General features: G+C 38.3%; 3 protein-coding genes across 4 annotated transcripts in view; 2 read left to right on the top strand and 1 right to left on the bottom strand.

The window, feature by feature from the left end:
• Positions 1–2,334: 2,334 nt before the first annotated feature.
• On the top strand, positions 2,335–25,266 carry LOC114052323 (cytochrome b-c1 complex subunit 2, mitochondrial-like). Its single transcript, XM_027874874.1, has 14 exons — positions 2,335–2,721; positions 5,693–5,779; positions 5,882–6,031; positions 7,926–7,990; positions 8,121–8,177; positions 8,295–8,419; positions 10,129–10,226; positions 11,677–11,734; positions 11,992–12,087; positions 14,575–14,774; positions 18,164–18,244; positions 20,925–21,001; positions 23,775–23,928; positions 24,984–25,266. The coding sequence occupies exons 1-14, from the start codon at positions 2,689–2,691 to the stop codon at positions 25,071–25,073; spliced, it is 1,371 nt and encodes a 456-aa protein (XP_027730675.1). The 5' UTR covers positions 2,335–2,688; the 3' UTR covers positions 25,074–25,266.
• A 1,797-nt stretch (positions 25,267–27,063) lies between these two features.
• On the bottom strand, positions 27,064–45,586 carry LOC114052000 (PDZ domain-containing protein 9-like). The gene is made up of 5 exons (XM_027874408.1): positions 45,490–45,586; positions 37,620–37,813; positions 37,443–37,587; positions 29,443–29,551; positions 27,064–27,469 (listed from the first exon to the last, which is right to left on the bottom strand). The coding sequence occupies exons 1-5, from the start codon at positions 45,584–45,586 to the stop codon at positions 27,064–27,066; spliced, it is 951 nt and encodes a 316-aa protein (XP_027730209.1).
• Positions 45,587–54,146: 8,560 nt separating this feature from the next.
• The window catches only part of LOC114052318 (uncharacterized protein C16orf52 homolog B), a 72,598-nt gene continuing 65,796 nt past the window's right edge, over positions 54,147–60,948 (top strand). For both annotated transcript variants that reach the window (XM_027874867.1, XM_027874866.1), the window contains exon 1: positions 54,147–54,257. In XM_027874867.1, the coding sequence (XP_027730668.1) occupies positions 54,152–54,257 (106 nt within the window). In that variant the 5' untranslated portion in view covers positions 54,147–54,151. The remainder of the gene's footprint in view (positions 54,258–60,948) is intronic.

Genomic DNA, 60,948 nt, shown 5'->3' with positions numbered 1-60,948 from the left:
GGAAACTATTACAGTAGAAGGAATCACAGGCAACAAACTTGTATTAATATTAGGCTTATATGTGTCCACTGCCTTAGCATCTAAATTCATAAAGAAAAAAAATCTTAATTACAAGAAGACATCAATAATAATAAGAGAAATGAGATTACAATAACTTTAAGGTTTTACCTCACATGTAGCAAATTACAAAAGATGACAAAAGATGGGAATAGTCAGATGGGAGGGTATGGAAACAGGCATATTAGTGCATTGTTGGTAGAGTTGTGAATCCATATAACTAGTCTGTAAAGCAATTTGAAATTATGCAAATAAAATGACGAAATGTCCACATACTTTGACGCAGAGATTTCACTACAAGGCATGTACCCCAAGAAGGTCACTGATAAAAAAACAGCCTCAAACGTTTATAAACAAAGCACCAAAATATTCATGCTAGTACTTTAAAAAATTATTTTTATTTTCCTTTTTTGTCAGTCAATCTGATAAGTGTGAGGTGCTTCCTCAGAATTGTTTAAATTTGCATTTCTCTTACTAGCTGTGTGACCCTGGGCAAGTCACTTAACCCTATTGCCTAGCCAAAAAACAAAAACAGAAACAATTTGCATTTCTCTTAATTAGTAGTGCTTTAGAGCATTTTTTCACATGACTACTGACAGCTTTGATTTCTTCCTCTGAAAACTGCCTGTTCACATCCCTTAACCATTTATCAATTGAGGAATAGCTTTTATTTTTATAAATTTGGCTCAGTTCTCTACATATTTGAGAAATGACATTTTTATCAGAGAAATTTGGTATAAATTTTTCCCCAATTTCCTATTTTTCTTCTAATTTTGGCTATCGTAGCACTTTTTGTAGAAGCAAAGAACTGGAAACAAAGTAGATAGCCATCAATTGAGGAATGGCTAAACAAATTATGGTATACCAATATAATAAAATATTACTGTGCCGTAGGAAATGACAAACATAATGAACGTACAGAAGTATGTAAAGACTCATGTAAACTATGCAAAGTGAAGTAAGAAAAGCCAAGAAAATAGACACAATTATTGTAATAACTTTTTCTAAAGGGACACATATTCATAAGAGAGTTTAAACAGAAAAAAAGATCTGAGAGCTTCAAGAAATATATATTCCTACTTCGGTGCCATAAGAAGATGACTAATACATAAGAAGTTCAAATAATTGTATTTGACAAAGATATTGGAGTGGTTTCTCATTTCCTTCTCCAGCTTATTTTACAGATGAGGAAACTGAGGCAGACAAGGTTAAGTGACTTGCCCGGGGTCACACAGGTAGTGTCTGAGGCTGGATTTGAACTCAGGAAAATAAGTCTTCCTGACTCCAGATCCAGCAGCTCTATCCAGTGTGTGCCTGAAAGTAAAATAGCTGTCCAATAGTCCCACAAATCTCCTGGGAATCTTTCCTATAACTCAGGAGAACATATTAGGAGTAAAAGGTTACTATTTTAGGTTTTAAATATTTGTTAATGGGCACTTATATGAATCTTTGGTGTCCTAAGCATTTCCTTTGTGGTAAACAGAACTTACTGTCTTTCTCTTAAGTTACTACTCCCTTCTTGCCAACTCCCTGTTGCAAATGAAGGTACTTTCAATCTCCCGGTCACTCAGACTTGCAGTCTTGGTATCCTTCTCAACTCTCTGCTTTACATATATCCATTCTGTTACTGCATCTTGACATTTCTGCCCTCACAGCATCTCCCACATGCACCCCCTTCATTCTACTCACCCAGCCCCTCTTCACCTCCCACCTGGACTATTGCAATCCCTTCCCAATCCGCGCGTCGGTCTCACATCTCTCTCCACTCCAATCTACCCTCCAGACAGATGCCAAAGGGATTGTTCTAAAGCATAGCTCTGACCATGTCACTCAGTAAACTCCGGTGGCTCCCGAATACCTCCAAGATCAAACATAAAGTCCTCTGGCATTTGAAGCTCTTCCTATCTTTCCAGTTTTCCAACATTTTATTCCCCTCTGGATCGTATTCTGCAATCCAACTACACTGGTCTCCTTGCAGTTCTTGAAAACTTATGCACTGACTGTCTCCCACGCCTGAAATGAACTCCCTCCTCACCTCTGCCTTTTAATTTCCCCGGCTTCTAAAGAACACGCACATAGCAAGCACCTATCTAATGTCAGCCGAACTCAACCAAATGCTTAAATCAAAGACCGTTCTGACCTCTACTTCAGCTGTAAGATGACCCCGCCCTCAACCTCCCCACGTGGCAAAAGTGGGCGGGGAACGTAGAGGAAGCGTGCTCCAGAGAGCCTAAGGGGCCGATTGGTGCCTATGCCAAGAAGAATCCAAGATGGCAGCGGGGGAAGTCGTTACTACTGGTTAGCACTTTATCCATCATGAAGAGAAAAGGAAAATGTCACCCTAGCTTAATGAACTTGGGCTAATATTAAAGTATTTTTAATGGAAGTCTTGAAATTTAGGGGCAGAAGCAACAAGAGGATCGGCATATGGAATGAAGACCTCCCCCTGCTGCGCGGGGCGTGATTAAACGCCTCTTCCGGCCCCTTGCCCCGGGCTAGAAGCAGTAGAGAGCGCTCCGCGAAGAGAGGCTTCTCGGAGGGAGCGCGAGGCATTCTGGGAACGGAGGTCCTCCGCCACCATCTTGCTTTCTCTGATCCCTGTCAGTACGGGGTCACGAGTGAATCGGAGCCATGAAGCTGCTCACGGGCGCCGGATCCCTCTCGGTGAGTGCAGCCGCCTTGGCGGAGGGCGTGATGGGCTTCCAGGGGAGGGGGCCTGGTGGGGTCGCCTGGCCGAGGGCCCCTCGCGCCGCTTCCCAGTTCTCCGCTTGTCCTTCAGCTGAACTCTGCGGAAGGAGCAGGGGGCCGGGGCCGGGGAGGCTGGGGGGAGTACGGCGATGCCCCCGGGGGGCCGAGCAGAGCCCCGGGCCTCTCCTTCCTGAAGGGCCGAGGGGAGGCTAATGAAGGTCACGTCTGTGATCCCTGGCTGTGACCCCGCGCGGGGGGCGGACCCCCACCCTCCGCTTGAACCCCTGACGGTGAAAGCCGGGACGTTGATTAAATACGCTCTTCGAGGATGGAGGGTGAGCCATGGAAAAAAACTTGCCCTTCCCGCTCCGGGGGCCGCAGCTCGGCCTTCGGTGACCCCACCCCCAGCCCACCCTTCAGCTCCCATGTGGGGACCAGGTAAACAGCTCGTCTAGCCTCCAGTTCCACAAGTAGAGGATATAGACTTGAGTTTTTGACTCACTGGATCCAGGGCCTCAGATTTTCGTGGCGATTGTTAAATGGCATAATAATGTGAGATCAGTTTTTCTTAAGGTCCAGATTTTATTTAGAGACGGTAATAATAGATCAGGACGTGTAGTGTCTCTGGCAGTTAAGTGCTTTGTAAACCACAAAGCACTATAAAAAAATGTGAGTTGTTATTTCATTCCATAGAAGTTTATTTTTATAGCCAACCCCAGTGATCAGAGGAATAAAGTGGCTTCCATTTGAGGAGAAAGTAGAACTTTTGGTCCAAGGATTGATTATAATTATGAATAGGTATGAAATGGAGGGTGTGTTGAGGCGATAGGGGAAGGGGCGCAGGGGTTAAAAGGTAGCTACTGCAAAGTATGACCACTGGAAAGCCTTGCATCATCAGCATACCTTTAAGGCCCCTTCTAAGATAGGATTCCCTAGTTGCCCGGAAAACCATTTAAAAGCTGCTGCTAAAAATATTAGATAAAAGTTCCTTGTTGACCTCAACTTCAAAGGCTCTATTAATTCCTCTCTCTGAATGCAAATTTCTTTTGCTCCATGCATATCACCTTCCCACTCCTTCAAATCTATTAATGTCCCCTCAGCCTTGAATGTTGGCGCTCTTCTATGTTTTCCCAGTCCATCATCCCTCTTTTGACATCCTTTGCCTCTTCTACCCAACCTGGACCCCTAGTTAACTTACTTTAATGATATTTTCACTAAGAACCTAGCATCCCTGGAACCCTTGACTGTACTTTCCTTCTCTATCTGAACGGAATTTCTATCATATCCTTTCCCAGAAGGAATTGTTGAGGATTGCTGGTGGTAAAAGTAATAAAACCATACAGATTGTTTCTACTACAAATCAGTGCTATTTAATTGACTTGTCAGAGTAGAAAGAGCACTGGACTGGCAGTCAGAATACCTGATTTCCTATTCAGGTTCTACCATTAACTGGTTTAGGCCTGAGCCTTGGTTTGGCCATCTGTAAAATGAGAGGACTGGACAAGATAATCTTTAAGGTTCTTTCCATGTAAAATATTTAATAGGAATTTATCTTACATTTGTGGATATACAAGGATATTAGGTGATAATCCTTTTACTCACCTTTTATTCTCTAATGCAGAGGTATCAAACTGTGGCCAACCAAATGAAAAATGTAATTGGGAAATGTTTAGCAAAAATAAAAATGCAATATTGTGTAGGTAATGTTAATTTGTGGTTTTCTAAGTCAGTATACTGACCATATGGATCCTTTTCTGTTTTGAGTTTTACACCACTGCTGTAATGTATTCTCCAGATGAGTGCAATGTAAAAAAAAAAAACCTTTTCCCATTTTCCTTAAGTTCACTTCACTTTCATGTGATGACCTTTTTTTGGTAGCTGGACATAGTCACATTTTAGAACCAAAGAGATCTTAGACATCATCTATGTCTGTGCTGTCATATTCTAAATAAGGAAATAGAGATTGAGAGAGGTTGAAGAGACTTGTCCAAAGTCAAAGAGGAAATTAGTGACTGAACCAGTCTGACTCAAGCCAATAATAACACCTTCCTCTTGGGGTTAGCATGAGGATCAAATGAGATTGATGTGTATAAAATGCTTTCTAAACCTTAAAGCACTAGAAAGAACTAGTACTATTATTCCTACTATATTGTGGTGCTTCATCTTGAGTTATGAAATACTATTTATATCTTTAGTTCTTAGAATATATATTGACTAATGTGAATGAATGAAAGAGGCATCTTATTTAGTTGTACCAAGCACTGTTCTAAGCACTAGGGATATAAATACAAAAGTAAGACAGTCCCTGCTCTCAGTCAGCTCACGTTTGTATGGGGAAAACTGCATTTCAGCTACAAGTCTTGAATGGCAAGGTGTCATTGTCCTTGTTGCAAAGCAAATGGTTAATTCCTCTCCTCCAAGGTGGTTTTCACTGATAAAATCCTATCAATTTCTGATATTGAACTGTTTGATGATGCCAAAGACTTTGGTGGCGAGAACTTTCTTTTCTGGGTCTTCAGTATCTGTGGCTGTAGCACCTACAGGTGAAGTTGCCAGAATTCATCTCCTAAGGAGTTACTTCCCAGGATGGTGGTGGTGGATACTGGGCTGGAAGCACTATTATTTCCAAGAGTCTTGGGCTATCTCTATCAAGGCACTAGAGAAAAGGGTGATGGTGGTGGTGGTGGTAGTTTGACTTACTTGATAATGACTTTAAGGACATGCCCTGAGTTTTCTAGCTTTGTGATTTAGTGTTGAGTTGGTTTGCTTGGCTAAGCCATAGAGTGATTTTTGTGGTCTGACACCCATATGAGTTCCCACGTGTAACCATTTGTAATTTTGGTTTAATATCTTTATAAATCATAGTACCCTTGGATACAACCTAGGTCTTATGATTTTGTAGAAAGCACTATTCATGTCAGGAATATTTTTCATTGTTTGTGTTTAGAGACGATTTTATTCCCTCAAAGTTGCCCCAAGAATTAAAGCCTCTGCTGCAAAAGCTCCTGTACAACTTCATCCTGAGGAACTTGAGGTGAGTCTAACCAAATCTCTCAGATGTTGGTTAAAAAAAAATTCTTTCATTATTTAGTTATAAGAAGACATAAATAACATCTCTGCTTTGTTTTGACTATAGCTAACAAAGTTACCAAATGGCTTAGTGATTGCCTCTGTGGAAAACTATGCTCCAGCTTCAAGAATTGGTTTGTTCATTAAAGCTGGTAGTAGATATGAAGATTCTACTAATTTTGGAGCCTCCCATCTACTCCGTCTTGCATCCAATTTGGTAAAGATCTTTCCTTAATACGTTTGACTTTTTTTTCAGTCATATTTATTAAATCACGTGAATATTTGCAAACAGATGCATATCTTCTAGTTCTGTTTTCTTGGCATAATTTATTTTATTTTTATAGCATACTAATGTAACTATTCGTGGATAAAAATAAACTTTAAATTTGAAATAGTGGTAGCAGCTATTAAAAGCACAATATATTTTTATATTAAAATTGGTAAGATGCATTAAGATTTTAAGTATAGTTGAATTTTTACACTTAAAAACAAAAAATTAAACAGCAAATTTTAAACTGAAGCAAACCATTTAAGCATATTGACGCATTTTCAAAAAATCTAGTCCTGAAAGAGACAATATATCTAACCTTAAAAAAAAAATTCTCAATTAATTTTCTGTATGGTATAGGAAATTTGATGATCTTTTATTAAGCGTTAAGATAAAATATGTCCTTGATGAAAACAATACTAGATACAGTCTGATGTCTGAATGTGACAAAACCAGAGAAATACATGAAAATGCTTCTTGAAATACCATATTTCACTTCATAATTTTTGCACCCTGTTTCTTCAGTCCAACAATTGGTTTATAAGCTTTCATCATGGTAATTGTCGCATGTTATAATTTTGTTCCTCACTCCACTTAAAAGGTAAACAGAGCAGCAGTGTATTCACCAGTGGCATATGGTTGTGCATTTATCTCTCATGCATTGTGAGCCTAGCATTGTCAGTATATTTCCAAAAGCCAACTTATGTGGTTGTTAGCAGGCGGCAGGCAAAGCTACCATGAGTAAGTCGCATGATATGGTAAGACTGTACCTTCCTTCACTAGCTAAAGTTCATCTGCCGGGTGACACAGGTTGGTAATAAATAATTTTTAAGTAATACTGGCACCAATTTTTTTTAAAGCTTCACATAATGGTTGCACCCTATGAAAAAAATTTGGCATTAAATCTGTGATGATTATGTGGTGAAATACAGTATGTCAGCCTGAATATATGATTAAAGAAAAATAAAATAAAGCATTGCATTTAAAAGTACGGTCAGATTTTTTATCACTATATCACTAAAATGATGTGTGTGTGTGTGTGTGTGTGTGTGTGTGTGTGTAGTGTGTATATATATAATGTATATATATTATATATATAATATGTGGCATATGTTATATATAGTATATATATTAGTAAGGTAGCTTTTATCTTCAAGGTAAGATTCTTCAACATAGTTTGAATATTATCTTTGTTGGAATGTCTTACTCATGTAATCTTGTTAACAATTTAACTATTGTTGAAATACTGGGTTGTTTTTTTTCCCCTTCTTCTGTAATGCTCCCTAATAAATGCTCTTTCTTGAATTCTTTGACCAGATAAACTAAAAATAATCCTTCCTTTAAGATTTGGCTTGTTTGAAGAAGAGAAACTGGCATATGCCTTGGACACTATTTGATTCCTTTCCTCAAACCCAGTAACTTCTTTAGCAGCTCCCATCAATACATTAAGAAAAGCTTATTGTGTGCTTCTGTTCTATGGCGTCCTAATAGTTTAGATAATTTTTGCTTGATTAAAACTAAAGAAAATATATTTTAGAGCCTTTCATCTTTGAAGTCATTGATTTGAATCAAATTACGACCACTTGATGTCTTTTCAGAGAGAGTACCAGCTCAGATTTTTCAGGCAGATACAAAACAGATCAGCACAGTTTGTTAAATCATTTTTCCCTTATTGGACAAGTATATTTCTAACATTCATAAAGTTTCATTTTAGTTTCTGAGCTTGATAACAGCCTTAATTGTATTTTGATTTGGATATTTGTTGCCAATCTAGTATCACTTTTGGTAAATTTGGTATTTCAAAATTACTGACAAAGAAGACTTTTTTTTTTTTTTTGTAAAGACTACCAAAGGAGCTTCTTCTTTTAAGATAACCCGAGGGACTGAAGCTGTTGGTGGTAAATTAAGGTATGTCAAATAAAACACATGGTTATCCATTGAAGATAAATAATGTTGGTTCTACAAGGTGGTCATATTATAGGGAAAATAACTTATTTTACTAATTCAAATCATTGACCTTAATGTATTTCTTGTTTAGTGTGACTAGTACAAGGGAAAGCATGGCTTATATTGCCGAATGCCTCCGGGATGATGTGTAAGTATAAGTTTATTTTGTCTATGTCTAATTCTTGCCCTTTTTGCAAGCAAGCATATTACCATTGGCTTTATTTTAGTATTATTGTCCCCAAATTTGCCTCGATGTCTTTCACAGTGATATTCTAATGGAGTTCCTGCTCAATGTCACCACAGCACCAGAATTTCGACGCTGGGAAGTAGCAGATCTTCAGTCACAATTAAAGATTGATAAAGCAGTTGCTTTTCAAAACCCCCAGACTGGTAAAAAAAAAAAAAAAAAAAAGCATCTTGATAAACTACATTTATGATGGTACTGTTGCAGCTTACAGATGATCTGACTGGCTAGTTAGGGCAGGCCTCTTAGGTGCCTGTATACCCAGTCAGGAGCCCAGTTTTATCTGACCTGATATGATCAGATTGGGCAACTGATTTACACTAACCAAATTCACAAGAAACTGATTAAGAAACAATACCAATTTAATATTTACAGTGGAAAAATAGAATTATCAGAGGATATTTTCTGGAGTCAGTGGGAAGCAACATGTCTACTAGAAATTAGTGGGCATTTTTTGCCAGTAGGAATATTTACTTAAAAGCCAAATTGATATTGGAAGGTTATTTGGTGAATTAAATTTCATAGGACCATACTTGTTTATGTTAGACCCACTACATGTCCCTTCATTGCCTTCTGCGTGATATTCACTTTAGAGTCTGTCCTTTAGAGACTGTCAGCTATTACTTCAGATTAATTTTTACTATCATTATTGTACTATATTAAGCACATCTCATCTCCCCAGGGCTGTACAGAAAAAGTATAAGTCATCATTCCCTGCTCTATAAACACAAACAGCTTCATGAGGAAATGAAAAAATTTCACAGTAAACTCATCGAGATTGCATTGTTCTTTTAGCAGTGAAAGATACTAGATTGTATGAAACAAACAAAAATGTATGAGACCTAAAAGTCTTGTCATTGATTGAAGTGTCTCAGGACAGTTTTTCTCATCTTAAATACCGCTGTCCTGAAATAGTTAGCATTAGGAGTCAAATCCTTACATCCGTGCTTAAGTGATTGTCCAGATTATTATTTCATGGGGAATAGTGTATATTTAAAAAAAAACTTTGAGGAGCAGCTAGGTGGCGAAGTGGGTAGAGCACCCACCCAGGAATCAGGAGGACCCGAGTTCAAATGTGGCCTCAGACATATAACACTCATTAGCTGTGTGACTCTGGGCAAGTCACTTAACCCTGACTGCCTCACCAAAAAAAAAAAAAAAAAGTAAAAAAAACTTTGAAAAACATTATAAACATTTAGATTTAGGATTACTCTTAATTGTGCTAGAATTTCACTAGTGAAATTTATAATTTTCGTTTGTTTTGTACTGCTAGTTATTGTAAAGGACTTAGACTTGTATTTCTTTTGAGCTGTATGAAGAAAAACAAAAATATGCTATTGACTTGTGTCGAGAAAGTTAGGTGATGGCATTTTAGACATATAAAGAGGGCCTTAATGATCATCTAATCCAATTCTTCATATTATAGATGAAGAAACTAGTCTAATAGGGTCATATGGCTTAGGCAAGGTCACACAGAAAGTCGCAGAACTAGGGTCAAAATCAGATCCCTTGATGCCTAGAGTGATCTTTCTAATATTGTAGTCCTGGAAGCTATGGAAGGTAGTAAAGTACATTGCCAATGTGCCAGAGGAGTTTTGTACTCTTGAGATATAAATTCCTAATGAATGTGACACATTTAAAAAAAAAAACCTGCTACTGATAGCCTCTATTTCCTTTGCCAGCAAGCAGAATTTTATATTTTGCTGACAGGCAACCATAAATTTCAAGTCCAAAAATACTTAAGCAGAGTACAACAATCAGAGGGTCACATATTTCCTCCTTTTCCTCACTTCTTTACTATCCTCACTTTAATTTGTATTTCAGTGGATGGTTTTTTTCCCTTTCTTCTTTGTAGGTGTGATTGAAAATCTGCATGCTGCAGCTTATCGGAATGCCCTTTCTAATTCCTTGTATTGTCCAGATTATAAGATTGGGAAAATTACTCCAGAAGAGGTAACTAATTTAACATTTTGTAATTAATACTGTTGCTTTGATATTAAGTATGGTATTTATCTACTATTTCTGTTTTTAGAAAATCTTTTTTTTTTCCAGTTTTTAACAAAAGCCTACTTAGAAAATCCTACGTGGACTTTTGTTCTTAAAATTATGTGCTCTAATGTCACTTCACCTGGTTAGAGGAACCTTTTGAGTTTAAATATCACAACACTGCCTTCTCTTCTCTGATGTTTCATCCTAGGCTTTTCATTTGGCAGGAGGTAGGTGGGGATTTTGCAGAATCTCAAAGTTGGGAGGGACCTTCATAGGCCATCTAGTCCAACCAATATCTTGTGAACAAAAATCTCCTTTAAAATATCTCTAACAACTGGTCATTCATAGCTTGAAAACTTATATTGAGAAACACCTATTGCCAGGTCTAGTGATTGGTACATGTCTGTAGTCCTTGCTGCCAAGGAGACTGAGTCTCATAGATTGCTTTTACTTAGGTGATCTGAACTGCAGTAGAGCTAAAGATGCTTAGATGTCTGCACCAAATCCAGCACCAATATGGAAGGAGAGGGTAGCCTCGAGATAGATGAACTGACCCACGTCAAAGCTTCTACCTTAATAATTAGTGGGATCATGCCTTGTGAGTAGCTACTCCTAAGCTAGCTCATTTCACATTTGGATAATTCATGATTTAGGAAGTCTGAGTTATTGATGGGAAGGAGGTAAAAGTGATGGTCCAAGTAGAAGCATCATAGTATGAAGTGATCTGGGAAATGGCATGTAAGCTGAAGTCTTAGCAATATAAACCAAAAGCTGAGGGCAGAATTCAGGTTATCAGTGGGAAGAAGATGGAAGTGATATCAGTTTCCATGTCATACTAGATGATCCAAAAGATTCCTTCTAACTCTAAAAGTCAGTTCTGCTGTAACTCAACATATGTATTCCTATGCATGGTAAAAGATGAGGGTTGAATTTGTGGATACAGACCAACCCACTTCCTCCTGCTTCATCAAAAGACATACTATAAATATGGCACTTAGACACATTTGAGATGTTAAATGTGGTGGGTGTGAACACATAAAAGTTCACATATATGAAAGAATAGCAAAACACAATTTTGCAAAGAATATTTGCAAAGTGCTAGCATGGTACTGTCCTGTCATGTAGTGGGCATTGTGTAAATGCTTATTCCCTTTCTTTGCCTTTTGTAGGATAACACACCATGACCCGAGGTGTAGTGGCTGGTAGATTTTTGAAGTTTATGCATTTTGTGTATTCCCCTGAGGCTTGGTTCATCTGGGTGCAGTTTTCTAGGTTGACTGTTTCCTCACGAACAAAATCAAGCATAAGCAAACTCAAAACTTGCATATTCAAAGCAAGTGTTAAAGCAGAACTATACAGTTTTTGTTTATATTAACGTCAAAATAACTTAATTAAAGTGTTTTCATTTCTTCAGCTTCATTACTATATACAGAACAATTTTACAAGTGCAAGGATGGCTCTGGTTGGACTTGGTAAGTTTTGATATAGCTGTCTTTAATTGCCTATCAGTTAATATAAACCATAGTCTGAATACAGTGTGGGATCTGATTTGAATAATGGGTTACAGGTAAATGGGAGACCTTTAGTCAGTGGCTTCAAATACCGTGATTACCTTTTGTTTAATTTCTAATGACATTTTTAAGTCAGAATCTGATATTTAACTTTATAAATAGCCTGTTTGAATTTTCACTTTATAAGCTTCAGTTTTGACTCGTATCTATTACTGTAGGTATAAACCATATTGTTCTGAAGCAAGTTGCCGAGCAGTTTCTAAACATGAGAGGTGGGCTTGGCATGTCTGGTTCAAAGGCTCACTACCGTGGAGGTAGGTATTTTTGGTTAGGTTTGGTTTTATCAGAGGACATAAAATTGGTTTCTTCTAATTCATGTGCAGGCAGTGTAATATAATGGAAAACATGCTGAACTTAGAGTCAGGAGAACCTTGTTCTTGAATCTTATCTCTAGTATTTATTAGTTTTTTTGAATATGGGGTAAGTCACCTCTCGGAGCTCTTCCGTTCGCTGTTACTATTTTCATGGAGGACATGAAGGGAATGATTTACTTTACTATCAACAGCTATATGACTTTGGATAAATTGGTTCAATTATCTGGATCTCAGTTGCTTTGTAAAATGAACAGGTTGGACAAAATTATCCCCTCCTCAATCAGTAAATGTTTATTAAGTGCCTCCTATGTACCAGGCACTGTGCTAAGTGCTGGGGAAACAGAAAGAGGTAAAAGACAGTATCTGCCCCCAGTGAGTTTACAGTCTAATGGGGGAAACAACATGTAAAAAAGAATATACAAAGCAAGCTATATACAGAATAAATAGGACATAATAAAAAAGAGAAAAGGCACTACAATGAAGAGAGGTTGGAGAAGACGTCCTATAGAAAGTGAGATCTTAGTCGGGACTTTAAAAAGAAGCTAGGAAGGTCAGTACTCGGAGTGGAAGAGGGAGAACATTCTGGGTAGGGAGGACAGCCAGGGAAAATGACCATAATTGAAGGAGTGTCTTGTTGGTAGAACAACCAGGAGGTCAGTATCACTGGATCTAAGTGTGAGTGTCAAGGGAATAAGGTCAACGAGTGGAAGGTAGGAGAGGGCTAGGTTATGAAGGGCTTTGAATGCCAAACAGAAGATTTGTTACTTTCTGCTGGAGGCAATAGGGAGCCCCTGGAACTTACTGATGGTGATGGGGAGGGGTGACATGATCAGATCTGCAGTTTAGGAGAATCACTTGAGTGGCTGAATGGAGGATAGATTAGAGTGGGGAGATACTAGAAGCAAGTGGACCCTCCAGCAGGCTATTGCCATAGTCCAGGTGTGAGGTGATGAGAGCCTACACTACAGTGGTGGCTGTCAGAGGAGAGAAGGAGGTGTATTTGAGAGATGTTCCAAAAGTGAAATTGACAGGTCTTGGCAAGAGCTTGGATTGGGGTGGAGGTGGGGGGAACAGGGTGAGGAATCCAGCATAACTCCTAGGTTGCAAGCCTAAGGGACTAAGAAAATAGTATTGTTCTCCAAAGGGGAATAAAGGTTTAGGGAGATCAATAATAAATTCTGTTTTGGCATATTGACTTTAAGATATTTATTGGTCATCCTGTTCGAGGTGTTTAAAAAGCATTTGGAGATGTGAGTTAGGAAGTCCGCAGAGTTTCAGACAGGAAAGGTAGACTTGAGAGTCATCAGCATGGAGATGGTAAATTAAATGATAGCTGATGAGATGACCAAGTAGTGTAAGAGAGAAGAGGCCCCAGGACAGAAGTTAAAGACTGATCTGGAGGATGATTCAACAAAGTAAACAGAGAAGTAACTGTCAGATAGGTAGGATGAGAACTGCGAGAGAGTGGTGTCCCAAAAACCTAGCGAAAAAATATCCAAAAGGAATTATTGGCAGTGTCAAAGGCTATATACAAGTCAAGAAGAATGAGGATTGAGAAAAGGCCATTGGATTTGGCACTAAGGGATCATTAGTAACTTTGCAAAGAGCAGTTTTCTTAGAATGATAAGGTCAGGAGCCATACTGAAAGGGGTTAAAAAGAGAGTGAGAGGAGAGGAAGTGGAGGAACTTATCAGAGATGGCCTCTTCAAGGAATTTAGCTACAGAAAACATATAGGATGATAGTTATCAGGGATGGAAGAATCAAGTGGGGGATTTTTCAGAATAGAGGAGACATGGGCGTGTTTGTAGGCAGTAGGAAATGAGTCAGTAGGCAGAGAGAGACTGAAAATAAGTGGAATGACCGGGGTAGGGGTATGGCGGGGGCGGCGCGCCAATCTCTGGGAGGAGATGGAATGGGATCACTTGAACAAGTAGAGGGATTAAGCCTTGCCAAGAAGTAAGGCCATCAAAAAAAAAAAAAAGAGCCACTTCATGTGATACAGGGATGAAGGAGGAGAGAGTGGCATAAGGCACCTGAGTGGTAGGAGATGAAAAAGAGGAGGGAGTCTCTGTGATTCCACTATTGCCTTTTTTTTTTTTTTTTAAACAAACTTAGTCTTTAAAATAAGACCTATAATATCTTCAGGTCGATACTTGGGAGTAATGAGTGGATTAGCTAGTTTGGAAGGGAAGAATTTGTCCCTATGTTGTCTCTTCAGTGGTCCATGTTGAGGTATAATTGAACAGTACTGCAGGATGATGTAAGGGAGAAAAGGACCAATTAATTATCTTAGTTATCACTTCTTTTTTGTGTGTACCATTACTTTTATGAAGGTGAAGTTGACTTAAGGGCAAAACTTGGATTTAATGAGAAATTTAAAACAAAAACAAAATCTGATTAACCTTTTGCTTTCCCTCCCACCCCAGGTGAAATTCGAGAGCAGAATGGTGATAGTCTTGTCCATGCTGCCATTGTAGCCGAGGGGGCTACCTCAGGAAGTGCAGAGGCAAATGCATTTAGTGTCCTTCAGCATGTCCTTGGTGCAGGGCCTCATGTTAAGAGGGGCAGCAATGCCAGCAGCCAGCTGCATCAGGCTGTAGCCAAGGGAACAAACCAACCATTTGATGTTAGTATAAACATTTATTGCCTTTATTTTATTTTCAAAGATTTAGTATTAAAATATAGTTCTGAGAAAAGGCTTGAAAAATTATTAAGATTTAAGACATCTTAGGGAATCTTTTTAGAAACTGAAGAAATAACCATGCTTAATTTGACATACCTCTCTCCTTTCCCATCTCTCTGATGTAAAATCTATTTCAGATACTCTAATGCAAAAGAAAAAAAGAATACTTAGAACTGTCAGAAATTCAGACTGAATGCTCAACATTCATTTCTTAGATTTTTCTTCCCCCTTGGGCTAATTTTTTTTTTAACTTAAAGGTTTAGGACCCCTTTATCCAGCTAGTCCTTTGTCTGACTTAGGTTTCTTTCTGTATTTCCTTGTTTCCACTTCTAACTCTCTCACCACTTCTCATCTAGTGCATGCTATTCTAGCTCTCTGATTCTGGGGTGAAATGAGAATGGCACATCATTGACATAATTAGAAGTTCATTATTTTTACTTCTTTAACACAGTTCCATTTTTTGGCAAAGATCAAAGTGCTGAAATGACCTAGAGCCAAGAAGTCAAAAGACATCTTTCTCCTGAAAAGAAAATGCAATTCCCTTTTTGATTATAAAGAGCCATTGTACCTTTGAAAGATAATCATTCACTCCTTTCCTTAGAGCTCTTTTTAGGCCCACTCTGTGTAATATAAAGTATAAATAACAGTATAATATAAAGTATAAGTAACAGTAAAAGAACATTATTATTCTTGTTGACTTAGCAAATCTTTGGTTAGTTGATACTCTGATGGTACTTAATTGTAAGTGTTTTACTTTATTTCTCAATCCCATAGAACCAGGAAGTAAAGCTATTCTTCTTAATACATACTTCATTGAGGGTTTTCTTTTTTGCACCATAGTCTTCCTACTATTTCTTTCATCTTTCCTATGCCCATTGACTCTAGTGAGTGTTAATAATAGCCTTTTCTTAGGTCAAAATGAATGTTTCTTACTAAACATCAGTTCAATAGTTCTGATTCAGTATTTGACCAATTGGTTATGTAGATGTTGAGACAAATGCTGCATTGAGCTGTCTGCATGTTTATATAAGTTTTATATGAGAAAGTGCTTAAGGATTTGTGATAAAGAAGTTTCATTTATGGAAGCTTTAACTGTATGCTTGGAATAATGCAGTAAGACCCTATTTATCTGAGTATCAGATTTCAGACCACTTCAAACAATTAGAGCACTTAAAAGTAATCAAAAGATGCCTCTGAGGAACAAAAAAGCTTTCACAAATTTTGTGCATTCTAATTTATTGGGGGCTTAAAGCCTCCCTCAGGCCATCATCTAGACAATTTTGCATAAAGGTAGTACATAAGAATCTGAGAAAGTAACAGCCATCAACCTAGGAAATAGACTTAAAGAACAACATTCTGGAGCCGCTTTCCATAGGCCCCTAAAATCTCAGGAATATATCTAGTATATTCCTGTATAGTATGTGTATTATGTTAATTTATATTCACATTGAGATAGTCATCAAGGGAAGAGTAAAGCATTTTATATAAGAAACTCAATAAAGTCCTCCAGTGCCTTAGTTCTTACCTGTTACTGGGAAGAGCATAAGCTCTGAGTGTTCTTGCCACTAGAATAGCTTTGAGTATGAATGAGTACAGATTATAAGTCTGTTGCATGAAGCCCAGCCTAGTTAAGTTCACTGAGATAACTAGGTTGGCTAAAGGATATTAATTTTAGGGGGGCTACAACAGTTTGAAAACATCTACCAAAAATAGTAAAGGAATTACAATTGGTGAGTCTTGTAAAAAGTGCAAGTATCCTTATAAGTACTGAAGTAATACACTTAAGAAAACTGGGAAGTTTTAATAATAATAATAATACCTATTAGAAAGATTTCCATCAAAAAGTTATAGGAAAAGTAAACCACATAGAACCTAAAAGGAATGATGACAGTTCACCAAGGAAAAACAGGAAAGGAAGTAGTTTTCACAGCTATGGATGGGGAGAGATTTTGACCAAATGAGGAATATGAAGGCTCACGAAAGATAGTGAACAATTTTTAACATTAAATTTAAAAGATTTTGAACAAATAAAATCATTGCAGTTAGAACTAGAGGGAGGGAGACTGAATTTTGAAAAAAAATTTCAACAAATTTCTCTGATAAAGATCAGATGTCCAAGATACATAGGGTGGTCTCAAAAATTTTGTATAGTGAAGACCACTCAATATAGTGTGTGTGTGTGTGTGTGTGTATGTATGTGTATGTGTGTGTGTGTATGTTGTGGATGCATATATGTGTCTTTCTGTGTGTATGTATGTAAACAAGAACAAATTTTCCAATAGAGAAATGGTGCAAGGATATGCATAGACTGTTCTTAAAGGAAAAATGGTAATCTATCAACAACCATATTTTCTTCAAATGACTAATAGAAATTAAAACCACTCTAGAGTTTCACTTCACACCCATTACACTGGGAAAGATGACAGAAAAGGAAATAACAGTTCTTGGGAGGTTGTAGAAGCACAGGCACACTCATGCTGTTGGTGAAACTCTGAAGTTATCCAACAATTCTTGAAAGCCATCTGAAACAATGTTGCAAAATCTAATGAATCTAACAATTCTAAATGCCCTGTGACCTGCTAGACTTATATCCCGAAGAAATCAATGAAGAAAAGACCCAAACATACAAAAATATTTATGGTATCACTTTTTGTTTAGCAAAAAACTGGAAACAAAGTGGTTGCCTATCAACTGGGGCATGGCTGAACAAATTATGGTATGTGAATTGATGGAATATTATTTTGTCATAAGAAATAATGAGAAAGGAAAAAATTCAGAGAAACTTAGAAGGCTTTATATGAATTGTTGGAGAAAGAAGTGAGCAGAATCAGAACAGTTTATATGAAGACTACATCAATGTGAAAGACTTAAGAACCAGTGCAATGACCAGTCATGACTACCGAAAACTGATGTTGAAATATGTTTCCCACCTCTTTTTAGAGAGTTAGTGCAGAATGAGACAGCAATGTGTGGATTTGTCCTCATATTTGTTACAGACAAGGACTTTTAGTCTTTGTTAGGGAAGAAGAACGGAGAGGGATAGTAATATTAAAATAGAGTAGGAAAAGATGGTTAATGAATGAATCACTTTTTTAAAAAAGTAAGAAGAAAGTTTAGAAGGGAACAGACACAGTGTTAGGACTACAATGTGAAGTTAAAAATATCTTTTAAAAAAGAGGGGGGAATTGTATTATCTCATTAAGTGGGATAATGAAGTATTTTGCTTAGAAAGGAAGACACTAGTCTTTGGCCATCCTTAGGAAGTATATCTCTTCCCCATATCTTGTTTTGACTTTTATTACTGTATTTAATAAAGCTGAATTGTTTTTCAGGTTTCAGCCTTTAATGCAAATTATTCTGATTCTGGACTCTTTGGAATTTATACTATATCTCAGGCTGCAGTTGCTGAGGATGTAAGTTTTAAACCCCTCTCCCCCCCTGAAATTTTTTTTATTAAAATATAAAATGTTTGAATACTGTAATTAATCACATATTTGAAGTTTGCATATTTATAAATGTTTATTATAATAATAGCTGCTGGCATTTATATAGCACTTTAAGGTTTGCAAAGCACTTTACATACATTCATTTGATGCTCACCCTGTGAGGTAGGTGCTAATGTTATCATTTTAAGGAGGAGAAAACAACTGAGAGAAGTTAAAAGATTTTCCCAGGATCACACAGGTAGTGATTTTGAGGCAGGATTTTAACTCAAATCTTCCAGCATTCTATCCACTTCCCCACCTAACTGCCTAAATATAAGTTTTTTTGAAAGGCAAAAAACAGGGAGGGCTAATAGCTCCCTTGGCCATTTTTGGTCATCCATGTAAGTAATTGATAAAAATGTCAAAAGGTATAATACGCTGTGGTACATTATGAGATCTCCTTCCAGGTGGATACTTAAAAGATCAATTTAGAGGGTAGAGAAAAAGATAACAACCTGCTGTAATAAACCTGCCAACTGTTATCTTTCAAACCACATTGCACCACATTGCACCACCTTGCCAATACGAGAATGTCAGATGCCTTGCTGAAATCAAAACAGATTATATTTTATAAAATTCCCCTGATCTGCCATCCTAGTAACTCTATAAAAATGAAATCAGCAAAAACTGAATTTCTTATTATTTATGCAAAATTAGATTCAAGGTCTGAGAAGCTGGTATTTTCAGTGTCAGTGCAGAATATCTTTTATACATCTTCAATTCAAACATTTCTAACGATGGAGCTCACAGTCCCACAAGATGGTCCATTTCATTTTTTGACAGCCTTCTTTATTAGAAAGCTCTTTATACTGAGCTAAAATCCACCTTGGTATAACTTCCACCACTTCTTTTTTTTGATGCTTTAAAAAGTCGTGATAGTATGTATCTAATCTGTCTTCCACATGACACCTTGAAAGCAATTACTGTATCCCGGGATTTTTTTCCTATAAATTGAATATCTCTAGTTGCTTCAACCATTCTCCTTGTCATAGTTTCAAAACCCTTCACTGTCCTCATCCCTTTTTACCTATATGTACTTTAGTTTATCAATGGCTTACCTCAAAATTCGGTGTTCAGAACTTAACATAGTATTAAAGATGCGATCCAGTTAAGACAAAGTGTGTCCCTTGCTCTGAACCATTTAATAGTCTATTCTTTGTGTGTGTATGTCTTAAGAATTTAGAACAGGTTATTAAATAGAAGGTTTGCAATAATTTGAAAAAGGAAGCAGCCAGTAGTGAGTCATTAAAGATTTTCAAGCAAGGGAAAGACTTGAACAGATATGTTTAAGAAAGGCAGCTGTATATATGCAACTGGTAATCCTCCTATATGGAGGAAGTGTGATAATTGCCAGGAGAAATAGTGAAAATTCCCCTTTGGGGAACACCCACATAAGAAAGCTAGGAAGCTAGTGAAGAGCCATTGGAGACATAAAAGGAACAGTTAAATACAGAAGGAAAATCAGGAGCATTATGGTACCCCTGAAGCCAAGAGAAGAGAGAATATCCCAACAAGAGGTGGTGGCCATGTAAAGAGATCAAGAGGATGAGTATAGCCACTAAATTTGGCAATGAGGAAATCACAGGTAACCTTTTTAGAGTGGGGAAAGGAGAGAGAAACAAGCATTTATTAACTGTGCTTATATGTGCCAGATACTTTGCTAAGCACTTTATAAATATTATCTCATTTGATCCTCACAACCCTAGGAGGGTGCTATTATTACCATTTTACAGTTAAGGAAATTGATGCAGCTGGAAGTTGTGACTTGCCCAGGGTCACACAGCTAGTAGTATATCTATGGCCAGATTTAAACTCAGGTCTTCCTGATTCTAGGCTCAGTGCTTTATCCACTGTACCACCCTAGCCCTAGAGTGGTAGGGATAGGATAACTAGTTGCATTGAGGTTGAAAAGAAAGTTGATAATGAAAAAAAAGGCATGAGCAGAACCCATGAGTGATTTAGATGAAATGTCCAAGGAAAGTATTGTACTTCTACCTCCTCTTTTAAACCCTGAAGTAAGCTAAAGCCCCCAACTCCATGCCTTGAGCTTCACCTTGGCCCTTCTGGTTTTCTACAGCTAAAAAGTATGAGATGAAAGGCAGCTGAAAGCTATAGGAGTCTAAAAACCTCCAGCCCAAGACAAAAAGACCTCAACTCAAAAAATCCTATTTTTTCAGTTCTAATTTTACAGTCTCTTCATTTCTTTACCCAAATAATGGAAAGCTCATGTTCTCTACCCAGTCTTCTCTTACCTCTATGTTGGCTTTTCCATTAGCACTTCTCATTCTATGCTAAGCCCCTTACACTTTCTGCCATTGTGTGTCCTTAATGTTTTCTAAGGATTTTCCGTGAAGGGAGGAAGGGGGTCAGTGTATTACAATAGGAAGATTATAGAATGGTTTAGTAGGAAGTTTGGTTTGGTTGTTTTTTGAAGGAGATTTGGAGCTTATCAGTGTAAATTTCCATAATATCATCCTCTAAACAGCTCTCTACAACCAAATTTGACCAAAGTTATATTGTCATCTGGAAGTCCAGTACAGTTGAGCTTTGACAAAAAATGGAGAAAATGGCACTGAAAGTTACTGATTAAATTTACTTTTCTCTCTAGGTTATCAGGGCTGCTTACAACCAGGTAAAAGCAGTTGCTCATGGTAACCTTCCTGAACCAGATGTCATAGCAGCTAAGTAAGTATAAAATATGTATGTGTGTGTGTGTGTGTTATGCTTTTGCTCTTTAGGTGAGGAAAAATCAGTTCAGCTGAACAAAGTCTAATATTTTGCCATTCATAGGAAATTAGAAATGCTACCTTGATTCAGGTTAGCACTGACCTCAGTGCAGAGTTTTAAATTTCAGGCACACAATTTTAAATCTTCCCTCCTCTTTTTTCTGCATGTAAAATGTTTTGTTGTTCTTTAAAGGGGTTCAGAAGTTTGTTTGGAATCCAGCTGCATACCTTTTAATCTGACATTTCTCTCAGCTTCACCTAGCAATACCTCCATTAAATTAGAAAGAAAACCTTTTTTAATTTCACAGGAAAAAATCCAGTTTTGAGAATACAGCTTTACTTTTTGTGTAAATTGACTTTATACTAAAGACTTAAGAAATCCACATTCCAAAAACCCACTTTACTATACAGTACTGTGTACTCTATTGGTCCACTTTTGCCCCTGGCTTAGCGTTCTCCCCTAACACCCCACAAAAAATAAAAAAATCCTCCAAATGAAAGCGGAAGAACCCTCACCACCACTGGCTCCAGAGCTTGGCTTGAGACCTCCAGTTGGGAGAGAAGACACCTTTATCCAGCTCCACCCGCCTGCCCTTGTGTCTTCCATCCTTAGATACCACATGATTGTCCCCAGGCCCCAAGTTTCCCTGTCCATGTCTATGTCCAGCCATACATACATGCCTTCCTCCTGCTCTTGCTTCTCTGTCCCAGTCCCCCACATGTCCTTGAACTGTGTGCTCCCTTCACAGGCATGTGAATTGATATTACCTTCTATCTACCTTCTCTCCCCCTTCCCCCATTTCCTGGCTCCCTGTTTCCCACATCTGTGGGCAAATTTGCATTATGTAAAAATTGATTTATGTAGAGGTCTGCAATAGTAAAGCAAGAACTGTCTATAGTTAACATCTTTAGTCTGTGATTCAAAATTATCCTTATATATACCCTTCTCGTTAGACACATCTTCTTGGCTGCAAGGTCCTCCAGATTGGCCATTTACTATGAGCAGTTTTTGAGCTCAGACACTCATCAGCTTTTTCAAAGAAGTTTTCTGACACCTTCCCCTTTATTCCCAATATCATTCTCATATTTGTAGGTTAACATACTTACTGTTTGAAAGTGACCCATTCCTAGGAACCAAATTGAGATTAATATTCCTAATTTACAGGAATTTAGTTACTGCTTTGAGAGACCTAACATCTTTTTTTCATCAGTTTTGTTAATAGAAGTTTGAGGAATTAGGGTAGATTTTAGATAAAAAATTTAAGAAGTGTGTATGATCTTAGGATTCAAAGTTTCAGTGCTAGATAGAATCAATTAATATTTATTAAGCACTGCAACTACAAATGTGAAAAGACAGTCCTTGCCAGCAGGGAGCTTACAATGTAACCCTGAGGCCATTTAGTTCAACTCTTGCCTCTCAGTAGCGTTAATTACCTTTTAACCATTTAACACTTATGTTAATAACTTAATGACAGTTGGGTATATTGTGTTATTAGAATCTAGGAAATCACCATATAACTTAATCATTCATACCTCATTGGTGTCAAAACTGTTACACTGAACAGTCCCTTGAATTTGTGCAACACACTTTATTAAATGACCCAAGAGCTGATTCACTACACCTTTACACAGTTGCATTGTCAATGAAACAAACTATCAGTAAACTGAAGCATTTGACCTTTAAAGAAATAAATTTAGGTTTTAAATGCTGTTTACTTTTTTTTAAAAATATTTTAGTGTTGTACAAGTTTACAGCAGAACACAAAACACTCAGTTACCAGTTTTGAAAAATGGTTGTTTTTTTTTAATGTACCATGTCATGTTTAGTCTTCCCATAGCAAGCAAAAAAAAAAAGTGTAATCATTGCAGAGAAAAAGAATTACATAATCTCTTAGTAAAAGATCTTAATTTGAGAGGCCCTGAGGAAGGACATATTTTTCAACTGCATCTTAGATGCCCCCACACACACACAACCCCCGAGTCTTTACCTCTTTATTTCCTATGGCTTTATTATATTAACTGGTACACTCAATCACATTCTGTGCTCTGGCTCTCAGTCAAACATATATCCAGCATACAGTTCCAGCAACAACCAAAAAAAAGTAAAATTTTCTGAACCAAATAATTTTTTTTATTTCATTATTAGTGTACTGTGAATTGTAAATATAGCAATTATAGAGGCTTTTTGATTTAAAAAATTTGTTTAAAAAACAATTCCTTTCCCCTCAAAAAAAACCACATTGGGGACCTTCTGTTAGAACAAAGAATCACAAAATCTCAGGGACCTCCATCTATATCCACCCATACCTGAAATAGAATCCTCTTTACAACCTACTTGACAAGCAGTTTATCTAGCTTTTGCTTGAAAACTTCCATTGAAGGGGAACCCATAAGAAAATAGCATAACTAAATAAGGTTTTTTCTGCAGTTCCAGAGTTTTAAGTGGGTCCAGGCAAGTATTACAGAATAGTTTTTATGGAATACAATTAAATTTAATAGCTATTACTACTAGATTTTGTGTACAGTAGTTTTGAAAACTAATAGTAATAAATACTAGGTAAATTAAGAAAATAGACTAGAAAACTATGGTCATTTAAGATTTTGAAGGCATTGTGCATACAACTATATGAGTACTTTCCAACTAACTTTGTTATTTAGAAGAATAAACCTTAATGTTTATGTGTTGAAAATCTATTACTTAAATTCTTCATAATAAACACTTTCTTGCCTAGAAACAAACTAAAAGCTGGGTACCTGATGTTAATCGAGTCTTCAGAGGGATTTCTGGATGAAATTGGGTCCCAGGCCCTGGCATCTGGTTCATATGTCACACCATCATCTGTTCTTCAAACAATTGACTCTGTGGCTACTGCTGATGTCATAACAGTACGTAAAATAAACCACTTCATAATGTTGGAATGTAATTATTTCTATACTTGAGCTTTCCTGATTTTATACACAAGTATGATTTACCTTTTTCACCTATATAAAAAAGGAACAACTGTTTTTAAGGGTTCCTTTTGGTGGGTGGGTGGGTGCGTGCATGTGTATAAAATCCAGACCTGAATGATTTTAAAATCCTGAACACATTAGCATGCTCACAGATACTTTTGTGCATGACTCAAAGTTAGGGATTAGTTTTACGTTTGTACATTGCATTAAAAATGTACAAGAAAAAAGCTGTGATCATTTCATCTATTGTCTCCGACATGTGTCTCAGCTCCTACCTGTTTGTCAAGAGAAAGCAACACCCCCAGGTGGTGTCACCATGCTTCTTCCTCAAAAACCAGCTTTACTTTAAGAATTTCTTTGCAATACAAGAGTAGGCCTGTACCTATAGATTTATACTTACCCTAAAATACCAAATTGCCTTGCTTCTAGAATTTTTCATGTGGCATTTAAATGTTTGTCCATTTTAATGGTACTTAATGAAATAAAAGATAAAAAGTGTCTTATAACCTGATAAAATTTTGACAGACACACACACACACCCCCCCCTCAAGTAGAGGGGTAGCTAGATGGCACACAGGATTGAGTGCTGGGCCTGAATTCAGGAAGACCCAAGTTCAAATCTAGCCTCAGATACTTGCTAACTGTGCTCACTTACCCTATGTGTGACACCCTGAGCAAGTCATCTTACCTCTGTTTGCCTTACTTTCCATAATGGTAAAATGGGGATAATAATAGCATCTACCTCCTAGAGTTGTGAGGATAAAAGTGAAATAATCTTTGCAAAGCACACTGCCTGGCACTAGTAGACACTGTATAAATATTAGCTATTTTCCAAATCCTTAAAGCAGCAGGTACCTAAGATTGTTGCAGAGAAAGTCCTAATCTGCATTGAAGCTCTCTACACTAATTACATTACATTTCCACTCTTTAAAAAACAAAATGTGTTTTAAGTAGTGATGTATGTTTTATTATTTCTGTCAACTTTTCAGGCAGCAAAGAAATTTGTTTCTGGCAAGAAGTCAATGGCAGCAAGTGGAAATCTGGCCAATACCCCATTCCTTGATGAATTAGAAAAATGAAGCACCTACAATGGAAGAAAACAAAAAACTTTCTCAACACAAACTGGCAGAATAGCCCTTGGTGAAAGATCAGAATTTATTAACACTATTCCATCTTTTTATTTATGAATTGAAAAATGGCAAAACAGAAATGCAGATAAATTGCACCTGGTCTAATGTAAAGCCAATAAAACATTTTATTTAAAATGCTTTTGCTAATTCTTTTCCTGAATTTTTCTTAGTCTGTTAAGTGTTTGAATACCTACTTCATTGTATGCTAGGGGAGGGGTAGGAAGGGATATTTATTTTTTGCTTGAGTAAAAATGCACAATAAATTTGCATAAAGGTCACTCGGATTTCAGACTATCAGGCACTGTTTATAAAAACAAGTAGATCAGTTAAACAGATTATTAGATAAGCAAAAAACAGGAATAAAAATAGCAGCCCCCTTGTTCAGTGAACCCATGAGTATAAATTACTGTTTAAAGGACTCCCTTATTATATTTATTATACAAGGACTGTCAAGAAAACTAGAAAGCAATATGAAAGGAATTAGATTTAGTCCAACATTTTACTTCTTTCCTTAATATAAAAGGTTACACCATTAAAAAAGTTAGAAGATAACTAATTCAAGTATCTTTAATTGCAAACCATAAATTATCATAAGAAAATAAGACTCCAGATTACTAAGTATAAGAAAAGTACATATTAAATAATTGTTTCTCCTCGCACCATACAGACTGGCAAAGGTGGAAAGAGTGAAGATAAAATGGTACAATCTGATAACTTGGTGGAGCTGTGAAGTAGCTCAGTCATTGTGACTTTCAATTTGGAATTAATTTCAATTTGGAAAACTCCCCAGAGCCAATGATCACAGAAACAAAGGTTTTTTGTAGTACCAAAGAACTCGAAACAAAGCTGGTGTTGGAAGAATGGCTGAAAAATTATGGAATCTAATTGTGCAGTAAAAAATAACAAATGAAAAAATCAGAAACCAGAGATGTATATGAAAAAGCAGAAGAAAACAATATATAGCTGAACTTTTAAGTTACTAAAATATCAATGAAACTTCCAGAAAAGAGATAAACAAAATTTCCCTCACTCTCCACCACCATGGCAAGGAGATAAAGGATTACTTGGCTCAGAACATTGAATCACTGTTTTTTCTTTCTCAAAAGAAATGAGGATGGGGGAAATAACTGATTTAAAAAAATACATTTTTGAAAAAAGATTATTAGAAATTTGGTAGAGCTAACTGGATACAGTCAATTCAATATTTCAGAATTGTTAGATAACTTTTAAATAATTCATAGAGGTAGTAGTTACCATTTAGGTAAAATTAAATAACTGGATTTCTCCATGGTAGGTACATTTAAGAAAGACTGCATAAATTGAATGTAAATCAAAGTCTTGTTTTCTAAACAATTAAGGTTACAGCTCATTTTCAGTTTTCCTCTCACAAGGTCTCTTCTCTCTGAAGGAGTAAAACATAAACCAACACTTAATACAGTAGATCACACAACCTAAGAGAACCCTTTTGAAAGTAATAACTTTCTAAGTAAATGATCATCCTAGAATTTATCTGTTTTATATATCAAAGTGTGGGGTAATTATATTCTGTATACATTGACCTGAGCCAAAGTCTATTCCTTTTACCTTAAGAGGTTGAAGATCAATGTTTTGACATCCTCATAGTTCATTCTGCCACTAAAATCCCATAGCATTATATTCATATGCACTGATTCATTCTCTCAAGGACAGGATCAAAGTATTCTGGATTGTGTTGCTCTTTTGAGAATGGAAGTTGCAGAGCTAGTTATAATTATGTTTCGATATCGCCTAAAAAAGATCCATGGAGGCTTCTGGATTACAACTGCTTTCTATATACTCAGCTGGGAAGAATGCATCCCTTTGTAAAATAAATCTATATATAATGATGTGCTAAAATTAAACCTTTAGCACTTCAATGGCATGGAAAATTAAACATCTGATCCTGAATTAAATCATCTTCCTATGTAGTAAAATATTGGTCCTTTTCCTGTTGAGCACAGGCACAATCTTCAAGCCAAAAAGCATCTGATGTAGAAGAGGAAGTAGAAGAAAAGTCACTGTCTTGTTTTACCATTGTCCAATATGGGGAAGGTGCTCTAAAGTCTTTTGGAACCTCCATGTTCTGCTCATCAGAATTCTTATGAATCATAACATCACATCCGATGTCTTCTCCTACAGTAAATATATGATTCTTTTTTTTATATCCATGCCAGTCTGTGGAGATTGATGACAGCTTCCTTGTAGAATGATGCTGAAATGATTGTGGAGACTTATAGTACTTAAATCGTTCATCTAACTGGACATCTTCATCATCCTCACTACTAGAGAAAGATGTATCTTCTTCCTGCTCATATTTCCTTGATGTGCTAAAATGGGAAGAATAAGTAATGAAATAGATTTTAAAATTTGCAGTATTGGGGCAGCTAAGTGGCATAGAACCACGTAGACAGAGCTATGGACTTGGAGTCAGGAGAACCTGAGTTCAAATCCAGCCTCAGACACTTGACATCTCCTAGCTGTGTGACCCTGGACAAGTCATTTAACCCCAGTTGCCTCGCCAATAAATAAATAAATGATTAAAAAAAGATATTTGCAGTATTTTTAGAATTCTTAAATGAATTGTCCTACAATCTGCATTAATCTCCCTTTTAAAAATTTTAAGTAACCTTTAATCTTTTCTATACCTAGACTTTACTTTAAAATACCTTGCACAATTCATAAGAACTATGTTAAAATTAAGCTCAGGCTTTTTCTATGAGTGATAGTGAGAACTAAAGGTCAATGCTTTATTCTTACTGCATCCAGTTCAGTCCCTAAAGGAGTATGGAGTCCATTGGTGCTACTACATTTCTGGCCTCCTTTGACTTCTCTCTAGAGACTGAGTAAAGGTGAAATGATATCACAAAGCAACTGTATCTTTTGGGGGTTCAAATGAAATGGTTGAGTACCTTCAAAATGGCAGAGTTCTATTTATAGTAATGCTAGGAAGTCACTGCTTCTTTTCATATCTACTGCTTAATGAAATTAAATATTCAGTCTTGTGTTTCTATATATTGCTTTGTAGTTCTTTTACCACTTTCCATCCAAGGGTCCTCTTGCTGCTCACTTAATTACATCTTTTTTTTTTTCATAAGGACCTCCAACAACTTTTCTGTAACTTGCCTTTGTTTTCTTTCATTTGAAGGATAGTTTTATGCTATCCGTCACCTTTCCTCATGACATTTGAACCTCTCCTAATTCTCACACTCTTACTCTCACTTTCTCTCTCTCTCTCTTTCTCACATACTCACACACACACACACACACACACACACATATACACACACACCTGACTATCCACCCTTACTCACATGTAGTCCTGTTACCACCCAGATGGGTAAACATGTATTTGTGAAAAGTGAACTCCAGTGTATTCTGCTTCCAAACTATAATATAATACACTGACATTTCATGAAGTTGGTATTATAATCACTAACTTACCAATTAGTTCTCAGGTCACTGCCAACTTGATTTGTTAATAAGGATTTAATTACTCTGCACAATAAATTTACCAACTTTTAACTATATGCAAATAGAACAAAATTGTTCTTACTTATGGCTAAGTCTTACTGTTTTGAGTTTAGATCCAGCTTTATAGAAAACTCAAAAGACCTTAGATCCTACATATTCACAAGCTCATCCTATTCTCTCTGGTCCCAACATGTTCAGATGATTGCATTATTTTAAATTAATGACCATAGGTCATTTCTCATTCTTAGTAAAATGTGTACTTGTCAATACAGTCTTATAGACAAGCAGCAGCATGATGTAGAGAAAGCACACTGGCCTTGGAAATCAAGAGACCTGGGTTCATATCCTAGTTCCAAAACTGTAGTGTGACTACAGGCTCTTAACTTTCCTGACCCTCAAGGTGCCCTTATCTGTAAAAGGAAGGAGATATACTACTGTCAAACAGGGTTGGTGTGAAGTGTCCCATAAGCCTTAAAGCACCATAAAGTATGAGCTGTACATGACTGCTAGATTTAACAGCAACATAAAATAGGAATAACTAGGGAAAATTAGGAAGAAAGGTTTTTTGATTAGTGAAATCAGGGAAGTACTTGAATGAATCTGTTGTGGGGAAAATGTATTTTCCTAACACATAATGCTGTATACCAGAACAATAATTTTAGAAATGTGCTTCAAAACTCAGCAAATCCTAATTATCACCAATATCTTTTCTACCCATCTGATCCACTCTCCCTTTAAACATGGATCACATTTTATCTACATAAATATTTTTCACCACATAATAAATTTATATCAAAATAGAAAATGTTGAGAAAAAAAACCCACTTACTGAGTTATTACTGCTGCAGGCTTAGTCTCAGGAATTAAGTCATCTATGTTTTGCCATTCTGGTGGTATGTCAATAAAATCTTGGTAAACTCTGATTTGGAGTATTGCACCTATGGGGATATGGTGCAAAAGCTGTAAAAATTCTCGAAGTGTATATCCTAACACATTTGAATGGCCGACTGAAATCAGAACATCACCTAAAAAAAAAGTTGAAAACCGCCCCCCAGCAATTTACTTAACAGTTTAAAGCATACCAAATCAATTTGAAACCTTACCATTACCTCTAGTTATTGTCCTATATCTTTGCTCCATTTCACAGCCCAACTTCTAGAAATAGCTGTACTCTTACTGCCTCCATTTCTCATATCATTTCTCAAGCCTTGGCAATCTGACTTCTGACTTTGTTATTCAACTGAAATTGCTTCCAAAGTTATTAATAATCTTTCAAATATATTTTTATTCTAACTTCAACACATAAAATGGACATGTCCATATATACCATAGTGCAGAAAAAGAGGACTGTTTATGAAACCAAATCCTCTTGTGTACAGCTTTTCTTTTTAAACATATAATAAATTCAACATGCAACTTTTAAAGCTTTCCTGTTTATTTGTAGTTCTTTCTGGCCTTCTGTTCTATTCTGTGTATTTAAAAAATGTTTCAATAACCTTTTCTCTCTCTCTCGGGGAGGTGTGGGGTGCCTAGGCCCTCTCTTCCTATCTCAGTCTACCACTGGCTGGGAAAAAAGCAAAATAAAAATAAAATCCTTTGAACAAATATGCAGTCATGCAAAATAAATTCCCACCTACAATGGCCACATTGGAAAATGTATTCTTACTCTGCTTGATACATCATCTCTCTCTCACTCTCTCAGGATGTGGGTACCATGTTTCATCACTGATCCTCTGGAATACTGGCTGGATTCTAATTCTTAAGCCTTTCAAAGTTGTTTGTCTTTACAATGTTGTAGTCACTGTTCAATCTGTATCAATTCATATGTCTTCCTAGATTTCTCTGAAAATGATCCTTTTTTCATGTCTTATGGCACAATGATAATATTTGAAGAATTAAGAGATGGCTTTTTTTCTTGATCCTCATTCTTCTAGACCTCTCTGCAGCATCTGACATTTCTGACCATCCTCTCCCAGATTTTCTTAACAATTTTTATAACTTTCTAGGTAGTCTAGTCCAGGGACAGGGAACCTGAGGCCTCAGGCCACATGTGGCCTTCTAGGTAGCCTTTTGACAGTCCAAGTTTTACAGAACAAATCCTTTTATTAAGGGGATTTATTAAGGGCTGTACTTGAGGACCTAGAAAGCCATATGTGACCTTGAAGTCGAAGGTTCCCCACCCCTGGACTACAGGAAGCATTTGTAACACCATCCTTATAGAAATCCATACCACTACCAGAGGTCATAGTTTTTATTTTTACTCTGTATACTAAGACAGGATTGTATATTTCAATGATGTCAAGTTCTTTCCTGAAAGAAAAGCCCATCCTTTTTTTTTTTTTTCAAGTACCAGTGATGGTTTGTGGCTGCAAATCATTTGATACCACAACCTCAGCAATGAAGAGATCCATGATAGACATAAATGAGCAGCAGTGTATAACAAACAAGGAATTGTATACACAAAAGATATCATCCAAGAGATGTATGACTGATAATTTAATGAGAGTCAAGGGTAAGATATGGAATAAGTGGGTACTGTTTTGTACTCCTGTGGAGTATTTATAGGAAGAAATGGACAAGAGTTGGCTGAAATGCCCACACACAGAGGAGATAACAGATCCACCAAACAATTAAATTAGTACACCTGTCATTTGAAAAGAGCAGCAGGCTGGCAAGAAACCTATACTCTCCAAGTCATTTTAATTGATTAAAACCTCTGTTAGAGTTAGCATTAAGGCTCGAGAGTACTTAACAAGTTCTAAAGGCAAGCAATATTTGACAGGAATTTCTTACAGTAAATTAACCCTGTTCAAAGCAATTAACCAAAACCAATGGCAATGAACCATAACTATAAAAAATTAAATGCTCAGAAATCAGAATCAAGTTTCTGGTGCTAAGAAATAATAGATTTTGAGGGCTCTGGATCAAAAGCTAGGCATATCATCTAGAAACTCAACATTTTTTGAGAACCAAAATATTGTGCCAGGTGCTGAGATCTTAGAATTATTTATTGGCACTGAGAATTAAAAGGATAAATTACAGGTATACTTCAAAACCCACAGGCTGAGAATAATGCAACTGGCTTATTATAAAAAGGTTTGGGCCCTTTCATTTTTTTCAAGAATAACTTTAAATTCTGTGAAACCACTGAAACTGTAACCCCCGAAACTGTACTGATGCTATCAATTGTTCTTGGTTTCCATTTTACATTAACAACTATACAGTCCCACACCATCCCATTTGGGCACTCAACGTTAACACCATGATTTTCAGATTGATTCAGGAGAACAAAGAGGACTGCAGACTATCCTAGATGACCAGTTAGATCCAACTCTTTCATTTGTACATACAGCCCAAAGCGCTGTTCCCTTTTCCTTTAATAAATCCATTTGGAGATTATCTTAAAAAAGTAAGCTGGGTTTATTTACACAATTATCAATTCTGTATTTTTGTTTAATTCATTCAGTCTTTAGAATACTGTATTTTTATGGAAAAACTTGCTTACAACAATATCTATCTCTAAGGAAATATCATATTATAAGTGAACTATGAAATTGGAGTTTTTTACCTCATTCACCAGGACCACTCACCATTTTATCTATGTTTCTAATCCTTTCACTCTTCGTAAATCACCACTTCTAGCATGCCACTATTCTGCTAAAGAATCTGAAATTGTTCCCCATTGCTTAGAAGACAAAAGCTTTGGCTCATAATGACAAGGAAGGCCTTTGATAACCTAATTCTAATCTCTCTCTATGAATAGTCTATTCTGATCAGGTCAGTCAGTCACCAACCTAACAGGGGCTATTTTTTTTTTTTTTTGCTTTTTTTTGTGTCATGGATCCCTTGGGCAGTCTCGTAAAGCCTGTCTCCTTCTCAGAAGAATGTTTTTAAATGCATAAAAGTACAAAGAATCACAAAGGGAACCAATAATGTCAAAATACAATTTTCAAAAAAAAATTTTTTAAATCACAGACCCCAAGTTAAGAACCTCTGCTTAGCCTCTTTGTTCATATTCTTCCTTCCTCCTGGAATGCTCTTCCCCTTCTCTTCCTATCCAATGCAGCCTTCAAAATTTGGCTCAAGCTCTACCTCCTTGGATAAAGCCTTTCCCTAAAACTCCAGCTACCTGATCTCCCCTCTCCCAGGCTCCAAACTCAGTTATCTCCAGCCCCTGCCTCTAACCTCTCTAGGCCTGGGCACAGGTTTTCTGTATCACATAATAAACTCCTCTTTGGGGCATATATTGCTGAGAGATAAGCAATTATTGGGGAGATCCAGGGTTTTCTCCTTAACCTGTTCCTTCATTCAAAGTCTAGTCTTTCAAGGAAACCTCTGACCTTGCCCAAAAATTTACCACACTTAGGCCATCTTATCTAGGTGGAATTGTTGCCCCACCCAACTAGAAACACCTTACAAAGAAAATCTAATCTGGGTGAAATCCAGCCAAATGTGTTCTAGTCAGACAGATCTGAGTGAACAGTCAAGTCTCCCAGTCCCTCATTAGAATAGGTCCATCTCTCATTATAATGTTCATTCTTTTCATTAATTGTTAACCAATCAGAGTTGATTGCCATCTGTCAGGAACACCCACTCTTCCAAGGGCATTATAAGCATCAAAAAGCCACCAGGATGCATCTTTGACATTTGAGAGTGCCACTGACCCCTTTTGTTAATTATCTGCTAGCAATAATTAATAAAATGATTAATCACTCAGAAACTATGTCTCTCAAACTTTTTTATATGTCACATTGCTAAGACTTGTTGATTCTACCTCTACAACATGTCTTAAATCCATTCTCTCTATTCAAACCAAAACCACCCCAGTTCAGGTCCTCTCCACTAGCCAAGAGCAACACACTCCTAACTTACCTCCCCAAATCCAACCTCTCTCTTCTTCAATATCTCTCCCACACAGTTGCTAAGTTGATACTCCTAAAACAGAGATCCAACTATGTCATTTTCCTACAGTTATCTTGAGTCCCTAATGACTCTAGAACACAAACTCCTGTTTGGCATTTGAAGTCTTTCACAATCCAATTTCAGCCAATTTTTCCTTTTTTTTTTTCCCAAACTAATTATACATTATTTTATATAAATATACCAGCTAACTGCTCCCTGTAAACACGCCATGTTTTGTCTCTGTGCCTTTGCACAAGCTGTAATCCATGACAAATGTTCTTCCTAATCTCAGCTTCTTGGAAATCCCTCCCTTCAAGGCCCAGTTTAGGTTCTATTTCCTATAAAAGGCCTTTCCTGATTTCATCCAGTTGTTAGTGTTTCCCTATCCCCCCCCACATATGTTTATCTTGTGTGTGTGTGTGTGCATATATATACATATGTGTGTGTGTGTGTGTGTGTATAATATTTACTTATCTACATACAAGCTATATCCTCCAGTGGAATGTAAGTAAGGTCCTCAAGGGCAGAGGCTATCTCTTTTTTGTCTTAGTACTCTCCAGCACTTAGCTTGTTGAATCTCTATGCAGATGATTCCCTTATCTAATTTCTTTCCTAATCTCTAATCCCTTCTCACCAACTGCCTTCTGGAAATATCAAAGACTGCCTCTGTCTTTAAAGAAATTAAAATCTTACTGAGGAGACATTTATATAGCTAAAGTAATTAGAAATAGTACAAAACAGTAGATTATCAAATGTTAAATTGCAGATAATTAAACAAAAATGTAGGCATCTCAAAATAAAATAACTTATCTTTCCCTCAAACCCATCCCTCTTCCCAACTTCATTTTTGTTGAGGGCAGTACCACCCTTCCAAGTCATCCAGACTCAAAACCTAAGTGTCATCCTCAACTTCTCACTATCTCTCACCACAGATGGAATCTATTGCCAAATCTTGGTGTTTCAACCTTCACAACATTACACCTATATGTCCACTTCTCACCACATGTAGCCACCACTCTAGTTCAGCCCCTTGTCACTTCTCACCTGGACTACTGCAATAGCTTTCTAACTGGTCTCCTTGCCTCAAGTCTCTCCCCATTCCAATCCAACCTTCACTTAAAGTGAAGGATGCCAAAGTGATTTTCCTAAAGCATATATTTGACCATGACACTGCCCCCTCCCACACACACTCAAGAAACTCTAGTGGCTCCTTATTTCCATTAGAATCAAATGCAAATCCCTCTGTTTAGCATTTAAAGCTCATAATACATATCATACATACTCTGACCCCTTCCTTTCAGTCCCCTCCATACATTCTATGACACTCTCCCCCCAGTTATAGCCAACACAGCACTCCCATCTCCCAGCCTTTGCATTGTCTCCCTTCCTGTCCCACTCCACTCTGCCTTTCAATGCTCTACTCCTTCCCTTCTGACTCTTTAAGCTATCCTTACTTCTTTCAAGCCTCAGCTCAATCTACAGGAGCTTTTCCCATTCCCCAGCTGCTACCACTTTCCCCTCTGAAATGACTTCCCATCTACTATGTATATACTTATTTACATGTTGTCTCCTTACTCTGTATAAAAAATACCATCTGCCACATAGTAAGCACTCAATGAATATCTTTGGACTGAACAACTAATCACTCATATCAACTATTAGTCAATACCATATATTATGCTACTTGATTATCTGCAATTTAACATTTGATAATTTACTGTTTTGTACTATTTCTAATTACTATAGCTATATAAATGTCTCCTCAATAAGATTTTAATTTCTTTAAAAGCAGAAGCAGTCTTACATTTCATTCCCAGCTTCCACAATAGGCACTCAATAAATACTTGCTGGATTTAATTCAAAATATTTCTTTCCTCTTCTAAAGAGAAAACCTTAACCCACCTAGAAAACCATCAATCCTGACCAATCAGGACAAAGAGCATTTAGCCAATTGAGAAAGTCTCACTTACCAAGATGGACATAACACACTACAGCTAGCATCTGAAATGGAATAAATGTAACTTCTAGGTGGATTGAAGAAGTTAATCTATAAATTAATCTACACAATCTATATAAATTAATCTATATTAATCTATAAGACCTAGGTATCCAATTGATCACCTGGCTTTAGTCTTCCATCCTTGGCAGCCGTTCCTTTCTCCACAAGACTGAGTATCTGGAGATAGGGCCCATGTTGGAAGATAATTAGTCCTAGTCCTTGGGTTCTCATTTTAAGAGAGGTCTTCATTGTTGTGCTCAAGGCGTGTTGTGAAGGGTCTTTTAGAAGTGGAAACACCTCTTTAAACAGAAAGAAAGACAGTAATGTCTATCTAACATCTATTTTCTATGGAAATAAGTTTCATAATAGACATTTTAAGGATTAAAGAATTATTTTTAAAAAGTTTAATCCATTAAGTACTTTCCCAGTGAAATGCTTTTGGCAGTAATTGTTTTCAGGTCATGGATAATTCTCTTTCCAGTATTTCACAAATCATCTTTTAAAGAAAAATGACATGATTTGCTCTTTTTAGACCCTTCTCTGATTCCATGTATCTTCTTATTTTGGAAGTAAAAAATTAAATAAGACTTTTTAGACTACTAAATAGTGCCCTTTCTCCAGCTTCCACCTCCCTAAAGTGCCACTTAGGGCATTGAAATGCTCAAATGTGATCTGGCAACCTATTCCTTGAAGCTGGAGAAAGAGTCTGTCCATGATTAATATATTTATACCCCTTCATCTACCTAATTTTACTTTCACCAACAAAGCTCTGGAAGGGACATGTCTGTAGAAGCAAACACTTAGCCTAACCAGCAATTCACTATGACTAACTATCTGTTTCCCAGAAATGTGTGAGAAAACAAGGGTCACCAAAGAGTGCAAAGGAAAGGAAGGGTAGTAGATGTCCTTCCACGAAGCTCAAGAAATCCAGAACTGTGAAAATCCATTATTTAAATTTTACCACAATTTAGTGGCCTCCTGCATAAGTGAAATAAAAAATTATTGATTGAGAATAATAATACATCTTAAATTATATATTGCTCTAGACTCTGTGGCATAGTGTATAAAACATTGGACTCGGTGTCAGGAAGACAGCATTTTAAACTTAGCTGTGTGACCCTAGCCTAGACAAGGACTTAACCTCTCTGAACCTCACTTATCTATAAAACTGGGTAAGAACAGCACCTATTTAACAATGTTGTCATATTAAATAATGTCATTAAACCTATAAATAGTCTGCTATTATTAGTTTTTCCCAAAATTCCTGGCCAAAAGAACTGAGAGGACAGATGCTTTTTTTTCCAAGGCCAATATATTATTCCTATTTTACAGAAACTGAGATATGGAGGGTACCACTGAGATCTTAAATCTACCCACTTCTAGTCAGGTCCCCTTTAATGCTAATGCCTTTCCCTATGAGACTACTTCCAATTTACCCAGTATATATTTTGTAGGTAGTTATTTGCATGTTGTCTCCCCCATTCGAAGATGAGCTCCTTGAGGGCAAGAACTGTTTCGACTTCTTTGTGGCCCTGCTCTTAGTACAGTGCCAGGCACACAGTAACTGCTTAACAAATGTTTATTGAAACAACCTTCTCGATTTTCACAGAAGGAGCACTGGAAGCGACTCCTCCAAGGCCACAAAGCCGGTTCATGGCAGAGGGCTCAAGTTCTCTGAAGTGAAGACACTTGCCAAGGTTGCCTAGGCAGGAAGCTCCCTGAGGGTGGAGGCTGCGACATTTCTGTCCTGACATCCCTTGGTCCCCATGCAGGACTAACATCCCCTCCCCCCACCAGCTTCAGAGGCGGCCCAGTGTGGCGGCCACAGGGCCTGGGTTCAAACGCTGCCTCGGACACGCCTCAGCCAGGTGCCCCGGGAACTCGAGGGCTCGCCGGCGGGGGTCCTGCGCTCTCATCACCTGCCTTACCATCAAAAGGAACGTTGTCTTCCTCCAAGGCTTTGCGCCGGAGGTCCACAGCCCCGAAAACGGGGTCCATGGAGAGAGGCGGGGGAGGGAAGGGGCAAGGTCGGGGCGAGATGTCCCCACTTCCCCCGAAGAGACGAAGCGTCGCCTCCAACTCCCGCTAACGGTTTCGAACGCCACAGGAGGCAGCTCGAGGCGGCAACCACGGAGCATGCTCCGTGAGCGCGGGGCTAAGGCGACGCGTGCGCTCCAGGATAGGCCGCCAGGGGGTGCTACGCAGCCGCACTGGCGTCCTCTAAACCCTGGCGAGGCTAGAGGGGAGGAGCAGAGAGTGGGAGCTTGCTCAGGGACTTCCTCGAGGAGTGGGAAGGAAGCTTGGGAAGGAAGAGCAACAGAAGGGTGTTAAGGGGATAAGAGGAGAAAGGGAAGTAGGTAAGATGCCGTGGCCTGAACACTTAAGTGTGCTTTGCCCTTCAGTTGTGAGCACCCTTTGGGCAAGGACCATGTTTTTGCCTTTCCACACTGTATGCCCAGGGCTTAGCACAGTGCCTTTACACGTGGTAAACACTTAGTAAATGCTTGTTGTTTTAGGAGGGAAGATGATATGAAGGATTTTGTTGGGAAAATGATAATGATGCAAAAATAAATGGATTTCAATTATTAAAAGAAAAATTCTGACTAGACATAAAGAACTCCTCCCTGCACTGCAGCAGTCTTCTGGGGAAAACTGTGGACTTCGTGAGGAGATCCCATTTGCTCAAGGAAGGTTTATTGATGGTATAGTCCTGCCAAAAGATGGCTACTGAATTCCCCCGATGAATAGGAATACTTCAATAAAGGATCCCTTGAGAAACTGAGCAGGTTTTTAATCACCAAAAGCCATTTTAGTGAGCTCACCACTTTACAAAAGTTAACTTCAAAACGATTCCTCAAGTAATGATGTGTTTCTTTAAAGACAAGAAGAATTACAGTATAAATAAAGTAAAGGATGAAATACTTTTAGGACTAGCACCTAAAACTTCCCTTTTCCACTGAAAGCTGTTTAACTAATCTAAAAACGAAGAAGGCAAACACTACTTCAACAAAGAAAAGTTTTATTGGAATAAGGTTAAACTTTTGCCCCAAATCCTAGAAACAGAAGTCTTAGATTTGTATCATCAGCACACAAGAAACAAAATGGTTCTTCTCAGACTAGGCAGATACAAAAAGTAAACCAAGAAGAATGAAGAAAAGGAAATGTCATTTTTTAAATGTTAATAATCAGTAATCAATGTTAATAACCAAAAATCAACCAGCTTAAGTATAGAAGAATTCCTTAATGATACCACCCTCATCTCCCATGTGTTTTTTTTGTTTGTAATATTGAAATTTTTAAATCCCACCTAGGTTTTCATTGAACTACCTACTAAATTTCATTAAACTACCGATTAAACTATTAAATGTTCATTAAAAATTATCTTTCTACCTATACTATTTAAAATTTTAATCTCTTGGTTTGATTACATCTTGAAATCTCTTTAAATCAATCCATATGTTAATACAATATGATGTCTTCAGTCAACTCTGAGCTCCCAAAGATGTTATTTCATTTTCTTTTCTATGTAACACAATAAACATAGCTTGGAAGGATGAATTTCCTGTGTGTCTGTAGCATTAAGAAGACAAACGGAACAAACACAAAGTTGCAGGATATTAACAAACAAGAACCCATCTATAGATAACGGAAGAATTCATGACCAAACAAGAGATAGAGAGGTTCAAAGAAGGTAAAATGGATAATTTTGATTATATAAAATTTAAAAGTTTTTGCACAAACAAAAACTGGAGCTAAAATTGGTAGAAATGCAGGATGCTGGAGGAAAAATATTTGGAGCAAATTTCTGTAATAAAGATCTCATTTCTGTGATATATGAGGACCTGAGTCAAATTTACAGGAAAAAGAGCCATTCCCCAGTAGTAAATGGTCAAAGATATTAATAGACAATTTTCCGAGAAAATAATCCAAATTATCAATGGTCATATTTTAAAAGTGCTTTAAGTCACTAATAATTAGAGAAATTAAAATTTAAACAACTCTGAGGTTTCACCTTGCACCTGGTCAGGTTAGCTAACATGACAAAAAGGAAAATGACAAATGCTGGAGCAACTGAAGAAAAAGGGGCCCACTGGTGTACTGCTATTGGAACTATGAACTAGTTCAACCATTCTGGAAAGCAATTTGGAACTCTGCCTGAAAAGCTATTAAAATTATTAAATTGTGCATATCCTTTACACGATACTACTACTAAATCTATACTCCAAAGAGATCAAAGAAAGAGGGAAAAGACCCATATGTACAACAGTTTTTATAGCAGCTCTTTTTGTGGTGGCAAAGAATTGAAAATTGAGGGGATGGTCATCGATTGGGAAACAAGTCTATGAATGGGATAGAGTACTTCTGTGCTATACGAAATGAAGAAGGATAATTTTAAAAAAACCTGGAAAGATTTCTATGAACTTATCCAAAGTGAAATGAGCAGAACCAGAACAATTTCTGTGATGATAGCAATATTTAAATAATTGAAATAAATATTTAAATAAATATTTTAAATAATCAATTTTGAAAGACTTAGTAACTCTGATCATAATGAAACACACTATCCACCTCCACACAGACAAGCGATAGACTCAAACTGAGGCATATTTTTTCTTTCTTTTTTTTTTAAAACAGAGCTAATGTGGGAATTTGTTTTGTAAGACTATACATATTTGCAATAGTTTTTTTTTTCTTTCTCAATGGATGGGGTACAGGATAGAAAATTAGGAACTGAAAATAAAATAAATTTGAATTTTTTACAAAAAAGATAGTAATTGTTGTTAAATCATTTCTCCATTATGCCCACCCTTCATGACCCCATTTGGGGTTTTCCTGGCAAAGATACAAAAGTGGTTTGCTATTTCCTTCTCCAGCTCATTTTACAAATGAGGAAACTGAGGCAAACAGGATTAAGTGAAGTGCCCAGGATCACACAGCTAGTAAGTGTCTGAAGCCAGATTTGAATTCAGGAAGCTAAATCTTTCTGACTCCAGGTCCAGCCCTCTATCCACTTCAACACCCATAACTTAGTTTATTAGACAGTTACCTGAGGCACTGAGCCCTTAGTCACACTGCTAATATGTGTCATAATCAGGACTTGTAGCCAAGTTTTTTTATCTACTACACTACAACACCACCACCCCCTTTTATTATTTTTATTATCGCTTTAAAAGTCAGGCAAGAGGCAGCTAGGTGGTGCAGTGGATAGAACACTGGCCCTGAAGTCAGGAGGACCCGAGTTGAAATCTGGTCTCAGACCAAACACTTGCCACTTACTAGCTGTGTGACCCTGGGCAAGTCACTCAACCCCAACTGCCTTAAAAAAAAAAAAAGAAAGAAAAAAAAAGTCAGGCAAAAAATATCCTTCCTTTTTAGATACTTCACCCTGCTTTCTCCAATATAATCAAGAGATGGACTCTGTTGGCTGTTTGCTACTGAGACTCAGAGCACCGCTGGCTCTCCTGAATTTGCCAGCTTACACGGACATTCCCATCCAAAATACTGTTGCCTAAAATCAGGAATAAACACAAAAGAAACAGAGGTACCATGTGCTCATGGACATGGACATACGGTGGTAGAGAGAGGGAGAATAGACAGCTGCTCCTCCCCCACTGAGTAGCTCAACAAAGAAAGAAACATAGAAATGTCCTAACCTTTTGTATGCAAACTCAGTTCTCTCTTAGAAACTCCAGTCATCAGTTTTCGTGGCTCCACAGCCAATTAGAAGACTTTGCATCATCACATAGTACCAAGCTGTCAGTCATGCATAGCTGGAAAAAAATCTACCAAATTTCCACTTGTTGGATTAGAACCAGATAGAGAATATCTGCATGTGTTCTGTATAACTGGCCAGGAAAGGCAAATCCAAGCATGCTCCGTTCCCGTAATATCTAAACCTCATAGGGTTGTTATGAGGACCAAAAAAGATAATACAAAGGTGTCCAAAAAGTCTTAATGTAGTTTGTTTAAAACGATATTAAGACTTTTGGGACACTTGTATATGTTAAATGCTTAATAAATCTTAAAGAAATATATGAATGTTAGCTATGATTATTATTCCCTGTAACTTCCACCAAAGTAATTTCACAATTAAAGCATCAGAGACATGCTGTGTGAAAAGAAGGAACAGAACAATTTGTTTTTGTTTTTTGTTTTTTTAGGCAACTGGGGGTTAAGTGACTTGCCCAGGATCACACAGCTAGTAAGTGGCAAGTGTTTGGTCTGAGGGCACATTTGAACTCAGGTCCTCCTGACTTCAGGGCCAGTGCTGTATCCACTGCGCCACCTAGCTGCCCCTTGAACAATTTGTTAAGCACTGACTGTGTGCTACTATACTAAACAAATTACAAATTCTATTTCATTTGATTATCAGGACAACCCTGTGAGGTAAGTACTATTATTATTCCCATTTTTCTTTTTAACCAATTGAAGAGACTGAAATAGGCAGAGGTTAAGTGAATTGCCAAGGGTCACCCAGCTAAGAAAGTATCTGAGGTCAGATTTGACAGGTCTTCTTGACTGCAAGCCCAGCACTCTATCCACTGTGCCACCTACCTGCCTCCCATAGCACCTTTTAAAGTCAAATTCAGTTGTGAGGGTAGCAAAAAGAAATTGGTGAATAGCTGAACAAATTGTGGTGTGTAAAAGTAATGGAATATCACTGTACCGTAAGAAATGACAAAGCGGATGGTTTCATAGAAACCTAGGAAGGTTTGTATACCTGATACAAAAAGAATTGAGAAGAACATATTTATGTAATAGCAACATGGTCAAGAAAAGAATTAAAGATTTAAGAACCTGATCAATGCGATGACAAAGCACAATTCTAGAAGATAAATAATGAAACAAACATGCTTGCCACCTCCCAACAAAAAGATGATGAACTCAAGGTGCAGAAAGAGAATTTTGTGAACGTAGCCAATGAGGGGATTTGTTTTGCTTGAATGTGCATATTTGATACTTGGAACATGGGTTGTTGGGGGCTTTTTGTTGTTGTTTTTTGGGGAGAAAAGAGCTAGCAGTAAAAATTAAGAGAAAAGAGAATCTAAGAAATTTTAAAATGCACAGAAGAGAACAGAAGGAAGTAAAAAATGGAGGCTGAGATCAGTTTTGAAAATAACATGTTGAATTTATTTTATACTTAAAAAGAAACACAAACTCTGTAATCCATTCTCAGTTACATGTGTGATCCTCTTTTTCTGTTCTACTTTGTATATGAAAATTCTCATCTTATTTGGTTTTTGTCAAATTCAGGATAAAAAAATATATGGAGGGAGTGGTATGAGGGCAGCTTTAACAACTCTCCTCCCACAAAGAGTCTGAGCCTCTTATGCATGGTAAAAATTATACAAAATTCTTTAAGAAATGCAACCACATAAATGTGAGGGACTGTCTGATGTTGGCAGCTACCAGGTTGGGTGCTGTGGCAAGGGTAGGGTAAGATCTGGGTATTTTGGAAGTCGAGGCAGGGACTGTGGTAGGCAGAGTCGTGTGTACTGGGATGGGCTGGATACGGAGAAGCCATGAGGCAATTGGGCAGTGCTATGAGATAAGCTGGGTGCAAGGAAGTAGCAGAGCCTGAGCTCCTGAGGCAAGGGGCGGTGCCACGTGGGAGTGGGATGGCAGAGGACTGAGTTCCCTCTGCTTAGTCCCCTCCCTATATGCAACGTCATCCCCAGATGCCTCTTGTGACCTTCCTGACCTCCGGGTCCCTTTGTGCAGCACTGACCCAGTCCCCTCCTGAGTCTGACTTCCTAGGTCACGTACTCTTGTCTATGCGTCAATCCCAGATGCCTCCTTCCTGTATCCAATCCTAGCCTCCTACGTCACTCCCTCCCCCTTGGTGTGCTAAACTCAGACAGCCCCTTCCGGTATCTGACCCTACAATCATTGGCTAGTAGCGGGCTGGGGAGGAGGGGCTAAGTAGGTACTTAGGAACAAGCGTGGTCAGAACACACGTGCGCTCTCCCCTGGCTCCTGCCCTGTTGCTCTGGTCTTGCTGTTTGGGCTTGCTATGATGGTTTGCTGTGTTGGCCTCTGAATAAAGCTCTGGTGTTGGTGCCTCCCGATGGCTTGTCTCTGTGTGGTGATCCGGCTGAGGACCGAAGACCCAGGAGTGGGTAAGACTCTGGCAGTGCACTTCTTTTAAGAGAAGTGGGTACTGGCGCACGACTGGCAGAGGGCCGGCGTGCGGCCCGTATACATAAATATCTCTGTCCAGTGACCTTCAGATTATTAATATCAAGTTAAGCAAAAAACAAAGAGATATCTCCTTGCTGGTGACATGGAGAATGTCTTGGTATAGATGACAAGATTTATCAGATACTCCTGTTTGCTAATGTATTGTGTTGACTCCATTAAGACCCAGAATATTATAGGATCTCTTGAATTAGGTCCATGGTTACTCAAAAGTGATTGACCTAACAATTCAAAAAGCAAAAACTAAATGAACGAAAAATGGCCACCACTCCATTAACATCCGCAAACATACTTAAGCCGTATTTTCTACTAGGAAGCTTACTGTGATAAAAAGCACTGTACTTAATTTTTAGAGAGAATAAAGAAGCAGTATGGTATGGCAGAGAGAGCAGTAGATTTGGAATCAGACTACTCTATGAGCACCACAGAATCAAAGCTTTGAATTGTTGTGCTGGAGAAGACATTTTAAGGTCCCTTGCACAGCAAGGAGATCAAATTAGTCAATACTTAAAGAAATTAATTCAAACTGTTCATTGGAAGAACAAATACTAAAGGTGAAACTTAAATACTTTGGCCACATAATCGTTAGACAGGACTCACTGGAAAAAACCCTGATGTTGGGAAAGATTGAAGGCAAAAGGAGAAAGTGATGACAGAGAATGAGATAGTGTAATGGAAGCAATGTACATGAACTTGGACAGGCTTTGGGAGATAGTGGAGGACAGAATGATTTGGTGTGCAATATATTATCCATGGGGTTACAAAGAGTTAGACATGATTGAATGACTGAATAACACCAGCCCATGGATATGGCAATATCATCTCAGCCCTCTGGGCCTCAATTCCCTATTTATGTAGCCACATAGGAGTTTAGCTGAGTACTTTGTTGTAGGGTGTCTGATTACCTGAATAAAACATACCAACCTTCTTCTATCGGCTCTTTTCCTTGTTCAGTTTCTCTCCAAGTCCACAAAGAAGTCTAAGGTATAGGTATTTAAGAAAGTCTCTCTCTAGTCAGATCATTCCCACATTGGCCTGAGCTGAGAAACATTTTTCCCTTTTCGGTTTCACTCTTTCAATCTCAAACTGGGTTTACTGGCTTGAACTAAAATGACTATAAATGGCTTTATACTTTAACAGTATTTTCTTTTTTTTTCTTTGGCTAGGCAGGCAGTGGGATTAAGTGACTTGCCCATGGTCACACAACTAGTAAGCATTATGTGTCTGAGGCCAGATTTGAACTCAGGTCCTCCTGAATCCAAGGCCAGTGCTCTATCCACTGTGCCACCTAGCTGCCCCAACAGTATTTTCAAATAACATAAGGTTATATACAACATAAAATAAAGCACCTCTCTACTCTCCCTCCCTGACAGGTTAGTGTTTTGGAGATTTTCCTCTCAGGGAAACCTTGTGTCCTAGACTGGTGCTCTCCCCAACAAATGAGTTTACCTTTAAAAAGTCATTTGGGAGTATTTTTCATGCTACTTATTTCTGGTACTTTTTGTGGCCTTGGGTAACAAAATTACAAAATTACTTTAGTGGCAGCAATAAGTAGTTGGAGGGAATGATGAATTTTGAGAAGGGGTCAGTCATTGAATTTCTTACCACCATTGCCAGGTCACACTATCAACAACTTTCTCCAATTCTCATACCTCTCCAAAATAGGAATAATATGTAAGGGATAAAGCAATTTCATTGTCTCCATCATCTAGGACACCAAGAACCCAAACAAGCTGAAAACTCAATGAACTAACAACAGAGTAAGTTAATCCCTACCTACCTGCTCACTCAGCATCCCCTCCCCCACCACCCACCACACTCCTCCAAGCAGGCTACACAAGCTGACCCACATGCTTCCAATAGGTGGCTCCATGCCACCTTCCCTCCTAGCAAGGAGGCCTCCTTGATGGTCCAGTGCCCATTGAGATTGAATTGGCAGACTTTTGCTCAGGCTGTGATAGTGCTGCAGTGCTCTATGGAACAACAGAGCTCAGTCAGATAAGGAGAACAGAGGAACAGGGGCAAGACACATACATGTGTGGCACTCCACTAAGCTTGAGGGAAAGTACTCAGCATCCTGATTCCCTCAGAAGTCACCTGAAGCAAAAACTGAGGTCAGTGAACCATTAATTGTGCAGGATGGGAGGAGGTCAAGACACTTGAGATCCAGTCTCCAGTGAAACTGTCATCAAAGAATGTATGGCCTGCACAGCAGAAATAATTAGCAGAACAGAACTTGTATCCATGGTGGCAAGTCTCAACAAATAAAGAAAAGAGAGAATAGCTGATTAGAAATGCAAATATAGAGAAGTGAAGGATACTCTAGGGGGAAAAAAAGCAATAACATTAAAAGTAAGAAAATCAAACTGATATGGTCTCCATTTTTGTGATTGATTCTATTCTGTTGTCACCCCACTTTTTGTATACTGCCTAAGTTATATTTCTTTGTCTCTGAGTTAAGTTCATAAGGTCAGCTTTCCTCTCTGAGTTAATTAAGTTTGGAAGTTCAATGTTCCTGCAAATCACTGTTCTATTCTTGTGTCAAGGAAATCTGTTATCCTTGAAGGATACAAGTGGATGCCAGGTAGTCTGATCTGTTATCTCTGTAACACTGACCAGCCTTCAGGAAAGTCTAGTCTGTTATCAATGTGATGCTAACTAGCCATGCAGTTGAATACCACCAATGAGCTTTCCACAGTGACAAGATGGAAGGAGGGGTTGTAGCTAGCCCTGCATTGCAAATTTCCATCCAATCATGTTATTTTCCCATCTATGTTGTTGCCTTGTAGCTTTTTTATGTGCTTCCTTTTGTCTGTAAAAATGATCTGTCTGCCCTCATTGGAGATATTTTGACCTGCTATTTTATTGGTAATTGGTACCCTTTTATTGGTAATTGCTAGCCTTACCAATAAAATGAACATGCTCAGAACTTTGTGCCTTAGTTTATCTTAATTTCAATTGTAACAAGAACATGATCTCCGTACAAGCAAAACATTGATCTCAAAGACAAGATACACAGAGACAACTTGAGGATTATAGGACTCCTAGAAGAATTCCAATAAGTCAAAAACCCAAACACCACAATGCAAAAAATAAAACCAGAAAGCTGCCCAGAACACAGAACACAGAACAGATCTGAACACTGAAAATAAAATGCTATTTGAAAGAATCCATAGATTACCTCCAGAAAAATCCTAATGCTGCAAACTCAAAGTCACATAGTAGTTAAATTTAACAGACAAAAAAATTCTGCAAGCAACCAAGAGAAAGACCATCAAATATAAAGTAAAAGAAATTCAAATAACACTAGATTATTCTATACTTAGCAGAAACTATAGGAGGGAATGGAATAACATGTGCCAAAAAGCAAAAGAACTCTAGATGCAGCCCAAGGGAACCTACCCCACAAATATGAGTCTAATCATAAATGAAAAAATATGGATATTTAATAAAAAAGTTGTTCAAAATTTTCCTAGAAAGAAAACCAGACATAAAGAGATTATTTGCTTCTCAAATACAGCAGATAACAGAAATATGAGGATGCCAAATGAATACAGCAACTAAGGACAAAAGTTACAGAAACCATTAAAAGATTTCTTTTTAAATATACTTGAGGAGACAAAAATGCAGAAGTCAAATAGAAATGATGGTGGAGAAACAGTCCTGTAACAACATGGACTAAACCTCACAACATTTTTTCTACATGTGAATCAATATTTCTTGTGAAACTAAATTATAGAATAAGAGGGCACATAAAAAGGAGGAAGAAGATATAAGGGGAATATGTGATGTAATCATGTCAAAGTGTAACAATGAAGGAAAAGTAAACTCCAGCTACTTTTTTTACTGTTACTCGGAAAAAGAGAGCCTACAGGAGAATGAAGAAAGGGAGAAAGAAAGGGGGAAACCCTTGTTTCAGTTGTGGGAGAGGTACCACTGGTATATGCTCATATAAAAGAAGAGAGATATTCTATAAAGGGTCTTGGAGATCTTAGAATGGGTATTATATTCTTGGATTTGGTGCTTAGAGAGATCACTCATCCATCCTGCCTCAGGAGAAAAGAAATCAGGCAACAGGCAACCCAGGGCATGGACCTAGGAAAGAGATTTTGAGACAAATTGGGGGGGGGGATGACCAAAGGGAGGACAAAGGTCAGTAATGAACTGTACAATCAGGAACAATGTAGGAAGATTCATACAATGAAGCAATTTTCTCTCACCTTCAGGAACTAGTAATTCTAAGGGTAAGGTACAACAGAAAAAAAGGGTGGGGGAGACAGCAAAATCTATAAGGCAATAACTGAAACCATTCAGAAGAGGGAATCCAAAGTAGATACCTCAAAAGTAGATACCTTCATTCCATGCAGAGAATAAAGAAGGACTAAATAAATATAAGGGCCACAAATCACAAAATAAAGTCTAGAATAGATAGAAAGGAAAGAAAATGAAGAATGAGTAAAAGAAATCCTTTCCAGAAAAAAGGTACAGAAAATGAAATCTTAAAAACTAATGAACAAAACAAATTGAAGGGGAAGAAAGAAAGGGAGATTCTACTTTATTATTTTACTGGGGGGGGGGGGGGAAGAAGCCAAGGATTAAGTAACTAGATAAAAGCAAGAAAGAAAAAAAGGAAATAATAAGCCAGATTCTAAAACTAGTGAAAAGGATCACAAATGGAGATAAGGTAGGAAGAGAGGGGTTGAAGGTAAAGAAAAAAGAGCCAGTGGGAATAGGGTTGCCTTAAAATAGATTAAGCTAAAATAACTGGAGACAAAGCATCGTGTTAACAGAAGAAGGGGGATGAGGGAATCCCAATTTGGGGAAAAAAAATAAAGACATATAGAGGAAAATAAAAACCTGACTCTCACAACTTTAAATGTGAGTGAATTAAAAAATCCAATAAAACAAAAAAGAGTGACAGATTGGATTTAAAAAAAAACCTCACAATATGTTGCTTACAAGAAACATTTTAAAAACAAAGACATAACACAGAATAAAAATGAAGGTCTAGGGGGAAAAAATTTACTATGCATCAAGTGAATCCAAAACAACAGGAGTTACAATCATTCTATCAAACAAAGAATAAACAAACATTTAAAACATAAAAAGAAAAAACCAAGGAAACAATTTTATGCTAAAAGGTACCATAGACAACCACCACTGTAAACATTAAACTTAACATGCTCCAAGTGCCTTAGCATTTAAAGTCATAAAGGGAATATAAACTAAGCTACAATAATACATAGACAGTAGCACAAAAGTGATAGGAGATTTCAATGTCCATCTCAGTTTTGGATAAGTCTAACAGAAAGATGAACAAAGGGAAAATATACAAACAAATTGTTAATAATATTAGAGCTAAAAGATTTAGGATATCTTCTAAATGAGACTATCTCAACACCACACAGAACTTTAAAAATATTAACCATGTATTAGGGCACAGAGATATTGCAAACAAATGTAAAAAGACAGAAATAGTAAATACATCCTTTACAGATATAGCAACATAAAAATAGCAGTTGGTTAAGGGATCACAAATGAAAGACACACACCCAAATAGAGACTTATTGAAATCCTAAATAAGGGAGTCAAAGAACAAATCATTGAAACAATTAATAATTATGTGAAAGAAAATGGTAAAATGATGAAACAACATACCAAAATTGTTAGGATGAAGCTAAAGCAGTCCTGGGGGTGTGAATCATATAATTATGTTGTTGTTCAGTTGTGTCTGACTCTTCATGACCCTCTGGATCATACTGTTCATGGGGTTTTCTTGGCAAAGATACTGGAGTGGTTTGTCATTTCCTTCTCCAGTGGATTAAGGCAAACAGATATTAAGTGACTTGCCCAGGGTCACACAGCTAGTTATTGTCTGAGGCCAGCTTTGAGCTCAGGTCTTTCTAACTCCAGGCTCAGCATGCTACCCATTGAGCTATCAAACATACGTTAAAAGAGATGATTAATAAAACTAAATGTGCATTTTTTAAAATTAGAAATCAAATGATCCAGTTTGTAAAAGAATGGGAAGTAAAATGGTTGGACAAGTAAAGTTAAGTGTCCTCCATGGTAGATTAGCGAGAACAGTTGTGGGCTGCAGCTCAATCTTTTGGCCAACCATGGTCTGCTCTCTGCTCCAGTCACTGGGATTCACTCAGATCTCTCTGCCTCCATGAACTTTCTACTATATCATTAGGTCTCAGTTCCTATTGATTTACCTGCTTTTTGACACAAGAGTAACATCTAGTTTCCCAAAGCCTTGCTAGCTAGACGGGAGAAATGTAGGAGACTACTGCAGTTCACACTCCTTCTCTTGATTTTGTGGATTTTCAGCTTCTTGGTCACATGGCTTCTTGATGGAAGAAAGTTCCCCAAGGCAAAAAGTCCCAGATAATTAAGGCACTCTGTGTAATGCCAGTGCCAATAAGATTCCCGTCACCAGGTCTGTATGGCAATGTTGTTGAGGGGTGGGGAGAAGGATAGAGGATCTCTAAAGATCTTATGGTGTATTAAATCCTAAAAGAGGAGTTAGGTAGTATCTATTTTTATTTTCCCTGAAAGTCCATCCTTTTCTTGGTCCACAGATCCACAATAATTATCACCATAAAGCCCACCCCCCCCATTTATGGTTTGTGATTTCAAGTATTGTACCTTTTGGGGTGCCTTCTCTTTTCTCCTAAGTACCCTAGAGCATTTTTCCTCTTCTTGCCATAAGAAGTCTCTTGGTTCATCTCCTCTCTGCATAAAAAAGAGCTAGGCTTATTACCATCAACCATGACTAAAGCTTGACTAAAGGGATCCATTAGACCTTAATCATAAAATCATAAAAGTTTAGAGCTGAAAGTGGCCTTAAAAATTATCTTATCTACCCTCATCACCACCACCATGCAGTTTTATATGGGAAGAAATAGATCTAGAGGTGAAGTAACTTGTTCATCTTCACACAGTTAGTGGTAGAGTCAGTAGTAGAACCTAGGTATCCTTGACTTCCAGGCAAATGTGCTTGTCACTGCTTATATCTGCCCAGTATTTTCTGTTTGTTTTTTAATATCTCAATTCAGGTATATTTTTGTTTTTTCCTTACGTCCTCATATCTCTTCTATAGGGTTAAAGATAGAAAGGGATAGAGAATCACGCATGGGTTGAGTCTGGATACTGAACTTTGTTTTTTAATTATTTAAGACCAAGAACTGAATCATTATACCTCTACTCACCAGGAACATTAATTTCATCATTTGCTCATAGGGGTCCCATCAGCTAATTATCATTGCTAATTATAACAACCCTCATTGATCAATTTAATCATCAATAACCACTATTTAGGGATATGAAGATGGTGAATGTGGAGTTTTTAGTCCTGTTTGGTCAAGCAACAGACAGGACAGACAAGAATATAAGTATTTCAAACTTAATCACTTCAGAAAAGTGACAGCATCACTCAGTAATGCAGTGTTTTAGGCTGTTCAGCGATGTTTTATATTTTTATCCATGTGTCACATCCAGGGCCCTGGGAATATTTGTATGATCTAGTGCCATTTTCTCTGTGAAAGAGAAGTTATTATATAACTTAAAAAATTAAAAATAATAACCTTTTCCTTAAAAGTCTGGCATTTGTACATGAAAATCCGGACTATAAAATTAATCTGATCTCTCTCCCCCTAGCTAATACCATTGTACTCAAATCATAGCAAGATTTCTAGGTATATGTTGAGTGAATGATTTCTGCAAAACTGTAGAATCTGTTGGAATTTGAACCACATTACACTCCATTTCCCATTTTTGTTCATCTGTATTGGCTATTCCCCTCCCCCCCATCTCTGGCATTCACTCCCTCCTCATCTCTGTCTTAGAATCTATAGTTTCCATTAGAGCACAGCTCAAGTACCACTTTCTACCTGAACAACCTTTCTGATCCTTTCTTCCCCAGTTTTGGTGTCTTCCACCCAAAATCACCTATTTTGTATATAGATAAATACATATATGCATATATACATACAGTTTCTTGAGGGCAGGGACTGTTTTCGCTTTTGTCTTTATATTCCCATTGCCCAGCACAGTGGGTGGTACATAGCAAGTACTTAATAAACACTTATTAATTGGTTGATTGCACTGGTTTTGTAAATGGGCAGCCAATCCAAAAACAGGAACAGAAAATTCTTATAGGTCTTTCAAGGGCCAATTAAAATGACACTGAAGAGGAAAGTTGATATTCTATTTACTGTTTATTTGGTTTGAAACTGAACTGAAAATTAGAAATTAGCATGGGAGTTCTTAAGGAAACCTCTGTCACATAAAAAGATTGCCTCTGTTGAAGATAAAGAACCATAGATTGACTATTACGGATTTGTAATTTCTTATTTACCGTGTGTTTTGGTTACTTCAGTTACTAAGTATTTTAGCTTAACAGTTTAAGAATATTTCTACTTCTATAAAATTCATATAACTTTACACTTATTGCAGCTAGGAGGACTTTCATGGTTCCTTGCCCTCCCTATATTCACCTTCCTCCTTTCCTGATATACATAGGTATATATACTTGTATCGTGTATGTAAATAGTTCTTTGCATGTTTTCTCTCCCAATAGCATGTGAACTCCTTGAAGGCAGAGGCTGTTTTTGCTTCTTGGTATCCCCATTTTAGCATAGTACATTAGTACATAGTGCTTAATGAATGCTTTTTGATGATCATGATAGTTTTTTTTTTAATGAGGCAATCAGGGTTAAGTGACTTGCCCAGGGTCACACAGCTAGTAAGTGTCAATTATCTGAGGCCGGTTTTGAACTGAGATCCTCCTTACTCAAGGGCCAGTACTCTATCCACTGAGCCACCTAGCTTCAGGCGATGACAGTTATTTTAACTGCATTAATCCTCGATTTCCATGACATAAAATTCCCTTCAACCAAAACAGATCAGCAACTGTTCTGCAATTTATAGTCAGTCCCAGAGAGTTGCTTGTGGAATTGAAGGATTAAGTTGCTTGGCAAGGATCAAGAAGTCAGTATGGGTAAGAGAAGTGATGCTCTAAACTCCAACTCCAGTGGGAAAATCCTAGTGAAAAAACAGGAAGTAGCACGTGCCAGGCAAATCACTACCACCATCACTTTGACCATCATCCCCCCTCAGAACCCAATGGAGATAGCCCAGGACTCTGAACCTAAGAATCCTGGGAATAGCACATTTTCCAGGTCATCCTGGGGAAGTAATCCTTATGACAATAAAGCATTGCTACTATTCCTGCAGGTGCTACAGCCACAGCTACTGAACACCCAGCGAAGAAACTTCTTTTATTACCAAAATGGTTTAACTTCAGAAATATACGTGATTTATCAGTGGAAAAAAAAAACCATTAAAGAAGAGGCATTACCACCCGATTTTCCACTGCACCCAAAGGACCATGGGATCCTTCCATGACTTGCAGCTGAAACCTTCCATGTGTTGTTTCCCCCATAAGAGCTTGGGAGCTAGGGCAAATTTTCCTTTGCGCATAGTAAGCGCTTTAATAAATGCTTTCTTCGTTCCACAGAACCTCATGGGCCTAAGCCAATTGCTATGGGGAAAACAGTACTGCGGAAAACAGGCACCCTTTTACACTCTGTAATGTAAATAAGTGTCTGCTCATTAAGACGTTCCCCAACCAAGTGATTCTTCAACAGAACAGCTTATTTTAAAACTAAAAACTCAATAATTCAATGCCAGGGGCTTTAAGTCAATCATCTTCTTCGTGCCCAAAAGTTGCTCCCAAATACTCTGCAGGTCTCCAGGTATCAGCAAACACTCAGCTGGTGCTTCAGAAAGTGAGGAAATGATCTCCATTTCCAATTAATCAAGGCGGGGTGGGGGATTTTAAGCAGTGTTATCTAACCTTCGGCAGCACAAAATTTCGGGACTTGGGCAGATTTGTCTCGGCCAAATCTTGAAGGGGCTTGAACAGGCGGGCGAGGCTGGTGCCGGAGAGGGAGGGAAGAAGGGTCTCCCTGCCTCCCTCCCGGCCCCCTCCCGGGAGACCAGGCCGGAGCCTGCCCCGGCTGCCGCCTGGGACAGTCCCCGCCCAAGACGGCCACGAGATATGCGGGGAGCAAAAGCAACAAGGGCTGCAGGGAGGTGGGCTCGGCTCGCTCCCCCGGAGCCAACCCAGAGCACGCAGGTCCCGCTTCCGGGTCAGGGGCGGGCGGGCCAAGCAGTTCCGGGGCGAGCTGCGGTTCCGGCGCTGTGCGGGCCCGCCGCGGATGCTGGGTCCGGGCGATCGGCGCTGAGGGGGGGTGGGGGGGAAGGAGGAGGAGACGGGGGCGGGTTCGAGGAGGCGGCGGCGCGGGAGGCGGCCCCCGGCGGGCGGCGGCGGCGGCGGCGGCGGCGGCGGCGGCCCATGGGGCGGGTGGCGTGAGGCCTCGGCGAGTCCCGGGGCCGGGGGGAGGGGGGAGGGGGGAGTGGGGACGGGGAGATGGATAAACTGACCATCATCTCAGGATGTCTCTTTTTGGCCGCGGATATCTTCGCCATCGCCAGCATCGCCAACCCCGACTGGATCAACACCGGGGAGTCCGCCGGTGAGCGGGCAGGGGGCGGGGCAGCGGGCCGGGCCGGGCCGGGGTGCGGGGAGTGCGGAGGGAAGAGAGCTGAGAGCCTAGGAGACGCTGGGGTTGAGGAGGAGAGAGAAGGGGAGAGGAGAGGGCTGAGGAGGAGAGAGAGGAAGGCTGAGGAGAAGACACAGGATGAGGAGGAGAGACTGGAACTGAGGAGAAGAGAAAAGAGATCAGAAGGAGAAATCTTCTGGCTGAGGAAGATGAGGAAGGGAGACTGAGAATGAGGAGGAGGGATGGGACAGAGGAGGAGAAGAGATCGGAAGAGAAGACTGGGGCTGAAAAGGATGAGGAGATCAGGAAGCTGCATCCTGGGCTGTGGAGGAGAAAGATCAGGAAGGGATGGACGCTGGAGCTGAGGAGGAAAAAGAGGGGAGGACACCGGGACTGAGAACAGAGCGAGGGGACACTGGAGCTGAAGAGGAGAGAGATCAGAAGGGGACCCTAGGGTGAGGAGGAGAATGATAAGATACCAGAGCTGAGGAGGGGGAAAGATCAGGGACTGAAGAGAACCGTGAGGAGGGCTGAGGAGAATGTAGAGGCAACACTGAGGCTGAGAAGAGGGCATTGACTGAAGAGGGGAGAGGGGCCGAGGAGGAAAATGAGACTGGCATGAGGAGAATGAAGGGGAGAGACTGAGCTGGATAAGAAAAGGAGGAGAGCATACCAGGGCTGAGGAGGAGGAGGATGAGGAGAGACTAGGACTGAGGAAAAGTGATGGACATTTAATGGAGGAAGAATGAGGTGAGCAGGGGACCTCAGTGGGGACTTGACTTATCTAGAGACAGAGAGGACCTGGCTTTAACCTTTCTTTCTTAAGGATGGAGGAGGGAGGGAAGAGGAGGTGCAAAGAATCTGAAAAAGTATGAAGTAATTGGAGATTGAAGGAAATGGGGGTGGGGGTGGGACTAGAGATCTGAAACACAGGTAAACAGGACTTTGGGTTTCTATGAGGGAGCCTGTAGAAAGGAAATCCTAAGGTCTGAGGGAGAAGGAAGCCTGTGAAGGAAGTGTAACAGAAGGGAGAAGGGGAGGTGGGCAAGGTGATCTGAATACTTAAATATGTTTTGCCCTTCAATTGAGAGATCTGAAAAAGCAAGGGAATGAAATTAGTACAAGTGATGTGTGTAGAAAGATGTGAGAGCTGGCAGGGCCTTGAAAAAGAACAGGGCCCAAAACTAGGGAGTTTCTACTGGGGAGAGGAGGCTAGGAGAGCTTGATATTGTCCTGAGTTATAGCAGCATATCAGAATCCTCTGCATCATCTCTACCTGCTTCTGCTTCTTGACAGATTTTGAATTACATGTAGATTCAGATTCTCCCTTTGAAGTGTGTGGTTATAATTTTGTTTCTAAGCCCAAATCTCATTTTATGGGGTATTTTTCATACTGATATCTCACAAAATAGAGATCCTAATAGTACTTTAAAAATTGAACAACACATTAGAATTGCAAAGTTTTCTAGTAACTGCAGAGCCTGATAGAAATTTCAAGGCTCTAGGCAAGTAGTCTCTGAAGTGTCTCAAGTGATTCTGCACTCAGTGTTTTCCATTCCGCTATCCCAACATTTGTGTGTTTGTTGTTGAGAATGGATTTTTGGAGAATATTCACTTTGTTTAGCTAATAATAAGAATAGAAGAGCTGACTAAAGTGGTTTTAATAGTGCGCTCACTTTAAAATTGTCAGTTCAGTAGATGTTATGGGGGATGGTGAAACATTAATCTCCAAAAATGATTTGTAAACATAAATGACTGCTTTATCAAACTTGTGAAGTGCTTCTTACTATTCAGCAATATTTTTAGCTCTTTCAAAAATGGCAGCAGGAAGGACATTTATTGCTTCCTTGGCAATGTACTTCACCTCTACTACCCTCTCCTCTCCGTTGGACCATGTAACTGAAAATCATGCTATCAGGTATTTTGCTTATTGGTAGAACACTGGTAGGATCCTGTTGGCTATTTGGCTTTAGCAAAGCTCAAAATTGCAAAATTTATGAAGAAGGTATTTAAGTAGTTTGAAACAAGCATGATATCATAGTCTTTTGTGCCTGAAAATGCTTCCAGTTCATACAGTTAAACCTGAAAAGACTAGCTCACGTTGTGGTGTTCTTTCTGTCTTGAGTTCTGTCTCTTGTAATGACTGGTTTGGTACCGCTTATGGGACCTTTTGCTATTTGTAGAACTTCTCTTGGCCTATTAAGCCCCCAGAGATATGTAAAGCAAAAGAAAGTTGTAGAAATGATCGAGAGAAAAGTTCCAGAGGCTGATGATACAAATCCAAGACTTCTATTTCTAGGATTTGGGGAGAAAGTTTAACCTTATTCCAATAAAACTTTTCTTTGCTGAAGTAGTACTTGCCTTTATATAGAACTATATAGGATATAGTCAGCAATCATCCACTTTGCAATTGCAGTCTTTAGAATCCCAGTTTCAGAAATAAAGCCTTATCAAAAAATTATGTTCTCAGAAGGACAAAACTGGTGACTAATAAAAATTAATACATCTCTAAAAGGCACTGGCCTCTGTAGTTCCATGGTATCGTTGAGTAGTTAAAAAGCGAAATTTAAGCTGTTGGTAGACATTGTTGGAAATAAGGCACTATCAGGGAGAATAAGCCCAGGCCTAAAATTAATATAGGATAAGGCTATAGGTATTGAACTCATTATTTTATTGGTGTAGATCAATAGTTCTCAAACTTTTTGGTGTCAGGACCCTGTTAGAGTTTTTAAAATTATTGAGGAACCTTCCCCCAAAGAGCTTTTGTTAATGTGGGTTATATCTATGGATATTTATTGTATTAGAAATGAAAATGTCTTAGTATTATTTTGAAAATGGTTTTGACCTCCCTGCAAGGGGATCTCCAGGAGTTTCTGGAGCACATTTTGAGAAACACTGGTGAGTTGAGCCATGGTTTGAGTTCCCACTGAAGAACTTCCTATACCAATGCAACTTGTAAGTCTTAGAGACTTGCCTAGAGGTTAAATGACTTGCCCAGAGTCACATAGCCAGCATTGTTATGAGGAAGATAAATTTGTAATTCTCAATTGACAATACTGCCATAGTTATGTGTTTGGAACAGTAGTTAAATTGAGCTAAGGCAAATGTGGTTTAAAACATCATGAAAAGACAGGTAGGTCAGCTTCCCAAAATTTAGGTTATTATTGTAAGTATGTGAACTGTCTCATAGACCTACCTCTGTAGGTTTTGTGTGTTCTGTTTATCTTAATGCTGCAGAGACACAGGAAATTCATCCCTCCACGCTGTGTTTATTGTTTTACATAGAAAGGAAAATGAAATAACATATTTGGGAGCTCAGAGTTGACTGAAGACATCATATTGTATTAACATATGGATTGATTTAAAGAGATTTCAAGATGTAATCAAACCAAGAGATTAAAATTTTAAATAGTATATGTAGAAAAATATTTTTTAAATGAACATTTAATAGTTTAATTGGTAGTTTAATGAAATTTAATAGGTAGTTCAATGAAAACCTAGGTGGGATTTTAAAATTTTAATAGTATAAACAAAAAAAAACACATGGGACGTGAAAGTGGTATCATTAAGGAGTTCTACAGTACTCGTTGATTTTTGTTTCTGCCTATGCTGAGAAGAGCCATTTTCACATTTTGTTTCTTGTGTGCTGATGATACAAATCTAAGACTTCTGTTTCTAAGATTTGGGGAGAAAATTTAACCTTATTCCAATAAAACTTTTCTTTGTTGAAATAGTGTTTGCCTTTATCGTTTTTTAGATTAGTTAAAAAGCTTTCAGTGGAAGAGGGAAGTTTTAGGTGCCAGTCCTAAAATTATTTCATCTCTTACTTTATTTATACTGTAATTCTTCTTGTCTTTAAAGAATTTAAAGACATCATTACTTGAGGAATCGTTTTGAAGTTTAAAGAGTTAATTTTTGTAAAGTGATGAGCTCAGTAAAATGGCTTTTGGTGATTAAAAACCTGCTCGGTTTTTAAAGGAATCTTTTATTGAAAGATTCCTGTTCATAGGAGGAATTCAGTAGCCATCTTTTGGCAGGACTATACCATCAATAAACCTTCCTTGAGCAAATGGGATCTCCTCAGGAAGAGTCCACAGCTTTCCCCAGGAGACTACTGCAGTGCAGGGAGGAGTTCTTTATGTCTAGTCAGAATTTTTCTTCTAATAGTTGAAAGCCATTTATTTTTGCTTCATTCTCAGGGAAATTCATTATAATTTTCCCAACAACATCCTTCATGTCATCTTCCCTCCTAAAACAATAAGCATTTACTAAATGTTTACCATGTGTAAAGGCACTGTGCTAAGCCCTGGGCATATAAGGCAAAGGCAAAATTATAGTCCCTGCCCAAAGGGTGCTCATAATTGAAGGGCAAAACACACTTAAATATTTAGGTCAGGGCATCTTACCTATCTCCCTTTCTCCTCTTATCCCCTTAACAACCTTCTGTTGTACTTTCTTCACAAGCTTCCTTTCCATTCTTCAGACCCCAGAATTTTTTCCCTACAAGCCCCCTTACTGAAATGCAGAGTCTGGTTTACCTTGTGTTTCAGATCTCTAGAATATATTTCGTCTGTACATAGTAAATTGGAGATGATCTTAGAGAGAAGAAAATAGCAATTGGGGGACTGAAAAAATTTGTAGAAGGTGGAATTTGAGCTGAGATTTGAGGGAAGCTAGAAGGCTAATATGAAGGAGAGAGATGATTCCAGGCATGAGAACAGCTGATGAAAAGTCATGGAGGCAGGAGATGGAGTGCTGTAGGCAAGTTACAGCAAGACAGCCACTATTGCTGGATCTTAGAGTATGTTGAAAGAAGTATGGTGTAAAGAGACTGGAAAGGTAGGAAGGGGCCAGATTTTCAAGAGTTTTAAAAGCCAAATAGAAGATTTTATATTTGAACCTAAAGGTAATAGGGAGCTACTGGACTTTGGGTAGGGGAGTAGTATGGTCAGACCTGCACTTTAGGGAGGTGAATTTGGCAGCTAGGTAGAGAAGGAACTTGAGGGAGAGACTTGAGAGTTGGAGACCAACCACAAGGCTTTTGTATTAGTCCTTGTATAAGGTAATGAGGGTATGCACCAGGGTGGTGGCTGTGTGAATAGAGAGGAGGTGTGTGAGAGATGTTGTGAAGGTATAGTCAACAGGCTTTGGCAACAGATTGGATATGGTGGTGGGGGATGGGGAGGTAAGTGAGTGAAGAGTCAAGGATGATATCTAGATTGGGAGCTAGGGTGACTGGAAAGATGAATGGTGACCTCAGCAGTAAAAGAGAAATTCAAAAGAGGGGAGGATTTTGGAAGAAAGGTAATGACATTCTGTTTAGGATATATTTGAGTTTAAAATGTCTGCCAGACATTCAATTTTAGATGTCTCTTTCACAGTTGGATACTAGAGGTCAGAAGAGAAGTTATCTATTGATAAACAAAACTGAGAATCATCTGCATAGAGATGATAATTGAATCCCTGGGAGCTGATGAGATCACCAAGTGAACTAGTACAGAGAAAAGGACCCAGGACAGACTCTTGGGAGGACACCCATAGTTAGAAACAGAATTCTTTCAGGTGTGACAAGTGAGGATGAAGATCCAAGAAAGGAGACCGAGAAGGAGCAATCTGACTGGTAGGAGGAGAATCAGAAAAATATAGTGTTACAAAAACCTAGCTAGAGAGGAGCTAGGTGAAGCGGTATCAAGGGCTGCAAAGAAGTCAAGAAAGTTGAAGATTGAGAAAAGGCTGTGAAATTTGGCAGTTGAAAGATTTTTGGAGGGAGCAGTTTCAGTATTTAAGGTTGGAAGCCAGACTTCAAGGGGGTTTAGAAGAGAGTGAGAAGAGAGAAAGTGGAGGCACCAGTTGTAGATGGCTTTTGAAAGGAATTTAGCCATAAAAGGGAGGAGAGATATAGGACAATTGCTAAGGGAGAGATGGTCAGGATCAAGTAAAGGTTTTTTTTTAGAGGATAGGTGATACTTAAGTGTGTTTGCAGACAACAGGGAAGCACCCAGTAGACAGGGAAAGATTGAAGCTTAGTGGGACAGTTGGGATAATAAGGGGGTAATCTTCTGGAGGAGATCGAATAGAATGGTATGAAGGGGGTATGTGGAGGGGTTTGCCTTGGCAAAGGGAATGGGCCACCTCTTCATGTGATACAGGGTGATTGGGCTAGATAAATAAATCTGAGTATCTTCTGCATAGGGATGATAATTGAATCAGTGGAAGCTGACAAGATTACAAAGAGCAGAGGTAGAGGGAGAAGAGAAAAAGTTAATTTATTTGAATTAAAGTTTATAATTTTATACTTTATAATAATTTTCATATTTTTAAAAGTATCACTTAGTCTAATGTAATGGTCATTTCTTTAACCCAAAACTTCTCATCCTTTTATGAAGAAGAGTTACTTTTTCTTTCCCCCAAAATTTGAGGTCTGCTGGGTAAATGGCATGTGTGTAAGAGGGAGGGGGACTTGTGTGTTATTGCCAGTTGTACTTCCCTGTTGGGAATCCTGGAACCTTTCAAGTCATGGTAGATCCCAGTTAACTGATTAGATATTCCTGCTGTAAGCAATCAATAAGAAATTAAAAGTTGCAGTAATTTAAAACCTGATAAATAACTCCATTTTCCAGAGTAGTGATGACATCAGTTATCCCAAAGATACTTTGGTATGAGG

Source organism: Vombatus ursinus, unplaced genomic scaffold, assembly GCF_900497805.2.
Source record: "Vombatus ursinus unplaced genomic scaffold, bare-nosed wombat genome assembly UNPS02014807.1, whole genome shotgun sequence".
NCBI classification, from domain to species: Eukaryota; Metazoa; Chordata; class Mammalia; order Diprotodontia; family Vombatidae; genus Vombatus; species Vombatus ursinus.
This window is presented reverse-complemented; position numbering and strand designations above follow the sequence as displayed.

Coding starts and splice junctions, on each gene's coding strand:
- LOC114052323 (XM_027874874.1), top strand. CDS start 2,689: ATGAAGCTGCTCACGGGCGCCGGATCCCTCTCG. Junction 5,780..5,881: donor TTCATCCTGAGGAACTTGAG/GTGAGTCTAACC, acceptor TTTTGACTATAG/CTAACAAAGTTACCAAATGG. Junction 23,929..24,983: donor CTACTGCTGATGTCATAACA/GTACGTAAAATA, acceptor TCAACTTTTCAG/GCAGCAAAGAAATTTGTTTC.
- LOC114052000 (XM_027874408.1), bottom strand. CDS start 45,586: ATGGAGCCACCTATTGGAAGCATGTGGGTCAGCTTGTGTAGCCTGCTT. Junction 29,552..37,442: donor AGACAACGTTCCTTTTGATG/GTAAGGCAGGTG, acceptor ATATCCCCATAG/GTGCAATACTCCAAATCAGA. Junction 27,470..29,442: donor CCTGCAGCAGTAATAACTCA/GTAAGTGGGTTT, acceptor TTCCCATTTTAG/CACATCAAGGAAATATGAGC.